The sequence below is a fragment of the Strix aluco genome, chromosome 11 (assembly GCF_031877795.1).
Source record: "Strix aluco isolate bStrAlu1 chromosome 11, bStrAlu1.hap1, whole genome shotgun sequence".
Taxonomy (NCBI): domain Eukaryota; kingdom Metazoa; phylum Chordata; class Aves; order Strigiformes; family Strigidae; genus Strix; species Strix aluco.
The window spans coordinates 13754243-13823624 of record NC_133941.1 but is presented as its reverse complement, the minus strand read 5'-3'; the positions used below and the strand labels follow the sequence as shown (position 1 = coordinate 13823624).

At 45.9% G+C, this 69382-nt stretch overlaps 5 protein-coding genes across 8 annotated transcripts in view; 1 reads left to right on the top strand and 4 right to left on the bottom strand.

The window, feature by feature from the left end:
- The window catches only part of RAB7A (RAB7A, member RAS oncogene family), a 20349-nt gene extending 16284 nt beyond the window's left edge, over positions 1-4065 (bottom strand). Inside the window, exon 1 of the mRNA XM_074836121.1 lies at positions 3930-4065. The gene's annotated coding sequence lies outside the window, so the exon portion shown is untranslated. The remainder of the gene's footprint in view (positions 1-3929) is intronic.
- Positions 4066-17606: 13541 nt separating this feature from the next.
- RPN1 (ribophorin I) lies at positions 17607-26389 on the top strand. Its single transcript, XM_074836120.1, has 10 exons — positions 17607-18227; positions 19237-19301; positions 20771-21077; positions 21566-21775; positions 22739-22931; positions 23257-23356; positions 23609-23747; positions 23947-24066; positions 24545-24790; positions 25781-26389. The coding sequence occupies exons 1-10, from the start codon at positions 17622-17624 to the stop codon at positions 25961-25963; spliced, it is 2169 nt and encodes a 722-aa protein (XP_074692221.1). The 5' UTR covers positions 17607-17621; the 3' UTR covers positions 25964-26389.
- A 7060-nt stretch (positions 26390-33449) lies between these two features.
- On the bottom strand, positions 33450-56145 carry IRAK2 (interleukin 1 receptor associated kinase 2). Of its 3 annotated transcripts, none has more exons than XM_074836113.1 (13): positions 51451-56145; positions 49337-49516; positions 43293-43463; positions 42484-42590; positions 40889-41087; positions 40370-40430; positions 39822-39936; positions 39406-39515; positions 38840-39035; positions 38062-38124; positions 36805-37005; positions 36123-36639; positions 33450-35743 (listed from the first exon to the last, which is right to left on the bottom strand). In XM_074836113.1, the coding sequence occupies exons 1-13, from the start codon at positions 51635-51637 to the stop codon at positions 35625-35627; spliced, it is 2226 nt and encodes a 741-aa protein (XP_074692214.1). In that variant the 5' UTR covers positions 51638-56145; the 3' UTR covers positions 33450-35624. The 3 variants fall into 3 exon arrangements, with proteins under 3 accessions (XP_074692214.1, XP_074692216.1, XP_074692215.1); XM_074836115.1 differs by having other exon boundaries at positions 55813-56145; XM_074836114.1 differs by lacking the exon at positions 51451-56145 and adding an exon at positions 49956-51435.
- Positions 56146-56289: 144 nt separating this feature from the next.
- LOC141928238 (von Hippel-Lindau disease tumor suppressor-like) lies at positions 56290-58794 on the bottom strand. The gene is made up of 3 exons (XM_074836119.1): positions 58554-58794; positions 58241-58351; positions 56290-57874 (listed from the first exon to the last, which is right to left on the bottom strand). Exons 1-3 carry the CDS (start codon positions 58780-58782, stop codon positions 57690-57692), a joined length of 525 nt encoding a protein of 174 aa, XP_074692220.1. The 5' UTR covers positions 58783-58794; the 3' UTR covers positions 56290-57689.
- Positions 58795-60342: 1548 nt separating this feature from the next.
- THUMPD3 (THUMP domain 3 tRNA guanosine methyltransferase) lies at positions 60343-66236 on the bottom strand. 2 transcript variants are annotated; one of them, XM_074836117.1, is made up of 9 exons: positions 65916-66236; positions 65444-65521; positions 64412-64945; positions 63468-63598; positions 62977-63046; positions 62476-62591; positions 62182-62289; positions 61821-61944; positions 60343-61556 (listed from the first exon to the last, which is right to left on the bottom strand). In XM_074836117.1, exons 1-9 carry the CDS (start codon positions 66141-66143, stop codon positions 61425-61427), a joined length of 1521 nt encoding a protein of 506 aa, XP_074692218.1. In that variant the 5' UTR covers positions 66144-66236; the 3' UTR covers positions 60343-61424. The 2 variants fall into 2 exon arrangements, with proteins under 2 accessions (XP_074692218.1, XP_074692217.1); XM_074836116.1 differs by having other exon boundaries at positions 62182-62292; positions 65916-66235.
- Between the last annotated feature and the right edge of the window lie 3146 nt (positions 66237-69382).

Here is a 69382-nt window from a genome sequence, read left to right as displayed (position 1 = left end):
TGTGCCACAAGCTTACACTTCAATCCCATCTCAAAGGCAAGACACCCCTCCTGAAGTTTTACTGCCCTGTGAAAACACCCATAGCCTCAGGAATAGGTTCCGTAGCAAGAGAAGTCAAGGCTATTTGAGATCAGCTGTAAATCAACACACTCCAGTGGCCTTGACAAGCTTGTTTCCCTCCCCATCACTGACCGTGAGTTAGCAACAGCAGTGTTAACACAGCTTCCCCCATGGACGGAGCGCTCATTGCTGGCACCAGAGAGGAGGAGCAGTCTCGCAAGAACAGCGCTAACAGAACAATGACATCACCACGGCAGATCTCCACCGAGCAGAAAATGCAGCAGCACACCGGGTTCGAGCGCTGCATCCCCGCGAACACAGCGCAAAAGCAATGAGCATGCTGGAAGCCGGCGAGCACCCATGTGATGAGGGGTATCCCTTCACTGTCTGCTATTTCTGAACAGCACATGTGGAGTCACCGACCTTGGGCACTCATTTGGAAGTTTTATTCAAGGTGCATTTAAAGGGAAATACGATCTTCAATAGAGCAGCTAACTGCAGAACTGAAAGTGGTATATTAACAAGGGTCATTCAATTAATGATCCATACGTAATTCAGTTTCGAGATGCACAGCTCACGTTTGGATTGTCACTGCAGAAAGTGACCCTTTTATCCTCACAATCTGCTGTCACAACTGAACTACGTCTGAAGGCAGACTATATTACAGCAACTACAAGAGATCATTTTAGGAAGCTGCAGGGGGAAGCCAACTGAACTCCAACTCATCAGGCAATTAAACTGCAGTTATCAAAACAATGTTGTGCAAGGATGAAGTACTTCAGCATCTGAAGGATGCAGGGTTGCTGTCAGAGAAGCAGCATGCAAACATGCTAGTGCCCAGCCAAGTTCAGCATTTAGGTAAGGTCTTATCCAGGTTCCCTTCCATCAAGGCAACAAGCTTTAAATTACTCTACAGTTCCACAAGGGAATCTTATGTCCATCAGGCCCTAGTAAGAAGGGCTTAAGAGCAGTTCAGGTCACAGCTGAGAAGTCCAGAAGACATTAGGAAACACTGGCAGCATGCAAGGTGAGGGTTCTGTACTTGTTTATCAAATGCTGGGTTTATTTCAGTTACTGAAGAAATTGTTATATTATAGCAGCAGGGACAGCTACCAGTAAGTATCTGTGAGCCTAAACATCCAATAGTTTCAGAGAATGCAAACATCCAAGTGCTCTATCCACAGCCCTTATTCCCAAGCTAGGGCTTGCCAGACACCTCTCTCACGATGCAGCATTTAAAAATGTACCCTAATCAAGCACAAGCAATTCTGTTTACAGCCAAATGTTAAGTTCTGCATAAATGAGTCTCATTTTCACAGAGAAGTCAGACCAAAATCCCATACATGTTAGAGACAGCTATTTATAGTTTTGCACAGATGGTTTGATTGTAATTGTCGTGTTTCCTCAAGGACAAGCTTTGCCAAAGATTTGCTCCAACAGGTAATTCACATGACCTTCCAACACAAGTCTTAAAACAGAAGCTCCAAGGAGGCGCTGCAGAAATTGAATCTGGTAGCCCTCCTGCCCACAGGCATTCATTTTGGGTTGTAAACCAAGCAGAGTGGTATCTTCCCTAGGTGATTTCAGAGAGCCTATAGCAGAGCTTGTACATTTTCCACTTTCAGTTAAGGATTCATCAATGTTGTAATACGTCTGTGCTACTCAGCATAGAGCTTGATTCACTGGCATTGGTAGGAGGGCAAGGATGCCTGTCATGTAGTCTCTGCAACACAGTTATTTAAATTCTTAAGTTGGCACCTTTACCTTTAAGGTACAACTTTTAGTGTGCCATGTTGAACTATCAGTAGGGTATTTGAGGACATGGACCACTACATGACACCACAGGGAAGAGGAAAGTTTAATGTAGCCGCTGCCCTGCATCTTATCAGTTACACTTCTCACTGCAGGTTAAAAGAGCAAGAAACTGCTATTGGATTTCAAAAGTTTTCCTTATTGAGGGGTCAGATTAACGCCTTTTTACAGCTTTTCTACACCAGAAGTACAGTATTAACATAATAACACACACACAAAAAAAGGGCAGCACTTGAAAGTAACAGTATTAGAGCTGCTTTGGATTCTGAGGACTCAGGCCAGGCATGGTGGGTCTACTCATTAGTTCATGGAGGGCAAGTCATGTGTTCAGTCAGCTGTTGGAAGTCACAAGGAGGAGGGGGGGGGGGGAAAAAGACAAGTATACTTGTTCTTCCTGAATAAGTACAGCAATGAAGCCCTGATTATTTAACAAGGAATATTCAAATGACTCCACCCACTTTAACCTCAAGTACAGCTACTGAGAGAACAGGGCACATTGACTCCAGCAGCCTGGCTCTACTGGAAGCACAGCAAGGCTGCAGCTTCTATCACACACTACTAGTACCACCGCAGCCCGTGAACATGGTATAGCCACAAGTAATCCTTTAAGTCATAGCTAGCCAGACCCTGTGGCATAGCTGGCTATGTACCATTCCCCGAAAAAGGGAACTCTCCACTTCCCCCAGCCCCAATTCCCACATGGATACACAGAGTACTAGGCACAGGCCAGAACTGGCCAGCCAGCAGCAAGTACTGGAAGCTTTAAGGCTTCTATATTGGCAACTGTCAAACAAAGAACAGCTTGCTTACAGTTGAGAGGACTTTGTTCTGTCATGTGTTCTCAGTTTACATATAAAAAACCCCTCATACACACATATCACAACAGCTCTGCCTATCCGCAAGGTTTTGTTTTTTTTTTTTTTTTGTTTTCAGGGAGATAATACTGAGAATTCCAGCTCTGACTGAAAGAGTTTGGAGTTACTGGGTAAGACATACTCGTTTTGATGCTGAGGTTCCCTATTTTACTTCAGATTAAGACAACCATTTTACAGTTGTTTTACTACTAAAATATTCCCTCTACTTACAGGGAAGACAGTGCAGTTGTCTTAAGTACAACAATTAGGTATTTCCATATTTATTAGTCTATATATACCTAGAGACTAATAACGTATCTATCATTTAATTTACCTTATTATACACTCACAGCCAAAAGTACTTCTAACATCCACTCTAATACTTCTTAGAACTGACTCAGGCTTTACACATGCTGAGAGCTACTTTCGCAATAACTGCCAGTCTCTTCGGCCGCCTGTTTTGTCACATTAATTGCTCCCAGGGCAGCCTGCTCATCTTAAAAGCGATATCCAACGACCACCCAGCACAGCCTTTCACCACCCCAACCCAGCACTTCCCTAAAAACCAGTGCTCAGGCCACCTTCGGCCACCAGCTGCCCCAAAACCCCTTCACGCTTTGAGAAGAAGCCACAGCAGCAGCAGCACATGTCACAGACAATACGCTCTCCTCCCTGGGAGGTACCACTTCGGGCCTCTTTAAACCTCTCAGGAGAGGAGGCTCCCACAAAGGCCTCGAGAAACGCGCATCTCGGGAAAGGCCTGCGAGTCCCCACTCCCGCAGCGCTGCGCGGAGGGGCCCTTTCCCGGGGAGACACCCACGGCCCAGCTCTATTGTCCCGGGGAAAGCGACGGGACGGGACGGGCCCGGCGCGGCTCCGGGGAGCTCGGCACCCGGCGGCGCTGGCCGCCTGACCCCGCCACGGGGGCAGGCAAACACCGCCCCTCCCCAGCGGGCCAGGCCCCGGTGGTGGAGCCCTCCCAGGGAGCACAAAGACAGCGTCGTGTCCCCCCCCCCACCCCCCGCCTGCGGGGAGAGCCCCGGCGGCACCCCCACCCCAAGCCGCAGGGAGGGGCCCCGAGCGGCGGCGCCCCCCGCCCAGCGGCTCCTGCGGCCGGGGCGGAGCCGCCACCCCCCAACCCAGGCCGCGGCCTGAGGAGATCCCCTCACAGCGGCGCGGCCCCGGCGCCCCGCCAGACCTCACCTGGTGCGTGTGCCGCGGCGCCCGCCCGAGACTCGCTGCCACCCCCCCGCTCGCCTCGGTCGGCTTTAATGGGCCCAACCGCCTCCCCGCTTTCACTTCCGCCTCCCCCCCGACAACTTCCGGTCACGGGGCCCGCCCGCTGTCCCTGACGTCAGCACGCCGCCCGGAGACCGGGCCGGGCCGAGGGGAAGGGGAGTGTGGCCCGCGCGTCATGTGACCGCGGGCTCCGGGCCGCCATCTTGAGTCGCCGAGGGCGCGAAGCGGCCTTGCCCTGCACCGGCTGTGGGGCCCAGGGGCCTCCGCTGAAACCCGGCGCTTATGTGGGAAGACGGGCCCGGCTAAGCACGCCCGCTGAGAGTCCAGATGTTGCTTGTGGTACTATACAAGCCGCTACACCCCCACAGGCACAGGGGACCAGCCTCCTCTGCGGCCGCCCATCGCACCACAGCAACAGACATCACACCGTGCCTTTGCGGCTGCCCTGCTGACTGCCACCGCCCTCCCGCACAGGTCTGAGGAGAGAAGGAAAGGGCTGCAGAAATTGTCCTGATTCATGCTTTCAAAAATAAAGGATGGGGACACAAGGGCATAAATCTGTTCTTTGGGATCTTTTTATTTGCAGCTGTAATGTGGAGTGAGGTAGCAACAGTATTTGTCAGGAAAAAAAAAAGTAAAATATGACAAAATACATTCAGGTTGATTAGTCAGGCAATTACCAGTTCCATAATCAATACTGCAGGCAAGTAAAATGGGACTATAAACTCTCTGGCACCTTAATCCATGGGATAATAACCACCCTGGGTGGTACAAAAGAAATCTATATTTTCTGCTCTGCATGTTGGCAGCAAGTTCATTTTATTATTCAGGAATTACTTGAATATTCTCTTGCATTCATCCAAGTCACATGACTATTGTGGGTTTAGTTAGCCCATGAACTCAGGAAAGCAACCAAGGAAAAAAATGTATTTTTAGAGCTAATTAAAGAGAGAAAAGGACCGAAGCTACTTATAGCTACATTAAAAAGAAAATCACTTGTGAGCAGTACACAGCAGACTGCTTCCAGCTCTCTAAGAGACAGGGACTGATATGCAGGGAGACTGCGGAACTGGCAGTCAGAAGACCTTCGCTCTTCCTTCTGTCCTGAGACAAATCTGCCACATACCATTAGGCAAATCGCTTGCCTCCTCTGTAGGGTAACACGGTTTCCCTGTGTGTCACCTGGAAACTGGAACACTCACCTCAGGAAGATGTCACAACATTTGATTCATTAATGCTGGCAAAGCAGTTTGAGATCAATAGCGTAAAGGTAGCGCAGCATAGCAAGTGTGCTGGTAAAGTCACTGTTCTGTCAGGCCTGGCCTGAATCCCTTCTGAGGAGTATCTATCACAGAGCACACAGGGTGTCCTTACAGTGTCCCTCTTCAGAAAAATCACACAACAGTAGTGTAGGGGCTTGAGCCCAATTCAGCGTCTCTGCTGCCCAGAGAAGCCCGTGTGCTGTCTGTAGCAGGAACCATCTCTGCTCCAAAGGGCAGCCCAGCCCAAGCCAACTTCAGGTACTCACCGTCACGCCCTCCCTCCCGTACACCAGTGCCAGCTCTCAACTGAGCCTGCCCTGAGTCACTTTAGTACTAAATCTGCTGATAATTAGCAACAAAAGCAGCATGGATACATTTTCTGCCAGCTTAGTGCACTGAACTGGCTTGGTGCAGGGCACACCTCATGCAAGGGAAGGAGTGGGTGAGGCTGGACACAGCTGTGGGTCCTTGGGCAGGTTTAAGTTGTGGAAGGGAAGGTGGATGGGAGGCAGGGCTCCTGGGCTCTCCTCATATGATGCCAGCAAGTTCATTATCAGTTTTGTACCTTCATTTCTCCACCTGCAGGATTGTATCACTGTTACCAACCCATCTCACAAGAGAGGAGAGCCTGTGACATCTAATTCATTCGTGCTCTTGAAGTGCTGCACCAGATGCAAAGAGCTGCAGAAGATCCCGGTATCAGTTAAAACATGGACTTGACAAAAGAAGAAAAGCTTTGATTAGTGAAATGATGGGGAAAACTCTCCCAAACACACATGATTTCTTTGGATGGAGAGGAAAGTATCCTCTCAGCTCAGCCCCAGGACTGTGGGCCCTGGGCTGGTGGGGGCAGAGCACTGGCTTGCCCCAGTCCATTTCCTTTAACAGGAGACCCACATGCTGGGCTGTTATGAACAGACATTAATGGTGAGTTACAGTGTTCCTCAGCTCCCTTTTCCTAAGAGTTCTTTTTTCTTTTTACACAATATGAAAAGCAATCAAAAACTGTGGGTGAAATTTCCTCCTTCCTTCTCTACCACAGAGCAATCCTGGAACCATCTCAACATACCTTTGTTACGCAGGGGACAACCTCACACCACATTCCCATGACACTTGCTAGCTTTCTTGGCATGACCAACAGCTGTGTCATGAAATAGCTGTCAGTGATGAGTTTCTGTTCCTCTGTGGGAATGCAGCATTTTCTCAGACTGATGAGGCAAGTGCCTCGCTGCTTTGAAGAACATATGAATCCTGGCACTTGGGAGGACCAATGTCAGCAGAGAGGTCCTTACTATCCAGGCTGGACGCTTGTCTTTTGGCGCTGATGAGAGCTACATTCACAGGGGCAGAATGAAAGCAGAAAGACAGTGGTAAGAAAGTGGCAAGTATTGACCTGTGGGTCTTGAGTTTTTCCTGGCCGTATGGACATGCACACACGTACACCTCCCCACCAGAATAAATATGTGGCTTGGGAGAAACCAGAGTGTGGTGCAGTGAACAGTCCAGCACACTTAGTTTCAGTAGCCTGTGACCACTTATTTGATAATATCAAACCCCAGTGAAAATCCATAAAAATGGATCAATTTGAAACCCAATGCCAATCATTCCCAATCACTAACATTGCTCTGAAGAAATCCATTCTCTATCCTTGAGGGACCTTCATACAGGTGAGCGGATCTCTAAGGTTAATAGTGACAAGTCTTAAGACATTTACCAGTGCAGAAACCTCAACCTATTTCATGCACTCATCCCTCTAAACCAGGAAGTAAGAATGTCTCTAGCTTTAATTTTCTTCCCTTTGTGACATCTAATCTCTATTTACTAATCTTCCTGATCTAATTAGAGACAATAAAACATGATAATGTCTTACACCACCTCTTTTCTTTTGTCCTGGGACCAGAAGGGATCCTCCCTTTCTCTTCTTAGTCCATAAAATGGCAGAGTGAACAGGGATAACCTGCTGGTGGCTGATTTTGGAAGGGTCTGAAGAGAGGTCCAGGGAGCATATCACCTTAGCTGTAGTACCTACAAATCCTTGACATTAACTGTGAGTGTCTGACATTCCCCACAGTGCCTAATGCATGGCCACACAGCTACCCCACCTCTGGCCATCTGTGACATTAAAAGCTCGGGGAGGGCCTGCTCATCCCTCTGATACCTGTCCAGCATATTTCAGCTCTTCAGAATCCTGCAGTCCCTCTTCCTCATTGCTGGGCACAGCCCTGGGACCCTTCTTTGCCTCTGTGCCCAGAAAGACGTAGCACCAGCCCACAGTGGCTGTACTGCTCAGTGAAAACTGACTGTCTGGAGATCCCTACATAAAGCTGTCCTCTCTCAACTAGCTATGCAACACTTTCCTCTTGTCACCTTTGGCTTTCCAGACCAGCTTCCTCAAATTATCATTATAATGATCTAGCTTACTAAAATAAAAAAAGGGGAAGTAAAATGCAGTAAACACACAATATCTTGGGTTTGTACTCCAAGCTTTGTCATCCTTCGATTTATCTTATCTAAAGCAGATTCACTCTGCTTCTGCTGGCATTTTGTTCGTTAGAAATCTTCTGCTATTGCATGACCACGTATGCATTTCCACTGGCAAGAGTACAGCTGTAGTCTTTTGCCTGCCCTCTTCTCTAATCCCTGCCTGCAGTACAAATACCGCTCTGGTAATCTACTAATGCTTTCACCTTGCCAATTCTCAGCTCATTTCTAAGTCATACATCAGCAACACATGAAAGCAAAAAGCTAGCTCTGGACAAGACTTGATCATCAGATACCAACCATAGGAAGCAACGGCAATCATGTTATCGCATGGCAGATCTCCAATCCGAGCTTCTGCTGAGGTGCAGAGGACGTTGCATATAGCACGAGGGATTACCAGCATCTGTATTCACTGATAAAATGCAGCTGCTGGAGGTTTAACATTTTTAAAAAATGAAGCACTGATAAAGGGTCTAAATGCAGCCACTGAAGCCTGAGCCCCACACAGTGGGTGGGGGCTGACCTGCAGTGCTGCAAAGCCTAACTCTGCCACATCCCCTCCCACCAGACAAAGGAGACACAAGCACCTAAAAGAAATGGCTTTGGACTTAACAGCTTCCTGCTGCTCAATAGCGAGAGCCACAAAACCACTGCAGAGTTGTGATCTCTTTGATACCGGGAGGTGGCAATGCTGGCACCTTCCCTTAGATGCCAGCTCACTCCCTGAGATGTGAAGGTCCAAATCTCTCCCTTGCTCTGCCTTTGAGTCACAGCCTCCTACAGAAGCTATGGACAACATGCAGAGCACAGGACATATCCCCTTAGACAAGTGCCTACGCTGGCCCTGACAAGACAGGCAGGGAGAAACAATCACATGCTGCTGGGCCATGGTGTAAGACGGGAACCACACAGCTTTGCGCTTATCCATTTGGCACCACCGTAGTTACCTGGAGCCTCTACTGGTGAAAGCCAAAGCCCATGGAACGTTCAAGTGTCACAGGGCAAAGGCGTGTTTGATGGTCCAGACTTTGGGCTCGTGGGCAGAGAGGTGCCTACATCCTATTTATGATGTTAATCCCAAGAGACTGTCACCCAAATAGTGACAATCACCTGAGTCCCCTACAGGACTCCCAGCTGGCCTCCTCAGCCACAGAGGTTCTCCAACAACACCAACATCTTCCCACTTTTACAGCCACTACTAAATACCAGCTAATTAATTTTTTACAGCTGCGTTGGAGGTATGCCGGGTAATTTCATATGATTGTTCTCAGTACTCAAGCGGAGAAGATGATCCAGGGAGTGAAGTAACTTCCCTGAGGCCAGAGTGAGTCAGTTACTTTGTCAGGTCTGGGTCCCTCTAAACACGGACATTTCTGAAAGGTCATTTAAGCCATAGGAATGGTATAAAAATAGGTACAGAGAGAGGTGCACACAGCCAGCACAGAACTGCACAGCCCTTTGCAGAACTGGCCTTTCTTCAAAATTGAGGTTTTGTTAGAGCAGTGTGTTACCAAAGCAGCAGGTTCTGCAAGCTGTTCCCAAACTCTGAAGCCTGCACAGTGAAGGTCTGGGGTGCCTGAGACCTCTCAGCTCATGATACTAATGGCTTTGAAGCCATGGGGACAGGCAGGACAGGCCAATGGCTGGCAGTGCCTGGAATGCTCTGCAGGACCCACAGGTTGTGTGCCACCACTCCTCTCTACACAGGGCGTTGTGCAATGGGGTGGACCAGCCATGTGAGCTCTGCAACCAGGCGTTTTGTGGCAAAGGTAGCCATGTCATGCTGTTGTTGTACCCAGAATGTGTCATGGGACAGAAGCCTGGTGCCACGTGACCACTGTGAGCAGGACACTTTATGGGACAGGTGACTCAAACATTGCTTCTTCCTTAGCAGTGAGTCAGTGCCAAAAGGCATCCCAAAGACATGGGTAGGTACCAAACTGGCTGCATGCATGCTCTCCAGGATCTGCAGGTCCATCCTGGAAGCGAAGGGCCAGGGGTTTTCTGCAGAGGCCCAGGAAGCTCTTCTGGGACCCTCCCTGGGAAGGACATAAGACATCTCCCGCAGCGCAGTTCCCACCTGAAACACCAGCCACCTCTCTGCAAGCACAGGGTGCTGCATATTAGCTTCAGATCTCTCTGCTCAACTCTTTCAAGTCACAGATTTTCGCAATCCCCTCTTGTCTGCTCTAAAAGGAGAGTAAATTCCGTATCAATGGCAACCACAAGAAGCCTCTGTAATTTTGAGTACATGTTTTCGAAGAGGGTGACAAAGATACTCAGCCTTGAAGGATAAGCGTGTGTGGGCAGCGAGGTTTGCTTTGCTTTTATCTTGGACAACACTTTTCAGTGCCTGGTGCCTCAGCAGCTGCATTTTTAACCCCAGGGAGTTATGACTCACTGTTTGCAAATCCCTGAGCCACCAGATTGAAGGTATGCCCCGCAAAGCACAGTCGCCTAAAACTGAAATGGTTATAGGTGGGTGTTAAAGCTTCAATTACTCTGTTCTAGCACTCAGGCCTGGCTCCATATCCCTGCCTGAATTTCTGGCAAATAGAAACCAGCACCTCTTACTTTGTTTAAACGAATAGGATCTCTCTGGGTTTGTCTCCTTCAGTGACATCCTCAGCCAACCTGCGAGCAATCAGTCTACAAAAGGTGCATTATCCCATCTACCCCAGCACAACGCTAGCCTGGGGAACATCTGCTCTTCCTGATCTGCACTCCTGCCCTCTGCCAAATTGCTTCAGGCACCAGGGCCACCCCACCATCAGAGCTGGGGCTGACCTGCTGGAGTACAGGGCAGAGGCTAAGGCTGCCTTTTAGCCTGCTTTCCGCGTGACCTGTGTGGGGCTACGTGCTCCACTGCCTGCCATCCTTTCTATTGGAGTAGATCAGTTTGCTGAGCAATACTTGCGACTCAGGGAAAAAACGTATCAGGCATTTCTTAGCAGGCAGGTAGGAGAGCTGTGTGTGAGGAGCCTGAGACCCACCAGTAAAGATAGATATAAGAAAGAATGATCTTTTATCCTCAAATTTCTTTTTTTCCTTGATCATCAGTGTTTTTCGTATCAGTAAAGAGTGATTGCATTCACCCTGCAGACCAATGCTGTTCACAGGGCGTTAACGCTCCCTCTTTTTGGGTCACACATCAAACAGCCTGCAGTGGGAAAGAATCACCACCAGCCATCTGACAGGGCACGATGGGATTGTCTCTGGGGAAGGGGACACAGCAGACCACCATGTACACACCTACCCGAGGTCCATCAACAGCCAGGCTGGGGTCAGAGGTTTTGATTGAGCCTGACAGGGGCACAGGGGCTGCCTTTGCAGGAGAAATGTAAATCCCAGCTGGTACTTTGCAGAGCAACATCCAGGGAAGTCCCTGCCCGCAGATTCCAAAATATACTAACCTGGTGAGAAATTTGCATTATCTCACAGCAAGCACAGCACAAACACGAGGCTCCTTGAAGAAGCAGAAGGCACAACAAGAGCTGTCAATCTGCAAATGACCCCCTCTTGCTGCTATTAGCAGAATCCTCAACTTCCCACTGTCTGTGGCAGATCCTGCAAAACTGAGGCTTTAAATCCAGGTTTAAACTCTACGTGAACAACGGGCTTCCAATGTAAATGCACCAGCAAGCGCTTTCCTTTCCAAAAACAAGCTGAGAAAGAGGATGCATGCAAAGAGGATTCCATGTGAAGATGGAAACTCAGTTATTGTACTGAGAGGCCCGTAACGATTCTTCGCTGGGCTTCACTGACACCAAGGACAGGATCGTGGCGCTGGGACTGTGCTGTTGTGAGGTGGGTCCTGGCACCACATCTGCAGGACTGTAAAGGTCAGAAAGAAAAATGCGTTACCACTTATCTGAGAGATTGGGCGCTAAATCACACCACAGTCCCAGGGCAGCCGGGCGCCACGTTACTGCACAGCCTTCTCTCAACTGGGGGAGACCTGTGCCACCTCTCCCCATCCTTCACCCCGGGGACAAACATGCAGCAACCCCAGGAGATGCTCTGAACGCCTCGGAGCCTGGCAGACTGACAGGATGGCGACGACACCATGACAAACGAAGCCCACTGATCCCCGCAGTGGATCCCCGCAAGGTGCTCCGTTACCCCCACAGATTTGGGTGACTTTTGCCCATCGCAAACAGCCAGGAGATGCTGCCGCATCGGGGGTTGTGCCAGGAGCCTGCGGGAAGGGCACTGGGCCCTCCCTTTCATTAACTGTTATTACTAGTATGAGAGCTGCAGTGCGCCGGGCCTCCTCCCCGCCCAGACATTGCCCCCGAGCGGCGGGCAGCCCCTGCGCCACCTGCGTAGCGTACGCAATCGCCAAGGGGCGGCGCTACGCTACCGCGCCGGCCCCGCCCCCTCGGCCCGCCCCGGCTGCCTGGCGCCCCCTGGCGGCGGCCGGCGGGCACACGGGGACCCGACGGGCAGGGAGCGGCTGGGGGGGACCATGGCAGGGTGGGGGTAGGCGAGGCTTTGTGCCGCCCCACAGAGCTAGGAACTAGCTCCAGCTCCCAGCCCCGGCGGGGCAGAGGTGGCGGCGCAGCTGCAGGGCCCCTCTGTTCTGGCAGCGCTGCCTGCAGGCAGCAGCCAGGACCCCAGCACACCTAGTTCATGTCAGGGAGCTCGGCGCCAGCGTGGGTGCTCCTACCTTGGAGCATGTGGGTTTCCACTGGCCGCTCTTTCATGGCATTTATCCCCGTGTTTTTGTGCCAAACGCGGATGCCGTTGCCTCCGCTGCCAGCCCTGGGAGGTCGCAGCGCTGGGGCAAACGAGCGGCTCACAGAGGTGTGATCCGGTGCCAGGCCCTGGAAGGAGGAGCTGAACACAGCCCGTCTGCAGCGCAAGGGTGCGATTCAGCCACTGCCCCAGGAGCCAGCATCTCCCCTCTCTGCCCATGGCGAGGACCCCCAGCCTCCTCCTCCCGAGTGTGGAAAGACAGCAGCTTCCCAGCCCTCCTCGTTCTCTGTGAAAGGCAGCATTTGTCTTTGCAAACCACGATTTGCACCCCATCCTCCTTCCGCCTCCTCTGGCTTTGCAGACACTGATCTGCCAAAGGCATTTTCAAGCTGTGGTGCGAGGGGCCGCTTTAGGGCTGGTTTGAAGGGGGTGTTGCACCCAGGTCCTGTCTGCACTGGGAAGTACTTGAGTGACAGCCCTGATCACAGCCTCATTTTCTGGTGGCAGTTAAACCAGCGCTGTTCCCTCTATCCAAAGATGCTCCTATCCTGTGACAAAACCCAGGCCCACCCGAGCCGAAGCAGGTCCTCTCGAGTGGGCAGCGTGCCCATTCCTTGCTCAGGCTCTGCATCTGAACCACATGTGTAGCAGATTTCTTCCATTAGCAGCCCATCAGTGCCTGTCTATGGCTATTTGAGTTAAGTTTCCAGTAAGATTTAAAAACAGTTAAATACTTTTTATAGTGATGAAGTGTCCTCCTTGCTGCCATTTTTTCCTCCCTGTTCCAACAATACCTGTCACACAGGGGTCTCACTCCCTTACAAGACTCACAGACGCTCTCCCATTTTCTTGCAGCAGGTTTTCCTGTGTGCTTCCAGATGCTTCGTACGGTTGCTGTGCACAGACAGTTTTCTCCATTAGTTTTTCTGAGTCTCATGGTCTAATGTAGGAAGGAACACATTTTTTTAAACCTGGGAAGAAATTATTTTAAAGAAAGGTGAACATTGTAAGGGCGGCTACTGCAGGTTCCTGAAGTAAGTTGAAGAAACCCCAGAGAAGCAGCCCCTGAGCAGACAGTGCCCCCTCAGCACCATCTCTGTGCGAAGGTGGGACACATTTTCAGGGCAGCTGAACAAAGCGCAGGAGCTGAGCCCCAACCAGCCCCCCTCCAGGCCCACCACTCCCATAGAAATCACAGGCGAGCCTCAAGCCAGAATCACAGTGTGTTTTGCTTGGCAGAGGCTCAGCGTGAGTTTTGCTGACTAGATGAAAAATGAGGTTGTAAAAATAACAAAACTGGAAGACTTCCTTTTTTTTTTTTTTTTTTTTCCCTCAGCTGCTTTTTGAGGGCCTTAGCAAGGTTAAGTAAACTCTGCCATCACTCAGCCAGGTTGTATCTGTGCTCTCATGGCTGTGAACTGTAAAACCTCACTCTGGATGGAATACGGAGAGCAAAGTGCCCTCTCCCTCCCACTGGCAGGCAGAAGGCTGCCTTGATTTTACAGACAGGTTTAAAACAGTGAAACACCACTAAAATCTAAAGCACGGAGTTTTATCTCAGTTATCACGACAGCCATGTGCCTGTGTTTTTATCAGGATTGCTGTTAGATTTGTATTAAAATCTGCAGGTTAAGGTGTTACCAGGATGACTTCTGCTGCACATGCATAGCCCTGCTCAATATCTCCTGCCCCTGGCCTAGGCTCCTCAGAGAGCAACACATTATATCATGGTCCCTGCATATTCCTAGTGCAAGCTCCCCACTGGTATGAGGATCACACTAGGATAAATCCTGTTACCTACTGCTACAGGCTTCACTGTGTGCTCCTGCGGTCACAGCCAACCCGCTCCTTCAGGAAAACAACTTCTCCTTTCCTCTCTGACAGCAAATTGCTCTGACAGATGACACAGCTCTTAGTTTGGCATCAGCCCTGTAAAAACAGAAGAGCGTAGGGTTTTTCCTGGGGTGCAGTTCTCTTCCTGGCTTATCCTGCCAGAGGTATTTATTAGACCACTCTCATCCCTCAGCCTGGCAGACGGCTGGGCTGGCACCAGCTCCATGGCAGCTGTTGCCCTCCCACTGCTCGGTGTCCCTGAGGGTGACATGCTCTCTCCATGGCAGATCACCAGGACGGAGCATCACATCAGTGCCTGGATGGCAGCAGGGTCTGGTAACCTCTTTCATGCTGCTTCCCGAGCTGCAGCTCTCTGGGGCATTACTGCTGGAGGGGTTCCTTGCAATGTGAGAATTTAAAAAGAAAAAAAACAACAACAAAAAAAAAACCAAAAAGAGAGAAGAATAAGCAGCTCTGGACTGCTGGCTCTTGCTGCTGCTTGGCACCAGCCCTGGCTGACCAGATCCACACACAGGCACCACAGCCTGGGACAGTGAGGAGGCAGCAGGCCCTGCAGTGCTCCTCACCTGCAAAAGCAGCCTCTCCCTGCTCAAACACGGCCTGAAAACTATCCATGAGCTATCCCAGCCACGATAACCAGTGCATCCAGCCAGGGGCCCGCTGCCAGCTGTTCGCTGAACCCATGCACAAAGGAACAACAGCCTGGCACAGCTCAGTGTAAGCTTAAAGGTCTACACAACACACAGGACAGCACCGAGAGGGGCCTGCAGAGCCCAACTCATCCTTGAAGCAAGCCTAAAGGCGCAGCTTTTCAACCCAAAGATAAATTTAGCATACATGGTAGGGCTGAAGTCTTGGAACAGATGCTGCACAGGCTCGGCATGACTCAATTATCACAATTAGAAATGGATCTGAACATGGGGTTAGCATATAACAGCCTTATTCAGAGCTCGCCAAGGGCCTGGGATGGGTCAGATGTTGAAACTTTTGCATTCACGGGCAAGCTCAGATCTAGGCTCTGGGCTGAACCCATCAGAGAGCAACCTTTGGCCCAGGATGTAACAACTGAAGCCCAATTATCTCCAGATACAAGGGGAATGTGCATTTATTTCTTTCCCTTCTGTTGCCAGGAGAAATTGTCCTGAGGGAGAGAGGGAAAATAAAAGCTGGAGCTGCACGTGTTATTAAAGACACAGCCTGGAGTTCATTTAATCCCTGTGACAGGGAGGCTGGGGTTGAAGAAAGGACAGTGACAGTCACTCCAAATGTTACTGTAAAAGCCAGCAGAGGAACTCTCTAAGACTCATTTTTGAGTTTTAGAAAGCAGGCACACTAGCAGAGGAACTTTCCACAGCAAAACCAACCTGGACAACTGACGGGGGTCCCCAGACGCAGCACCGCTGGCCAGCCTCAAATTAGAGATGGCTTTTTCACTCAGCCCTCCATGTTTCACAGTTTCTCCCTGAACCTGTCTACCCAGTTCCGAGGCCCCAAAGCCTGGCTCTTTGGAGAAGAGGGCCAAGATAAACATGCTTTTCCTGGAGAGCAGATCTCTATCTGGAACATTTCCCTAGCTGGAAGCATAAGGTTGAGGAGGTGGACAGCTGCCCCTGACACCATCCCCTGCTGTGCTGCTGGAAGATAGCCCTGCTGTCACCCAAAACATGGTGACAAAACGACCCACTTGTGCTAGGATATGGTAGTGGTGCCAGCTGCCAAATTCACAGGTCTGGTGCTTAAATAAATCAAAGGGAAATTGAAGTAATTTTCCAAGAAAATTTACATGATAAGAATTGGGGGGGCATTGAGGGGAGAAAGGGAAGGCCAGTTAAGAGGTGATGCTGTTTTGAACATAGCACACCAGGAGACTTTCCATTTTATTTAGCTTTTGCCAAGGGGCTATTTGACTTCAGATCCAAACTCACAACATTTAGGAAACCCCCTTCTGATAGTTGGATACTTGGCAATCTCAGGCCAATTCAAATTATCTCCATGACTTGTATTAGGATTTTCAAGAAAGGTCGAGTGCTGGATCACATTATGCAAACATGAAAAGTCTGTTGTCCCACAGGGCTCACAGGCAAAAGCCTGGCTCAGGCAATCACAGCAGACAACATCCTTCCTTGCTTTTATCTGCTGTAGATGTTTAGGAATAAAGTGTCAATCACCCCTTTGCCAGTCATGTGTTAAACCACTAACATTTTCCTTTCTCCAGCTCTCTTTGCCTAAGTTAGTTCAGGGCTGGGTACCATGCCTTGGCTGCCTGCAGCACTTAAACTCTGGCATTGTTTAGCTGTCAATTATCAGCGTTTTTTAGCAGAAGATTTGGATTCAGTTTAAAATCTCCTTGTGCTAAACCTCACCTTGCAAACCAAGAGCAATCTGTGTGCCAGACCGGCAAGACAAGCTGTCCCAATTTGTGGCTCATTATTTCAGCAGGGTTATCAAAAGCACTAACTCCATCTCTGCACAGTGCCCAGTGCTAAATACCAGCCCCGCGCTGCGTGCCCTTCTCCAGTACCATCCCATGCCAGGTGCTACCACCGAGTTTTACACTTTTGGCCTAAACTGCCGCCGTCAGAGCCCTGGCAAGAGCCGACTTTTGCTAAAAACGAGGAGAAAACAGAGCTGCTTTGTGCATTGGCTGGAGAGGAGACTTAAAAGCACGTGGGTGCCCTGAGCGTCACAGATTATTTGTTGTGAAACGAAGAAATTCACTCAACAGTCAGAATCCAATATAACTGTTAAGCAGGTATTTATTAGCAGCGCTGGGGTCGCCCTGGGGATTCTCCACCATAAGGGCTCCACCAAACTAGCAAGGGACATCAGTTTACATACACAAATCATACATATTCACTAGATTTCCTGGAAAGGGGTGTCTTATGATAATGAGTTCCGGAATTTATTTACATAGTCTGAGCATGTGTAGTAAAAATAGAGTGAGGGTCTTGGTCGAAGGAAGAAGTACATGATCTTCTTCACTGTGTTGGCTAGTTGACCTTCTTTCCAAAGCATGCCCTGGGAAGTAAAGTCCAAGTGTGTTCTTCCTAAATCGGCAAGATCATCCTCCCTAGATTGTATCTCTGTGTCCTTTTATTCGAGTTCCCCCTTATCTTAGTTTGCCCAAGTGCCCATTGAAGGCTGCCATCAGTGAGTTATATAGGGAGCGTTTTACTTTTGTCTAGACAAAGAGGCCTAGGGAAAACAGTTGAGGAGTCCTTGGGAAACAAACACAAGCAAAACTTTCATGCAGCACAGCTTAGACTTAATCAGAAATTCACTGGTTTGAGCCCTTTCAGTTGTAACTGCTTTTTGCTCCTCTTCAGGGCCCGCAGTGGTTTTCCACAGCAGGGCCCCGGGAATGGCTGCCGCTCCTCTGGCGCTTGGCCGGCTCCGTGGCCTGGCCAGGCCTGGGAGCTCAGCAGGGGCGCGGGCTCACCCGCACCGCCGGAACCCCCGAGCCTGCCTGCCTGCCTGCCGCCCGCCCCTGGGCACCGGAAAGCACCGGAGAAGGGAATCGGCCGCCCGGGGCTCTGGAGGGGCCCGCCCCGCCGCAGCCTCGCCTCCAGCCCAGCCTTTCTTCTCAGGCACTGCTGAAGCCGCCCTACCCCGTGGAGGGCCTCAAGCGCCGCCGGGCGCCGCCATCGTGAGCCTCGTCCCCTGCTGGGCGCCGCCATCTTGTGCCCTCCCCGTACAGCGCGGGCGCCGCCATCTTGTGCCCTCCCCGTGCGGTGTGTCGGCCATGGCGGGGCTGCTGTGCCGCCTGCTCCTCTGCCTGGCGGCCGCCGGGGCCGCCGCCGACCTGCTGCTGGAGGAGGCCCGGCGCTCCGTGGACCTCAGCACCCACCTGGCCAAGGTCTCGGCCGAGCTCAGCCTCGCCAATGCGGCGGGCAGCACCGCCGCCTCCGCCTTCCTGCTGGCGCTGGAGCCCGGCCTGGAGCCCCGCCTGGCCTACCTGGGCGTGCAGGTGAGCGCGGGCCGCGAGGGGCAGCGGGGGTCGGCGCCCCGCTCCACGGGGAGGGCCGCGGCACGGCCTGGGGCGCTGCCCGGGCCCCGCCGCCCGCAGGGACACGTCGGCACAGCGCCGCGCTCCCGGCTCCCGCCGCCCTGCGGGCGCGCCGGCCCAGCCCCGCGGCCCCGGGCGCTGCCGCCTGTCGCCCTCCCCAGGGGCTTTGCCGGCAGCCGGCGTGGCGGTCGGGGGGAGGCGTCCTCGCCCGGCGCTGGCCGGCCACTCGGGTGCCGCCGGGCGCGGGCCGCGCAGCCCCTCCAACTGCCTTGTAAACAATGAAGTTAAGGGTTTCAGTCGTTATATGGAACAAAGGCGGGCGAATGGCCGAGGTGGTAAGGTCTGGGAAGCGATGGGGGAGGCTAGAGGGGTGCTAGTTAACGCCGTTACTGCTGTAAGGAGAACAGCCGCAGCCCCTCGGTCCGGTGGATCCCCAGGCTAGTGCAGCCTCGGGGATGGGGTCCAGCCTCCTACCCCGTGGGATGTACGTGCAAGGGTTATTCCAGTCCCAGAAGTATTTGCACTGATCTTACCTTCATGTGAGGGTTTCTCCAGTCCCAGAACTATTTGTACTGGTCGCTTCTTTCCTTGCTGGCTGACCAGGTCAGTTCCTCATGGCCTACTCGCTCCTCAGCCACTGTAGAAAACATACAAGAGAAATCACAAAAGCAGTTGTCTGAGGTGCTTATTTGCAAGTTACAGGGACAGTGCTGGCTTGGGAACCGAGTTGAAGGAAACTTGAGTTATTAGAAATCTTCAGTACCTGTTGTTGTATGCTGACCACACTGCAATTTGTGTTCATGAAAAACATTATAAAAGGGCATTTTTTTTTAAATTATAGTGATCTATCAGCTTGTACTTTCTGGGTGGCATCTCCCTAAAGAGTGGATAGGGACTGTGTGGAGTTTGTCCTAGACACATGAAGACTTTTAAATAGCAGCACACTGATTAATCCATTGTTTTGGAACAGGTGAAGGGTGAGGAAGAGGAGGAGAACACCTTGGAAGTGAGAGAGACTAAAGTTAAGGGCAAAAGGTGAGTGTCACCCTCTAACATCAGTACCTAGAGTTGTGCATGGGGCTTCCACCATTATCCTCATGGTGGAGCAGAAATACTACCTCAACTCCACATACCTAGGAATCCTAGTCTTTTGTTTCTGGAAAGATCCACTCTGTACTCAGACTGCATCCTGGGGTGCTATAGAGCCTAAGAGGCCCCAATACAAGTTATTCCCCTCCGTCAGATGCTCATTCCTTGGGAGATAGCTCATGTGGCTTTAGATCTGTGCACTGAGCCTAGCACACAGCTACCCATTTGTCTAGTGAGGGGAAAGCCCTATAAAGGAGAGAATCTCTCCCTTAAATGCAACTCAGCTGTGCTTGGTTTCTTGTACTCACTGCCTTAAGTAATGCCCTGTTCCTTCATTAAGGGATATCAGGTAAGAGAAGTGTTATAGCTATCATCATGCTCTTGTCCATTGCTCCCTTTTGAGGTCTCAAATGATCGGCAGTGGTGATTGCAGAGAGACTAAGTGCTCTTTGGCCGCGTCCCCAGAGCACAGCTCTTAGTCTGCAGTGGGAGTACCACAGTGCACTGGATACCGTGGCCCAGCATGGGCTGGTGCCTGCTGCAGAGAGGGAGGATGCTGTCTTTAGCATGAGGCTCTGCACTGCCAAGCTTGGGATGTCATACATACACTGCAAGACTGGGCAGGCAGGTGCTTTCTGAGCCATGAGAGCTGAAACAAAGGCTGCTCGTAAAGTGGGTCAGAAGCACAGTGCTGCTGGGTTTCAGGAGGACAGTAGCTGTGGAGTTAAGTTGCTGAGGTAGACCATGGTTTCTGACATATCCGGAGGCCTCGTCATCCTGCCCTTGGGCCACCAGGCATGACCCAGTCCATTCACTTCTGCCATCACCTCAGTCCATCTGGTGCATTCTTACAGGTTTGGTGAAATCTTGATCCTTTCTGTAGAACCTCAGTCCAAAGCCATGCTCATTTTCTGGCTGTTTCTTAGTTTCAGATCCTGTGGGCAAAAAGCTGAGAATGAAGAGACTTTGTGGGAACAGGTGCTTAAGATGTTTGTGATTTGTCTTCTGGACATTTGAACACGCTTCCTCTGATGCAGATCATTCTTGTCATCTGGAGAAGACTGGAAAAACCCCTGCTGAAGCATGCTTTATAAATGCAGGACTAGGGAGGGGAGTGTATCACTATTCCCCTTCCAAAATGGGAGCCAGGTGTTTTTGTGAAGCAAAGATTGTAATTGTGTCTGGGCACAGTTCACCCTGTGCTGCCTCCTGTCCTGCTTCCCCAGCCCAGAGTAAGCACACCCTCTGGGACCAGATGTCTGTACACCTTGGAGGAGCAAATAAAATATTGTCCCCAGTCACACACAATATATGTGATATATGGGCTCCCATCTGCAGGGGATGTTGCAGGGGTTGGATCTGATTGCTCTCTCAGGGGAGATCTCACGTGACTTACCTGTTCTTCTCTCCTCCAGTGGAAAGTTCTTCTCTGTGAAGCTGCCATCTCCTTTGGCACCAGGAGCCAAAGTCCGTGTATCTGTTGAAATGGTTTTCACGCACGTCCTGCAGCCCTACCCCACCCACATCACCCAAAGCGAGAAGCAGTTTGTGGTCTTTGAAGGAAACCACTATTTCTACTCACCATACTTCACCAAGACCCAAACAACCCGAGTCAAACTGGCCTCTAGGAACGTGGAGAGTTACACCAAGCTGGGCAACCCTTCCCGCACTGAAGACATGATTGAATATGGTCCCTTCAAGGATATTCCTCCGTACAGCCAGGTAAATGTCTGTGCAGAGAGGTTGTGGCTCTGCAGAGAGCATCTTGCAAATGTGGCACCTGCACCTCAAGTTGGAGAGTGGGAAGCAGAGACTTCTGTGTAAGACTCGCAGGTCAAGCCTGAGTTAGCCTGTGTGCGGGCTGGGAACATGTGCTCCTAGTACAGACGTGATTGCTGGCCACTGCTCAGTGTCCACAGAGCAAACCCAGACAGTTTGCGTATGGCTCTGGCAGGGGTGTTTTTGCAGTGGGGAGGACTGCATCTCTAGCCCCCTTGCCGTTATAACTCAGCCAGACATGCGGGGTGTGACCTGTGAGTATACCCCGGGTACCCAGTGCCCTGTGTGAACTGGGCTGGGGTGGCTCCCACCTTCCCGTGCAGTCAGCTTCACCTCTGCAGTCTGTCAAGGAGGTTTCTCTGAGGGACGTGGAGACATAATTGTGAGGGAAGGTTGCTCCTTAGGTCTAACAGTTTATCTTTTTTCCTTAGGACACTCTGAAGGTGCACTATGAAAATAACAGTCCATTTCTGACCATCACCAGTATGACCCGAGTCATCGAGGTGTCTCACTGGGGGAACATTGCGGTTGAAGAGACGGTTGATTTAAAGCACACAGGAGCAGTGCTGAAAGGGCCTTTCTCCAGATATGACTACCAGAGACAGCCAGACAGTGGGATCTCTTCTGTCAAATCTTTTAAGGTTGACATTTGCCCCTTTTTTTTTTTTTTTTTTTTACTGCGGCTTCCCCCTTTCTTACATCCCCAGAGGGAAATACAGTTGTCCTTTGCCTTTTCTTGGTAACTGTATGCAAGTAATAAAGGAATATTAAAGCTCTGATCTATTTTCAGAGAAGGCTCATGCTAGATAGGAATAGCTTTTGGAGACAGAATTAGGAGGTTATGTGCTTTATTGCATCTGTTGGCCAAACTGCATACATGAGGGCATGTAACATGTGTCCACACTCCTACCCCTCCAGTCTCAGGGACCCTCTCAAACTCTTAATCCCTGTGCTGACAGCTCTGCTTTCAGTTTTCCACTGTGCAAGGGCCATTGGTTCTGTCCCCACCCTCTTATTTTCAGAGTTGCCTTCTCTGTCGTATCCTCCCCATGTGGAACAGTATTAATTGGAAAATCACCCATTCATTCCTTGCTCAAAAAGCACTCAACAAGAGTTAAAGCTGTGGCTCTGCTAGCTAGATGTGAAAAGTATTATGTGTTTTCATCTGAACCAAAACCTTTCTTGCTGCTTCAAGCCCTTGGGATTGATTGTTGTAATTCTCTAAGGTGGTGCAGCCAAACAGAAATCTCATTTTGCTGAGTGTAAAGCCAGCAAGCTCAATGAGCCAGGGCAGCAGACTGGAGTGAAAAGGGAATTGCTGTCCTGGTGGGCATGATGAGATCCCTTGCTGTCTGGGATATTTGAAACTGGGCTGGAGAAAGTACATTCATTTAGAGGCCAAGTGATTTTAGCACTGGCAGCTACTTCTGTGGCTGATTGCTTATAATAGCACAATTTTACTACTCAGTGCAACCGAATGGCCATTTTGTCATCTCTCACATGGGAGCGCAGTTTCTCGATGCTTAACAGCCATTATTAGTTTTTCCAATTTCACTTGAAATAACTCCTAGCCGATGCACTGACTGTTGCTTCTCTCCATACAGACCATTCTCCCAGCTGCTGCTCAGGACGTCTATTACCGAGATGAAATTGGAAATATCTCCACCAGCCACCTCCTTGTCCTGGATGACTCCGTGGAGATGGAGATCCGTCCCCGTTTCCCACTTTTTGGGGGATGGAAAACCCATTACATCATCGGCTATAACCTGCCTAGCTACGAATACCTCTACAATCTTGGTAGGTGGCACAGGGGATGGGAATAAGAAACCTTCTCCTCTGTATTTAAAGGTGGTTGCTGTACAGTAAAGAATTCAAAGCTGCGGTATGCTGCACCTTAGCAACAACAGTTGCTAGCTATTATTTCTAGAATATGCAAATCCACCTTTTCTGTGCTTCCTTCAGGTTTTTGTAGACGTATGGTTAAAATATATTTGTGTGAGCTAGTGCCCCCTGCTGCACAATGTATCCATCTGAATTCTGCTCTTCTGTTAAGAGCTGAGCTTCCAGGTTGCCTCTTGTTCTTTGAGGAATTGTAACCAGCTTCTGGTCTGCGCTCTCTTAGGTGATCAGTATGCCCTGAAAATGAGGTTTGTGGACCACGTGTTTGATGAGCAAGTTACAGACTCTCTGACTGTCAAGATTGTCCTGCCAGAAGGTGCCAAGTAGGTGTCATTAATCCTGGCTCATTACTGCAGACAGTGCTGTGTTGGTGGCAATTCTCCAGCCTACTCTAATGGCCTGAGGACAGTGAAACAAAACCATGACTGTGCATGTGGAGGAGACCTTGGAACAGAGCTTTGCTTCCTTTTAGAGTGTTGTTTAAACTGTGTAATTGACCTTGTGCCAGCCAAGTCCTAGGTTACATCATCTCAAACACTGTAGAGTCATATGGGACTGTCTGGTTTTATCCACAGGAATATCCATGTGGACAGCCCCTATGAAATCAATCGTGCTTCAGACGAGCTTCACTACACATACCTGGACACTTTTGGACGTCCAGTTATTGTGGCACACAAGAGCAACCTGGTGGAGCAGCACATCCAAGACATCGTGGTGAGTGTGGCCTCTGCGTGTGGTTTGCCTGAGCAGTTGTGCCTCTTCTGAATTCAGCAGCACACCCAAAACACCCATATTGGGTTCCACAAATAAATAGTTTCTGGACTGCATGGCCAGTTCTGTTGCTGCCTGAGGAGAGGAGTTCTCTCCCGTAGTAACATGGGTCACTGCTCAGTGTTTCAAACTTCTCTTCTAGGTTCATTACACCTTCAACAAAATCTTGATGCTGCAGGAGCCTCTGTTGGTGGTTGGAGCCTTTTACATCTTGTTCTTCACTGTGATTGTCTACGTGAGGCTGGATTTCTCCATCACTAAGGTGCTGTATGATGAAGGGCCCTGTCGGAGCATTAGTGGCTCACTCAGCTGATGATTGGAGATTTTTCATACCACTAATTTTTGCTGTATGTTCCTGCCAATTGGATATATTCCTAGATGCTAAACAGAACCCTGGTTTTATGCTACCTGAGCATTGATACTCCTGCAGGATTTGAACTGGTGTGCTAAGGCTAACCAGAGTTTTGCTTTCTGGATAAAAGGGAATCCTGCCCCCTGAGAAGCAGGGATGTCTGCAATTCTGCTTCTGCAATGTTTTCACTTTTTGTTAAGCTATTTGTTGGGCTAGACTGAGTGTGGAAAGGTTCTTGCCCTAGTCAGTACTTGTACCATTCACCTAATTACTGTCAGTTGATTGCAAAGGGAGCAGTTTCTGTAACAGTCCTGTGGCAGATGGCAAGCATGGCTTGTTGCAGGTCACAGATACGACTGCTTTGATCTTCCCTTCTGTCCTCTTGCAGGATCCAGCTGCTGAAGCTAGGATGAAGGTTGCCTGCATTACAGAGCAAGTGCTTACTCTGGTGAACAAGAGACTTGGGCTGTACCGTCACTTTGATGAAGCAGTGAATAAATACAAGCAGTCACGCGACATCTCCACCCTGAACAGTGGCAAAAAGTCTTTGGAAACGGAGCACAAGGCCCTGACAAATGAAATAGCCTCTCTGCAGTCTAAACTGAAGACAGAAGGCTCTGACTTGTGTGATAAAGTAAGAAATTCCAATTTATTTTTTTAAGCTCTCATTCTTGGCTCTATCAAGTATTCTAGGTGAGTTTTAATTTGGGGTTTAGTTTCTGCAGCCTGTATTTTTTTTTTTCCTCTGAAAATGGCTTGATCCCTGTCAGGGGGTGTGAAGAATAGTTTGTTGTTTTTGCAGTAATCTTGGTTATGCAGCCCTGTAAGTGCTGCTGGTAAGCAACTGCTTGTGCTGTTTCTTAAACAGCCTGTGAACCAGCTGCATGAGTACAGGATTGTGTTACAAAAGCATTAATCTGATGCCTCTCATTGAGCTTGTGGCAGTGACACTTAAGCAAAAATGGAAACTGTCAACACACCAGCCAAACCAAAATTGTCTCCCTCATCTCTTATTCTTGCACATGTGAATTTGGTGCTGACAGAATTTTGGTAGCATGATGCTCCTCAGGGGCTATTTCACTGTACCATGTTGAAACCCATGGCACAGTGAGCACACACCCACTTTCCTTCCTCCACTATATTTCAGCACTCCTGGAACAGACCCTTAACTCCCAGTAAGGGACACTTTAGTCTTTAAGGTGCACCTTGCTTAATCTGTTATTAACTCAGCTCTGCCATTGCAGACCTGCTCCTCACACACCATTAACGTTGACTGTAGGGACACAGCTTTCATCTGTCAGAGTTGTGATTTAGCTTGAAGCCTTTAAAATCTGTCATTAAACACTCTTTAACAGTCATTGCACTTGTCTCCTGCCAGTATAGCTCCTGGGTTCTCAGAGCCCCTTTATCTGCACTGCTTAATTATCCGTTCATGAGATATTCCTCATAATGCGATGCCAAAAAGAGGTGATGGCTCAGGGCGCAATATTCAGGGATTGGAGACTTTTCCACGTAGCACTGACTTCATTTTTTGCTCCAGCTTTACCATCTCTTCTATTGCAGCTTCACTGTAGGGATGGTTTTTTGTCTCCTCTAATACTCCCTGTGCTTTCCACCCTGTAAGGTAAGTGAGATTCAGAAGCTCGACGGCCAAGTCAAGGAGCTCGTTCTGAAGTCCTCCATTGAGGCCGAGCGACTGGTGGCTGGCAAACTCAAGAAGGACACGTACATCGAGAATGAGAAGATGCATTCCAACAAGCGCCAGGACCTGGTCACCAAAATCGACAACATCCTCGACGCACTGTAACTCTGGTTTAGTGACCAGGTGAAGGGGAGAGGTATGAAGGGAGATGAGAAGCCTGGGAGTGGATACACTTTGAGCCAAAACTCCTCAGCAAAATTAGGGGAAAAGGTGATGTGAAATGTCTGAAGTACATCTTGGTTTTAGATTTTTCTATAGAGCCTGTCCGCTCAGTGACACGTGCTGTGCAAGGGACCACAACATCATGCTGTTTGGCTGGGTAACAGGGTTTCTTTACCAGAGGTGAGACTCAGCCAGGTTATAAAACAGTGTCCCACTTTTGGTTTTCCCTGTATAGATGTGCCCTGCCTAAACGCGCACAAACAGCCAGTCTGAGCACAGACACGCTCATGGCAAATCTGAATGTTGCATCTCTGGAAAGAATAAAAGACACCTTTGTTCTACTTTGAAATAAAACCGCCACTGCCTCGCCTTTACGTGTTGTGCCGGGCTGGGGGGAGGCTGAGGCGCTGGTGCAGGGGGGCTGGGTGGCTCTATCCTGCCCACAGCCAGGCAGTGCAGTTCCCTGAGGAGCAGAGTCCAGCCCTGACCACTCCTGCCTCCTGGCAGCTGTGTGACTTGAAGGCAGAGCTCTGCCACCCTGCAAGGCCCTGACCCAGGCAGGGGAGAAAGCTGAGCCCTTGTTCCTTAGGGACATACATGACCTACATCCTCATGGGGAGAAAAAACACAGTGTGACCCCTCCTGCTAGCCTCTCCCTGCATCCCACATGCTTTCCTGCTGTCTGTGACAACAGTCCTGCATCCCTTGTGCTGCCCAAGTAGGCTCTTGCTCACAGCTGAATACCCTGGGGTGTGCATGCAATTCCCTGCCAATTTCAGTCTTGTCAAAATTTTTTTTCCCTGTGCCTCTCTGCTTCAGTGCACTGCTAAACACTCCAGAGCTGGTTGCAGGGACAGCAATATAGGTGTTTCCTACTGCACTTGCTTAGTTGTTTACTAAAGTGGTTTGAGATCCTAATACAGAAAGAACCAGAAAAGAGCAGAATGGGCTCTTAATTTAAAACTGTAACCGCTTGTCCTACCACCACATCCACAGAAGGCAGTTAGCACCCGATTCCAACTGTTTAACATGTCTAGTATATTAAAGGATCCTGGCATACTGAGGCAGAAGTGATTTAGTTCAGCATTTCTGGTGTATGTTTGTCCACCTCTAGACTTCCCTTAAAAAGTATGTGTACATCATGAAGCACATACCATTTTCAATGCAAAACTCGTTAAGTACTAACTATTCGGGAGACCTTTTTAAATTAAAACGTTAAACCAAATTTGATTTACTTTAGCCTCTCTTCCCATTTGAGTTGCAAACCAAATGGATGAAAGAACCAAAACTTCAATAAAACACTTTCAAGAACAGTAAGTTGCATGATTATCAGAATTAGCTGGCACGCAGATATTTGGGTTGGCATCAGTGAACTACACTGGCATCAATCACTGACAAAATCCTAAAATAATTCTTTTTGTCCATATCAACATGAGTTTAAAAAGAAAAGGCAATCTTAGCTCTTACTGTCATTATACTGCTCAGGGAGTGCTTATGGTACAGTTTGCCCCAGTACAGAAAAATAAAATAACCCATGTTACTCCTACAATCTCTGCTCTAGGATCTTTACAAAACAACTATTCAATCTATTTGAAAAAATAAGCTAGATCTCTGCCCTTGGCACAGTACAGATAATTTCAAAACCAGCATTCTCATTATCTTATTTCTGAGCAATGGCACTGAGGTAAAAGCCATCTAACAGAAGTTGGGTAATTACCTGGGTACGTGCTACAAGTGGTTATCCTAACCCAAATACTGCAGCCGATGAATGCCAAGGTGACCTAGCCAAGATGCAAGGAATTACTTGACAACAACAACAACAAAACCCCCTCAGTCAAAAGCCAAAGTAAAGCATGGTTTTTTCTCTGCCAACTCCAATCCAGTTTCTCTTCACTTGGTAATGTTTCCAATAAAGTTGAGAACTTCACCAAACTCGTCTTTCTCCTCAGAGCTCAGCACCCAAAAGGAGGAGTGGATTCTCACAGGGTTGTTTTGCTTTACAACATTCCTTTATGCACTCAGTTACAGTATGACAAAGCACTCTTACATGACCTGGAGCCATCACAAAGACAAATATTTATGTCCTTAAATTTCATTTGGATGGGAGGGCAGCAGGGGAGGAGGAAAGGGAAGAGTGCACTTCTGTGTTAGCCCCAAGTCATTCACCCAGGCTTCCCAAACCAGAAGCTATTGGGGAATTGGTCACCATTCCAGTATTACGTAAGTGCCCACAATTAAGGTTTCTTTCATTCTGCAAATGAATATGCTTATTTGTGGTTCATTCTTACTAATAATTTGAGATAATGAATATTATTTTTTTTCAATCACATTAGGAAAAGGCAAATGCAGCCACCACAGAACTGACCTTCAGCTGTAATCAATCTCCCTAAATTGAAGAGGATGCAGTATCACTTCTGTTTTCCAAAGCCGTTAAGAAAAGTAAAAGTTGTCTTCTTCCACTAATTTGAAATTATTACTCACATGTGAAAATGAAATAAGGTGACTAATTAAGCTACAATCAGCGCAGTTCCTGTGCAAAAAAAAAAAAAATAACGTCACATCAAAGAAATAACAATCAAGAGTCCTTCAAAATAAGCAACTAGTATTTTATAATGACTTTAAGTGTTTATAGATTAGGGAAGTAGAAAATACCCAGTCACTTCAATAGTTCCCCAATCTAAAGAATGATCTAATGCTTTAATTTTTTTTCTTTTCCTGTAATGGTACTTCACTAGACTGGGCTTTACAAAACCAGGAAACTCCTAAAGTAAGAAACAGACTAAAAATATCTCATCCTCATCATTTAAAGTTTTTCAAAAAGATTCTAACAATTAGGATCCCAAAAATATTTCAACAAATCCATTCAACAAAGACATACCACCTTTTTTTTGTGGTTCATCCACAAAAGCAGACTTGGAGAGGGCTCTTCAGTGACTGCGCTTTTCCAGGGCACAGGGTGTCCTTCACAGTCATTCCGAACAATGGGACAGCAGCAGGTTCATTCACCTGCTTGTGTTTTCTGTCTGAACACAGCTGCACTTGTCGGCCTTCTTCAAGTTTTGGAATGACATGGATGCTTCTTGAGGGGCAACTGGGCCTACACGCCTTCTACGCTGCGGGCTGTCAGCCTGGGCTTCACCTGGTGGAGGTACCTCCTTTCCAACCACTCCCGCTCCCGACATTCCCAACGCTCCGAGGGCCTTAAGGCATGTTAACTGTGGATCGCTGACCCTTTGACTTCTTCCTGTGATCCCCAGCCTGTGGTTCTCTCAAGTCACACCTGTTTTCTGTTCTTTGCATGGTATTTACCTCATCGCACTCAGGTTTATTTTCAAGCTAGATAATAAATGAAAAAGTCTAGTTGTTAGTAATATGTTTAAGCAGTTCTGAGCAACTAAACAGATAGGATGAAAACTTTCCCTCCCCTCCCACGAAAGGGGAAAGTGCTATAGAACTGCAGCTAGCCAGTACCACAACTGGAAATGAGTAGTCTGATTCCCTACAGTTTTGCTTTCATCACACTTATGCTTACGATAAAACACATCAGTATTTGTCTGCCTGAATGGAAGTATTAAATGACCATCAGACACCACAGGATACTAAATGAGGTTCAGACAACATTATTGAATTATACAGATTAAAAAAAAGGTAACTAGTTAAAGAGGATACAGTTGGTTTTGGCCAACACAAAACACAAACTCTATGTATGTTATGGTTTCATTGCCTCACTTGTTAAGATAAAAATCTGTCTTTTAGAAAGCTTGACAGCATATAGAAAGCAAGCAACTACAGCAAGAGAAGCAAAAAAATAAAGTAGCTCTGCTGCAACAAAGGATTTTTACATCAGCTTTAAAATAAAAAGTGAAGTACTTTCTCAATCTGTTATGTTGATTCCTGCAGTTTGTTGCAAGAACAGGAAGTCCAGATTTGAAAGACTTCCACAAAGAAAAGTTACTTCATGCCTATAAATAGGAGTGACAGGAACAACTCTAGAAGTCTTTGAAGGGAACAAATGACATCAGATTGCTCTCCAAGAGTTATTAACTGGTAAAAAAGGAAATTATGACAGAAACCTGAAATTTTCATTTACACGTGCTTACCTACAGACTTGTTTCAAGTACCAGAACTCAAGACTACAAGGTAGCAACGATAAAAGTTTTGCAGTACTGAATGATGGCAAACAATGACACTACATACTTGCATACATACATATATTTGAAGACTATGACTAAATCTTCGTGCATTTAGACACAGATAACCATTAATTGATAGGGTTTAGCAAAAACCTTAAGTCACCAACAAAAATTCAAAGTATTAGTATTGTTGGCTATTGCCATGAGTATGTCAAGCAAGCGAAGTCTGACTATGGGTCATTCTTTGGTCTTAGCAATTCCCAGGGAGAATGCAGCAGGGTCAGATTCCTTTTTCTGCTCTTACAGGAACAACTTTATCCATCATAAGGGAATAAAGAAGAACATGAATCCATTCCTATACTTTGCAAGTTATTTTTAAAACCAACACTTGCCAGTACTCTATAAGAAGTGCTAGGAACATAACAGCCACACATTTAAAGTTTCCTTGTGAAACAGGATGCAAACAACTTTCATTTGCTTTGTACAGATGTCCCACTTCAGATCACTAAATTAAAACACACCAATAAACAGCATGTTGCTATAGGATAAACCTTTGTCACCTCATCCCAGCACTCCTGCACTCACCTCCTACACTCTGGTTCTTCCAGCCAGGAAGACCATTTGCTTTTTAAAGCAGCTCGCTCTCTCATCCTGAAATCCTAACTTTGCTCCTGGAAGAGGCCCTTCAGATCAGCCACCCCTCCCCCAGAGGCGCGCAGGGACACACACCCATCGCACCGCGGCACGCAGCCCCTGCTGCGAGGCTGGGTCTCCCGCCCCACTGACTCGCTGCGCAACCCCAGGGACCCAGGAGTGCCCCCAGGCAGCTGGCGAGGCTTGGGCGGGGAGCCCTGCGCCCCGCCATGCCCCTGCACCCCTCACACTGGGGGCCCGACCAGGGGGTCGGGACCCGGGTCGGGACCAAGCCCAGTCCGCGGCACCTCAAGGCCGAGCGAGGAGGCTGCCCCTCAGGAGATAGCCCCACCCCCGAAGGCGGGACCTTGGGGACAGCCCTGGCGTCGATTGGGCGGCCCTCAGCAGCCCCTGGCGCCGATTGGCTGTGCCGGGCAGGAAAGGCGGGAAGGGTGCCCCGCCCCTAAAGGCGGGACCTTGGGGACAGCCCTGGCGTCGATTGGGCGGCCCTCAGCAGCCCCTGGCGCCGATTGGCTGTGCCGGGCAGGAAAGGCGGGAAGGGTGCCCCGCCCCTAAAGGCGGGACCTTGGGGCCAGTCCTGGCGCCGATTGGGCGTTCCCCAGCAGCCGCTGGCGTCGATTGGCTGTGCCGGGCAGGAAAGGCGGGAAGGGTGCCCCGCCCCTAAAGGCGGGACCTTGGGGCCAGTCCTGGCGCCGATTGGGCGTTCCCCAGCCGCCGCTGGCGTCGATTGGCTGTGCCGGGCACCCCGGGAAGGGCGGGAAGGGTGCCCGCCGTTCGCTCCTCTCAGCCCTGCCGGTCCCCGGCCGAGCCCTGCGCGCCGCGCTCAGGCGGCTGCGCCGGAAAGGGTCAGCGGTAATGGGACGGGCAGAAGCACGGTGGGGGTGGGCCGCGGGCTTTGGGCTGGGCCCGCAGCTGTGAGGGCGCGGCCTTCAGCCTCTGCCGCGGGGCGGGAAACGCAGAGGAGGCGCTTGGGAAGGGACCTGGGCTCTCCTGAGGGCTTTTGTAGCACGCCTTCTCTCAGCCGGACAGGCTTTAGTAATTAAAGGACTTAACGCGAGAGAGAAAAATGTATCACTTGGGAATGCTGCAAAAGCCACATGGGCTGTACTGTATGAGTTACTACAGCTGAAGGACAGCGGTTTGGGCAAGGGCGTTGTGCAGAACAGCACACAAAATTCAAAATAACACGTTCGATTGAGTGCAGGGTGGTGTATGGCCATGAGCATGTCATCGCTGAGAACTGTTATTACGCACTTAGGCACGCAGCCATGCCGTTTTGTCTTCTACTTGCTTTTCTCCTTTCCCAGCCTGTCAAACGCACCCTCCCACAAATGCAAACACCGATTTTTCTGTGGGGCTCAGCAGCTCCTTTCTCCCTGTCTGATGAGCCTCTCACCCAGCTGGGGACTAGGGTTACTTATTCCTGGGTGAATACATAAGAAAAACACTACGAATACCTTAAGGTTTTCTGAAGAGTCAACAGCATTGCACAGAAAATACTGTAGTTGTTTTCTCTGAGTGATAATTTTCTCCTGTAGCAATCATATCGAAATACTTATTTGATTCTTTCAACTGCAGGTTCAAGTTGTAAACACAAAAAGATTTTACGTAATAATAATGTGTATAGATTGATGTCATGGATCGTTGGATTGTCCTTGTACACTCCCTTTACTGGAATGCTCGAAGGTGTAGTCCAGTCTTTCAGTTTAGGGACATTTACCATTTACTTTAACAAACAGCAGCAACTGTCTAAGAAATAGCACCAAGAAATACAATTCATCAAACGTTAGGAAATGCGTCTATTTTACTGTGGCCTGGAAAACCCCCCAAACCTTACCAGGTGTTGGAAGCTGTGTATTTTACAGCATGGACATTTCATTTTTAAATAAAAAACTGTTCTAGTTCAAAGGATACATAAGATACAATCAATGGTTACAGAAAAATTTGCTAGTTTGTAACCTAGCAATTAGTAAGCTGGAAAACAGCAATGCAGCTTTCTCCACACTCTACACATTGAAATGCCTTCCTGGTTTTGCTACTAGACGTGATGCTTCCATGTTTGTATTTATTCGCATTATTAAAATTAAACATACAAGAAAAAATAGAATGTGTCAATGAATTGATAATTCTTACTATTAATCAACAATATAAGATGGTGTTCAGCCTCCAGGTTTTAACAGCACCTTTGAGAGGTGCTAATCTCCAAATTAGTGTTACTTGCACAGTTCTATAACAACTATATTTAAAAAGAAAAATTATATTCTGTGCCCTTATTCTAGAGTTCATGGATAAAAAAAAGCAGAGCTGTCCTTCATTTTTGACAAAGCTACAATATTTTAAGGATAAAGGATACTATAGATTGTGCATCTAAACAACAATAAAAGTCAGTTGTATCTCAGTAATTCTCGTAATTATTGATTTTAGAGTGAAATTCTCTAGGAACACCTCAAAGGAAAAAAATCAGCTATTTAACAGTGAATGAATACTGAATAAACATGTTTGTACTGATAATTACTAATGATTAGGTGTGTGCAAAGAGACCTTGAGCTGCTTCCCTATAAACACAAATTTACCTGGATAGGGTGATTGAGACACATTTTTCTGTGCCATAAATCATGAAAAAGCAGGCTATAAAGAAAGGATTTTTTTCAGTTTTTTTATTCACAAATGTATTAGTAAATAGTAATGTATAAATTGCCAAATTGAGATTAAAACATACATTGTACTGACTAGCCAAGTTATGTACCCGAGTATTGTAAGACTACGCAGTATCACATAAGTTACATTATATACTCACGTAACTCTACAAGAACATGTATATCACCTCAGAATATTTTGAAACTAACATGAAACATGGCAAAGAGTAACAATTTCATTTTGACTTCAGGAAAACAAAACCTTTAAAGCATTTTTGTGAAACAGAACTGTGTCTACATTACGTTTCTCAATTTAAAAGACTTAGGTTTTCCATTCAGCTCTGGGGTGTGTCTATGTGCATTTCTTCCTGGGGGAGACCCAAGTATTTGCCATGGACCTCCAAAAATATATCCATGAAAAACAACAAATATTAAATTTTCAGCACCATAAAGTATCTCAATTAAATCTTATGTAGAATTAAGCAATTATTGACCAATCTGAACATATTCAATGTCAGTACCAATGCTTTTTTTGGTTTGATTCTGATAAAATAAAAAAACCTGACACCGGCAGATATACAGACAGTATCCAAGGCACTTATAATTAAGGAATTTCACCAGGTTTTAGTGTAGAAATCAATTTGATGAATGTGTAGATGATTCTAACACTCAGGTCTTTAGTTAAAATACTTCTACTTGCTCGTAATAGTACCTACAATGAACTAGGTACTGTACAAATATAGAAGATGTGAGGCCTTACTCGGAGACCTTTGTGTAAAGCTAGAAAAACTATATTATTATACAATTCCAATGAAAAGAATTACATATAAATTCATATTTTTTAAAAGTATTCCCTGAACTCCATTGTGAATTTTAGCCATTTGTCAGGCCCTATTACCTGTGCTAAGGAGGCAGCAGTCACCTGTCCACAAGCTGAGCTGCATGTTCCAATAGTTCTTTTTGTTTACAATAAACCTGTATTTCCTCAGACTGCCCAAGAGTGGAATATGCTAACACTATTACAAATAATAAATAGTCATAACAATAAAAGTGGCACTTTCTTAAGGGCGCTTTCACTTGATAATAAATATGACAGCACACAAGTTCCTACTGGTTTTCGTTTAAGCGTGATCACCGAGGCTGACCCCAAGGCTGCTAACACTGGGTAAGCCAAGAGACACAAAACGATTCTTCTCTGAGAACAGGTGGCAAGCGTGTGGCACCATCAACAGGTCCACTTACTAGCTCATCTTTCACTGATTCTTTAACCCATTGCTAAATAAATATAACAAATGAAATTTCAAGTCACCTTAACAAAATTAAAAGATATATTAAATTAAAATCTTGTCCCTAATCCAAAATATACAACAGTTACCATGTGAAACACAATGAGAAACCTTAACAACATGTAAAGGACACTAAGAAAAAAATAATTTCCAAAAATACTCTTATGAAGTATTAAACACTGTCTCAGAGCTCCTGAAGTGAAGCTTAAAGGTCAGACTTCAAATGGTGTCCTCTGTATTTATGTAGTAGAGCAGCTCATAGAGTACACTAACACGGCTTAAATTCTTTACTGACGACTCTGCTCAGTGCAGTTCAAATTGAGATTGAGTCATGTACAATATATCTGAGAACTTGCATAAAAATTCCCCTCTGTGGTAATGCAGTGTTTTTGAGAACGTGGACTAAGATTATATGGAATAGGAGAGATTCATTTGAAAACTGAAACCTACTCCAATCTCTCTGAAGGTTGCTGCCTGCTTGTGCATGGGGGGATAACAATAAAGGGTATTGCTAACTAGTTGCTGATCAGTGCTTGTCCTGTAACTGTGTTTTTTAATAAGACATACATTATATGTAGATGCTTTCTGAAATACACTGCAAAAGGATCATAAATTATTCTGGCAGTTGTCTGTGTTTGCCATATCTTTTCACATTGCAGATGAAAAGGAGGAAGGCATTTCTGTCTACAGAGCAGCATTCTGCTTTCATCTGCTTTAGAAAAGATATCCTCTGTTTCTTCTCAGGGCAATCACTTTTGTTTTCTTCAGTCAGGACTGATGTTTCTGATCCAAATCTGCTACTTAACCTTCCATGAAAGGTACACTTTTACCATCTTTAATGAAGAGACGGTCCTTATTTCTTCTGAGCTGGCCACTGCTAGTAAAGCCCTCCAATTTATGATTCAAAGAGTTCAGAACTGTTTAACTTGTCTTCTTCATACAGCAAAATTTTTTCCATGAGCTTCTTTTTTTGATCATTTATCTTTATTTTCCAGGATGTCTCTCTGGCTAACGCTGCAAAACAAAAAAAGCCCAAATACTGAGAAAAAAAATGCATCTATTGTCTAAGGAATAAATGATAATTTTAAATTTAAAAAAAACCCAAAACTGTCTTAGGAAAAAATCTGATAGAAAACCAGAGAACATTTTGTAGATTTATTAGTAAAATCATAACCAAGGGAAAAAGATTGATTGAATTGTGTTTAGAAGTAGGAAGAAGAACCTAAGCAATTCTGGAGAAGAGGGTAATTTGTCCCTACTATCAGAACACTAGAGCACTTTTACAAGGACTTTGGTTATCATAGCAGGAGCATGGGCAGTTTTGCCAAAACAGCTTGAAGATCATGTGCGTTTGCACGTTCGGCATGCACCCCTCAGATTTATCTAGATTTACCTTGTGAAGAACATGGAGAGTCAAGGTCTGCATTTTTTTGCTGAAAGGTGCTCTGTGCAGTAGATGCTGTTTCCAAGTCGCCATCACTTTTGGTGCATGCTGCGTTTCTTTCCTGGAGTCCATTTGCAGGTTTTTCCTGCTTGATGCTGTAATCAGAGGCTGCCATGTTTTCTGAATTGTTACAGCTGTTGCTAGATAGCTCATCTGCAGATTTTTCTGAAGGATTCCATATAAAACTACTGGATTCATCTGATTCGCAAGGGACCCTCGACATGTGTCCGCAGTAGATGTCAGGCGAGGCAGCTCCCGTTAAAGGTGTGTGTGGGCTGGCACCCGTCAGGACCGCTGGCTGTGCGCTGGCCTCCTTCGTCTCCCCCGCAGAAGGCACGTCCACGCTGAGACTAGTGGTCTCATCATCAGTTTCTTCTGGAGTGTTCATGGAGAATCCAGAAGTGCTGCCTCCACAGATGTAATGCTCTCTTAATTTTTTTTCAACCATTTCCATAATTTCAAGCACCTGTTTTTAACAACAAAATCTGTGAATGCAGAATAATTCCCATACCCCTGCTTACACATATTCTCCTATGTCAACACTCAAAAAAATAAGTAAGGCATGAATGTTGTAGCTTTAGACCTTGCTGTCAAGAAGACTAAAATGTTGGTCATGTATTTAAAATATTACCTCTGCTATGTTAGAATTCTTCTTTCTCAGACAAAGGCATATGGCTGAGGCAAAATCAACAGCAACCTCTTCTGGCAAGTGTCCTGCTTTCCTGTCTAGATATTTACGGCATATTTCCTTGGCAGCTAGCTTTTCAAAGTTTTTTACTTTGGAGTGTGAACTTTCTTTTGCTATTTGTATTTCATCAGAAATCATATCTTTCTGTTCAAAGGAAAAAGATATGTTAGTGAAGGCAAAATTAACACAAACATTTATTTCTATCTGAATCACTGAGGATAGGAGTCTTGTCATAGATTTGTTATTATTGCTCCTTAACGGCTGTTTTACAGACCGAAAACCTTTAAGAATCTCCATTCATGCAAGTGACAGAAATGTTTGTTTTCACAGGAGAGAAAAGGCCAAAGGTTTTCTCTGCATGTGTCTAATGCCAAATTCACTAAAGCAGACCCAGCTCTTCTACGTTTAGGCCCATTTATAGGAATGAAAAACAATCAACACCGTACACAGCAGCATTCTTGCACAGGACTTTTCAAACATTTGTTAAAGAAATCAGAAACCTACAATCCTTTATTTTCTGAACCCTTTTGAACATTGCTGAACTGCTTGGAAATAGTAAGTAGGAATACTACCACTTTCCCTTCAAAGGCTTTAACAAGGTGGCAAATCAGGAGCATATCCCATAGAAGGAATACAGGTGGAGTCTGTTTTCATGGAGATGGTGTTAATAAGCCTGGCTTATTATCTGGTTGCTTGTGAAAGTCGTTTGTGTAGTTCTAATCACAGCTCGGGCAAATTGGCCAGGATGTAAATTCCAGACACCAGTGCAATACATAAATGCCTGATCAACATGATGATGAGCAGCTGCAGTCACCGCCTACCCAGGTTTCCCCATTCAGTTTGGCTCATAACACCTCTTTCTGGCACATAAAAACCATGTAAGCAGCATTTCAGCACAAAGCCTTCTCTTTTAAATCAGCGTGTATTTAAACACCAATTATTCTGGAGTATCTCCTAATATAATTAGGCCAGCACTCCTGAGTGTGGTATGTGAAATGGGAATGTATATTCTGCTTCTGTCTAAAGGCAGGTAGGCTGCTGGTGGTAATGGAACCAGGATATGGCTTCCAAACACCCCTTCTTCAGGGTGTGTACAGTAGACTGCAAATAACAAACTGTATTTATATAAAATGAGAAGTCATCTTATGATAGTAACCCCATTCACTTGTGTTGGTATTCATTATTCCTGCTTTTTCTTACCAGATAAATAGGGTGTCTTCCTTCATCCAGTGCCTTAATCCCTGTCAGTATCTCTGCTAAGACCTAGAAAGTATATTTGAAAGATAAAACAATGTGTTCAGCATTAATTCTATTTTTAAAAATTAAGTTTTGTAACTAAAGAAATATTAAACTGTCAGGGCACTTTGAAATTAGGTTTTTACTTCAGATGGCTTAACAATGCCAGATCTGGGCAATCTTCATGACAATTTAGATCTACCTCCAGAGCCAAGTCCAAATTTTATAGTTAGATACAATAAATATTGTTGAAACAAAGGATGAGAAGAAAGTAATTCTAAATCTAGATAAGAAATCCCACTGAACAGAGTGACTTCCTATTTAAATGGAAACACCTGGAGACAGGTGACATCACAGACTATCAGTTGGTTTAGCTGAAATTCCAAATTAACAGGTAATGTTTGTAGCAGTTCATGGGGCAAATCTGCAAGAACTTTGAGAACCTAACTGTAGTCTTTCTGCTATTCTTTTTTTTTTTTTTAATGATCAGCAGTAATAACTTTTTTGCCATAAGAAACAATTTTGTTTCTGTTGTTTAAAAGATTCACCTCACTTTCCCACCAACTGAAGTATATTTGGAGTGCAAACATAATTAAAACCAGGATTTCAACACACTATATAGTCAGCAACTATGATATGAAATTGCGGGCAAAACCACTCTATGAGGCACGTGCTCTTATATGCAATTTCCTGTCTAGAAGCACCAAAGAATGCAACAGAACATGGGAAAAAGGCAACGTACCACACCACAGCTGAATATATCAACTTTTTCTGTTAACTGCCCATGTCTGATAAAATCCTCCGGCAGATAAGTAAGAGAAGCTTGTAGGACTTTGGTTTTCATCATAGCATATTCTGATTTTTTATCAACAGAATATAATCGCAGACCTGAATGTCCAAGCTTTGGTGTAAAGTTTTCATCCAACAAGACATTTGAGCTGTGATAAAGACAGACAAATAACAATATTGATCAAGTAATTACTTTAACTTGTGGTGATGAATTACAGTTTTACACTTTTAAAGTTTCCAGCATTTGGACTGCTGTGTATGAATGAAAGGATAAAGAATGGTAGAAAGGGGGAGGGGGAAGAAAAATCACTCCAAAAATTACTTCAAAAGAATATACTGCCATCATTTAGAAAAGAGAGATGGATTAAACATAAAATGGTAAACATCCTACAGAACAAGAGACAGCAGAAAGATACTGCAAATGGTTTTCAAAATTTCATAAGCTTTCGGCTGTTATTGTTAAAGAAATCCTGGAATTAACTGGTGACCAAGGAAGTGCTGATATGCCAAACCCCTCACCTTTTGATATTCCCGTGAAGAATTCCAAAATTATGTAAATACTCTACAGCTCGGATGAGTCCTATAGAAATGCTAATTCGCATCTCCCAGGTCAGTGGAGCAGGATCATCCTGCAAGGAAGTGAGGAAAAAAATGGTGGTTTCCACCATGCAATGCAGATTCTTTATTACTTTAAAAATCTAAAGGCTGCACAGCAGAAACTTCCTGTTGACCTGATCTGCTTTGCAGTAGAAAAACTGGAGAAGAGCTGCAGCCTTCCAGTACTACCGCATCCGCAGTACTTGCAGTCAAGATATTTGGGCACTTTTTTTTTTGCCTGTTTCTCAGAATTCAAAGCAATGCGACTGCTTTTTATACAATAACAGGACAGGACTTGTAATCACAGATCAGATAACAGACGCAGATTATTTGCTTACTTGACACTGAAGTTTGTTTTGTAGTGATCCATTAGGCAGGTATGGATATATCAGACAGTGCATTCCAGTTTCTACTGAGAAACCCAGCAGCTGCAAAATGTTGACATGACAACACCTGCAGGCACAGATCAGCAATGATTTGCAAATGAAATAAGAGCAACCCAGAAAAACACATTCCTGAACTGAAATAAATTCCTAAATTGAAGGCAACTGGGAATTGTGTCCTGCAGCTGGAAGCATGGAATGGCCCTGAGCGGAACGGCAGAAGGCTGCCTGACCTAGCAGCAAGGAGAGACTTAGAGCGCAGCCTGGTGTGAAGCAGCAAGGAGGGATACAGAGCTCCAGGTTTGCTCAGCAGGGACTCGCAGCGTCGCCAGCAGTCGCCAGCACGCTGCTCCCCAGGGCTCCCGCACAGGCTGTGCCTAAACCCACTGTCCCCAGAACGGCACAGTGCCTGGGAGATGGACACATCAGTCCCAAACTAAACACACAGGCAACGGGCCACGTGCAGGATGCGCACAGACTGCGTTTGAAAGCCAACCGCTTACCGAAAGCAAATCTGTACTTCTGTGTGAAAGAATCTTTGGGTGGAATTTGGGTTTGTGCATTCTATCTGAAAGATGAAAACATGCAATAGAACGTCAGTAGTAATTATTAAGGTGTTGCATTTGTACAGATCTTTTATTCTCTAGATGCCAGTAGGTAAGTATCTTTACTTTAGAAAACAGGCAAGTATCACTGATGGCAACTTTGTGTCAAAGGCAGCAATTAATTGGGAACTAGAACAAAAAACAGTGTAAAGACACCTCTGATCCAGTCATCAATGCAGGTAGCTAGGCTGCAGGCTACTCCCATGGAGAGTGTTAATGAAACCACTCACCTGAGGACAGTCTCTCTCATATGTGTTTGCTGAATCTAGATTTACTTACTTTACATTATTTCCTTTTTACCTCTCCTCACGTGTAGTCATTCTGTTTCCTTGCCCATACAATATTAAACAAGAACTGCTAATGTTCTAGAGATACTAATAACATTCCCCCTTCGAAGGAAAAGAAAAGGCGGAGTACTTGCCTCTTTCAGTCTTTTGATGACATACACTATGTTGTTTCTCTGACCTTTGTAGACATCCGCAAAAATACCTTCACAAATTCTGCTCTTGTCACTGAAACCGTTCGTGGCATTGGTAACTTCCCTCTGGGTCCACAAAAGGCTCCCGCTGGGGAGGTCAGTCATTGTCTCCTGCTGAGGAGTAGAAGAGCTGCAAGGCTGGACATTTTTAGAAGAAACAAGTTTATCTCATGAAAATTCATACGCTTTTTCCTTCTTTCAGTTATCATATTTTTTTCCCCATGATTTAAGCAATCACTGTGACTATTGAAAGAAACCGTGAAAGGCACTGTGCAATCCCTCATTAGGGTTTCCCTTTGTAACACCTGTCTTGATGTGCTTTGCTGATGTAAAAATTTTGCATAGTAGAAACGACTTGAAAACAGTTACCAATTTGCATTTCCACCTTTCCCAGAAAACAGTTTTGTTTAAAAGTCCATATATTTATCTGAAGTGATGTTAGTTTAAGTTACAAAAAATATTAATCTTTATGCCTGGGGCATATATTAAGAAACAGTTAGATGAGAAAGCAGGGTTCCTCATAATGTATTTATGTTCTGGTAGGAACTTCACAGCTACTTCTGAAGCACCAGGCCTCAGCTGCACAATAATTTGTTGCTTCCAGTGTGGCAAGTCCTAATGCCAAGTGTTATTACAGTTCCACTGTAGCCTAATCACGCAGCTTTCACAACCTTAATGTGCTCCAGACTTGAGAAAACAAAACATTAACTCCCTCTCAAGAAACTCTGAAACTGCTGCATTCTTTGTAGCAATCTTCTCACTGGTTCTCTTCAAACACAATCTTCTTTTAAAAAACTCGAACAAAATAAGCCAAAGAAAACAGGCCAAGACAGAACCATGATGGGATCAGAGTGTGCACATTGATCTGGCAAACAGCCTGGGAACCCACAGGACAGGTCTAGCTAGACTGTCTTAAAGACAAGAGAGCTACAGGGAGGAAGGAACTGGAGACTGGGTGCTGAAATCATTAGGAACATGAGAAAAACTTTTCACAGTGAGATGGTTAAGCACTGGAATGGGGGCTCAGAGAGGTGATGGAACCTCCATCCCTGGAGATTTTCAATTGTCAGCTACACAAGGCTCTGGGCAACCTGACTTAAATTTGATACTAGCCCAGTTTTGAGCTGAAACCACATTTTAAATATAAAATTAAACTAAAACAAGTACGCCATACTGACTGGCCAGTGGTATATATTGCACTGTCCTATGATCACACTAGAAATGTTAACTCCTCTGTAAAATCTATACTGGAAATTCCTTCAAAATTATATTTGCTATTTGTGGGGATGTTACCCATGCTGAGCTATGCAGTATGCAATATTGTTAATTTTTTCCCTCACTGGTCCTTTGCTGGCAAAAAAAGTGATGTAAACTGTGAGTAATCTAACCAAAGCATTAGTATTATATTCAGTCCAAATTTTTTCACTAGATCTGTATTTTATACAAGTAGAGGGATAAACTTTAATTGAAAAACCACAGAATGTCATAAAGATGATTTTCATTGTTATAATCAATGAGTACTAAAGGGATTTACCTTCACACTTGATGAGACAGGAGGATTTGACTGTAAGGATTTCAAAAGGTCTCTAGGGGGAGGTGGTGGAGAAGGCAGTGAATACAAGGCTCCTTCTGAAACAGCACCTGAAATTGAAATAACAGCATTGAAAATACACCTTATATTTATAATACCACAGCCTGGGACTAATTATGAAGGTCTGGGTATTTTGTTGAATTTCCTAACCAGGGATAACCTGTGACAAGCTCTCAAGATGTGGAATACTCTATGAAGATAGCGAGCTATTTTCCTGGCTGCTCTTTGCAAGATGACTACGCAGGTCTCTCTGGTCCTGGCGCGGGGACATAGAGCTCCCTATGTCCATACCATCGGCCAGAGCTCTCCTCAGTGTGTCCTGTGGTGCTGCTCCCTCCCTTCCCCAGGCAGAGGGGGATGTGCATGGCTCTCCTCCGGCCCAGATTTATTGTGCATGGAGAGAGGGACAAGGGGCAGGAAATGTATGCACTGATCTAGTCTGAGTATGGAGCCAGGATGGGACCGGGGTGTCCACAGAGCCCTGGGAAGCGTCTGGAGATCCCACAGGATAGACATAGCCAGTATCTCTCAAGGCCAAGAGAGCTGTAGGAAGGAGGAACAGGAGGCTGTTGCTAAAGTTAGGAATAAACAGCTCAGGAGACAACAGCGCTAGGAGAAAGGCAAATATTCAGATGTGCCCATTTTGAAGAAGAATATATCCATTACACTGTACTGAGAGCGCATGGGAAGCAGTCTTGTCTGTATGGTCATTTCAACATTAGACCAAATTCAGAATCTATTGCTTTACTTACTGCCTGCTGGTGGTACTCCCAGATGTGAAGAGTCCGGTGATGGCAACAGACTTATCTCCTTTTCTCTCTCTCTCTTTTTGTTTTCTGTGGGAGCTAAAGATATGTTCTCCTGTTTAGGTGGCTCTACCAGCTCTTCTTTTTCAGAGTTGGTAATATTAGAGGCTGATGTCCCTTCAAAAGAGAACAAAGAAAAGAAGATTACCAGGGAAAATAGAGTCTGACTCTAATCAGTTATCAGAAAATAATCCTAGTCAGGAAAACAGTAAATTAACATGAATATTAAAATAAGCATTCAAGGAATTTATTGTTAAATTACTGAAATACTATTGGTATTTAAATTCAAATCATCTTCATGACATCTACTACTGAAAATTAATAAGAAGTGATAGCTTCAAACTAATACCAGTGATGACTACGCAAAAGATAGTCTCTTACAGTACAAAATTAGCCATAATAGTATATTTACTTTGTCATTTTCTACGTAGCATCCTTCAGGCAATGATCTCAAATCACAAATATCTCCCAGCCTAAAGAAGGCATCTAGTTCTTTCTTAATTGTCACGGGACTGACAGGAAGTTTGACAGAATTGTATTGGTTTTAGACAGTTAAATATTTTAGGACTATTTTCAATTGTGTGGTTTTAGTGTAATGACCATGCCCATTCCCAGAAAACACTTTCCTATATAGAATTATTTGCAATAAAGAATCATACTACTGCTTATGAACAGAAAGAAACAAACTGGAAACGATCTAGGGAAAACACAAAAATGGTCAAAGGTCAAGACTTACTGATATATAAGGAAAAATTAAAGGCCAAATTATTGATTCACTACAGCTCTAAAAGATCCTGTATTTTATACAGCTTGGCAAGATCTCAGAATCATGCCTGAAAAGCAGCTTGAAGTCTGGTTAAAAGAAGTACAAAGATGCTTTTAGCATAGAGGGACTTGAAAAATGTGTACATCTTAGAGGGAGTTATTAAAATTAGATTAGGCTACAGTTAGGATGGGGAAAACATAACATAAAAAATTTCAAGACTCTGTTATAAATCTCCTGTCAAAGGCTGAAGAAGCAGCTGAATTCTTATCCACGAACACGTTTAAAATTAAGGTTGAAAAGGAGATTGGAAATGCCCTGTGTGCACTAGGGGTGATGTAAGGACTTCCTATTGCCTGATAACAACATTTTCCTGGTTGTAGTTCTAAACTTTTGTTTCTACCTGGCACCTTTTATCAGCAACACATTCAGCATTTTCTTAAAAATCACAGTTAATGTTTTGTTTTTATATAAAAGAAAATAAGCACAAGTATTAATATAAGGGGTTTTTGTCATGGTTTTATCAGTTTTGTATCTTAAGCATGGTGGTGATCTTGGGATCAAAAGCCACAGGCCTCTGTTTGCATCTGAAATCAGATAATAGCTTTGTGTTTGTTTTGTACAAGCAAGCAGGGGAGCATCTGACACAAGCAGGAAGCGGTGTGTTCCATTTATAATCTGTGCTACCTGTAATAAACCAAGATTCAGTAGAACTGTGTAAGAAAAGACAAGCGGGGACAGTTTCAGCGTACTAAGTGTCCTGAAGAGTAGGAGTTTATGAAAAGCAGTAATGGTAGAGTGGGCATGTTCACGTCAGGCAAGTTTTTTCCTTTGACCTCTGGGGTGTGTATCCACTTCCTTCAATGTCACCTATGAATGCAGGTTTGAATGAAACTAGGTCTTAAAATTAAAACTCGGAAAAATCAGGTATGGTTCTTTATTACTGTGTCAGAATGCTACGAAATCCTCAGTTTTATGGGTTTTTGAAATTAGCTATTGAACAGCCTGCAGGCCTTTAGTCAAAACTGACAGTCCCTGTATGTTGCAGTTGTTGGCTTTTCCCTCCTGTACTTTAACCTAGAAGTCTCTAAAATTAGATTCACTTCCCTCTTTCAACTTATTTTTCAGGGTTTTTCATGAGTTTTGCAACTTCCTGCACATCAGGCAAGTCACAACTGAAGCAAAAGAACTGGCATAAGAAAAAAATTATTATTATGGACATTCAGAAGTGGGACTAGAGTAGAGAAGAAATTGTTGAAGGGAGGTAGAATTCTCCTGGAAGTAATCCGCCAGCAAAACATCTGCCTGTGTGTTGTGTCTGATTGCTTTAAGTCAGAATGAATAGAATTACAGTGATGTAAGGACCACTTAGCTTTCTAAAGTGTCCAACAGAATAAGCAATGTATTCTCCATATCTGCCCAAGAGGAATCCCCTGATTAAGCATATTCAGATATAGATAAAAAAGCAGAAATAGAGGGTAAAGAATCTAAACCTAAAAATATCCTGTTAGAAATCACTTCTGCTTATGACTGAGCACACAGTGGAATGCACATATTGGGTTTATTCCAGAAAAAATTAACCACTTCCACATGGCAGAGCAACAAAATAATCCAGACTTTCTGCCACTTAAATGAATAGGAAGTTTTGCTATGGACTTCAATATAAAAGACAACTATAAGAGGTTTTTTAAAATGATCATTTAATTGTAGTTTTGCAATTTATTGCCTTTGAATTGATCTGGACAAAAAAGAATATTGATCATCCAGAAACATAACTGATAATTGATCATCCCACAGGATTTGTCTCTTCCATCTTTTTTAAGCCCTCTTTATCTAGCCTTCATACCACTTTACAGAGTTCAGAGTCAGAACCAAAATCACTTCTAACTCCTTATGAAGCCCTTCACAGAACAGCCCAAGATTGTAGCTCACCACTGTCACACAGGAAATCAGAGAAACAAAGGTATGTTAGATCTGTTACATCAGTTCTGTGTCTTAATGAGCTGAACTGAGTATGTTCTTACCATGATCTCTTAATATTCACTTTGCCAATTTACTATCTAGCCCACAGAAATCATTATAAAGACTCCTGTATATTTGCATCAGCCAACTACAATTTTTAGAAACCAAGCTTTTCCTTAGAAATCACCGTGTACTGCAGCCTGGAGGAAGTTGATTTGGTTTCATTTTTAACAGGGGGAAAACCCTCAGTTCTTGCAGCTTGTGGCAAGTGAAGTTCAAAAAGTCTCAGAAATGTTTCTGAGAAAGCTCAAAAAAACCAAAAAAGGTAAATCACTGAAGCACAACAAGACAAAGCAGGTAATCCCCAGTTGTACCAGAGGCTGCAGTCAAGTGTGTATTGCACAAGCTACAGTGGTATTTACATACCACTTAAAAGCAAACCAGTCAGACAAACAGAAGGATAATGAATGTTTCTGTGCAGTGATGATGATTATTTTTGTCTGTGTCTTATCTTTACTTTTAATGGCAATGTTGCTGGAAGCTGCTCCTGGCTTGGAAGCCTGATTCTTTGCATTGTACGTATCGGAGAGAGAAATCTCACTTGGTCCTTGTGTAAGCAATCTTGTCAGGGGCTTTAAAACGCTGCCTCTCAGGATTTGATCCAGTCCTGTATTCTGGCCTTTGCACACAGGACCAGGTCTAATGATCAGAGATCCTCTGGGCAGCTCTCTGAAACATGAAGTTTGTCTTGGAGCAATTCACCACTGCAATGTGCTGAACTAATCTCAGTTTGAAATCTGCTCATGGTCTTGTTTTAAAGGACTGTAAGAAAAGAGAAAACCCTCTACCTTGGGGTAAAAGCAGCAGCATCTCGGTTGTTACAACAAGTAATTCTTTTAAGGTCTCTGAACTCAGCTTTTGCAAAAATGGCAAAATTAACCCTCATGAGAAGGAAAAGGCCTCATACCTAACTGAACAAAACCAACGTTTTCCATGACAGATAAAAATTATGTTGAAAATTGTTGCTGCTGTTATCTTTCAAATTTTTCAATTTCAGTTTTTATGTTTCTCAGAAGGAGAATGCAGGGGTATTTTTATTAAATCACAATGTATAGAGCAGGATTACAGAAATGTCAATGAACTCTGTAAAGGAATACGCCCAAATTAGGCAGCCATAAACAAAGGCAGGCCCCAGAACGCGCTCTGACAGGGAAAGAAGGCAAGGACTGTAACTAATTAGAGTTTAAGGTGAGGTAGGTTATATTGTGTTATGTAAGAGCACCCAGAAACTCTCTTTATGGAGTAGGAATCAACTGTGTTAAAATACTGAACAGGCACAGAGCAAAAGTGTCATCCCGTCATGGAAGTCACCCTCTACTCCAGAGTATCGTAAAAATACAGTTACCAGGGAGCCAGGCTTACTGCATTGCTGATATCTAGATCAGACTTACTCAATGTAGAGATTTTAAAAAATAAAAATAAACCAAGAGTTTTGTTTTCAATCCTGTCCACTCAGACTGGACCCTCAAAGTCACAGTCACTGTGACTAAATTAACAATTGGATTACCGATATACAAATTAAAACAGATTTGAGTTTGCTTTCCTGTAGCTTTGTTTGCTTTGCTGAGGAATGAGGAGTAAGAATCGTTCTGGTCTCCTAAGTGGAATGCTACGACTGAATTCAGTCAGAAAGTGGATCTGCTGAATCAAAAGGCTGCACGTGAGTGATGCCAAAATCAGTTATATTAGCCGAGCAACGCTCTCATTAGGGTCTGTGATGATTGTGTTTGATGTACCAAGACAGAATTTGCTCCAAGGTCACTTGTGCTGTAGTACTTAATATTTCTTTTTTTTTAAAAAAAAGAGAATAGAATCTAGAATACTATCGTTAAAGATTTTTTTCTGCCATACCAAAATAAAGGTTAAAAGTCACACCAGTGCCAGGGAACTGCTGAAGAACAGCAGTGCTACACAAAGTGGCAAGAACCCCTTGATGCATGGCTGGACTTTCCATGAGAACTGCTGCTGGGCAGCGGATGCCACCTCTGGCTGTGGAGGCAGGCTGCTCTGTCGCAACAGCCGCTGGGTGGAACTCAAACCCACCCCTGCCGCTGACAGTTTCCTTCTCAAGGGATGTGAAGAGCAGATGGTGCTCCCACACATCTTCCACCTGTGGAAGCGTACGCCCTCATGAGCTCTGAGTGTTTCCCATATGCACCTGGATAGTACTTCTCTAAGCATTCTTGGCCACGTAGCAAAAATCTGTGATGTTTCTTCCTAGTAATTCTCTATGGAGAACTGGCAAAATTCACTCAAACCTCTCATTTCCAGAAAGTAGATTTTGGGTAGGAATATGTGTGAAAAGGGGAATGTGGTCCACTCCACTTTTTGGGGCAACTCAGAAAGACAGTGTGTTGTCTCGGGTTCAACAGATTTGATGGTAGAACCAGAATAAGGTACAATGTGGCTTACAAAAATGGACAGCTGCAATTGAAACATTTAATTTTCAATGGAGAAAAGTGGAAAGGAAAATTATATTTACAAGTGTTGTGATTTCTGTAAGGCAGTGGTTTACCTTAACTAGGCACGCTGAGTTCAAACACTAATCATCCTACCTCCAAAAAGATAAATCTGAAATAGAGCAAACTGGAGATACGTGAGAACTACATGCAAAGACTTACAAAAGACTACAGGAGAACATATGATAGGAATAGAGGAAATACGAAGTGTGATAAAGAAATGGTAATGTAGGTAGTGCATAAACCATTTCTCATTTTCAAATCTTATGGTGCAGGAAAGCAGGCTGCATAGGCAAAACTGATTATATGTTTTTCTACTCTGAGGTTTTTTTGACAATTAGAGTATAAGTACAAAATTTCATGGAGAAACAAGAATGTATGAAAAATTAAAACATTCATAATTAAGCTCTGTTTTGAAACCCTGCCTGATGCATGAAAGTACCAGCCCTGGTTCAGAGCACAGCCAGTCTCTTTGGCACCTCTCAGAGCATCTAAGGTGGCCACTACAGAGGTGGGATGATGAACTAGAGGGACCAGTGATTCCTCCTCTATGTCATCTCTTCCTTTCCCAACACAAATTTTATTTGAGAGAGTAGAAAATCAGAATCAGTGGAGAAATTTTACAGTTTGAGCATGAGACTCCTAGCAAAAAGTTTCTTTGGCTAGCAAGACAGGTTCACTGGATTGGGTCTGGGTGCTCTAAAAGCAGCACAGATGCCCCGCGGGAGGAAGGGGCAGTTACTCACAGTCCAGAATGACCTGAGCCGCTCGGTAGAGCTGCAGTCCATGCAGCAGGTCCAGGAGCTGCTGCACTGTTGCCAGCCGCACGCCCCACCACCACATGAGCTCTCTTGTTATGCTGATCCCTGTCTTCTCCATGCACTTGATCTTCCGTAGCTCTGTTTGATCAGTTATCACGTAGGAGGCTGGTGGGAGACAATGGATATTTCTGTTTAAAAATTAGAAAAAACAAGCGAGCTCAAGCAGGGAAAGCTAAGGTGTGAGACATGCTTTTTCATTTGCACAATTTTAAAGGAAGGATCACAATAGATTAACTATGTGGACATGAAGAAAATTCAGTTCCTAAAGTACGGTATTCCTTTTATTCCTTTGACTATTCTGGAAAAAATCTTGTTATATCAGAGACCCAAAAAGACAACCCAGTCACACTTTTCAGCGTATCTTCCCCATAATCTTCCTTCACCTTAATACTTTGTACCAAAATAAGTTCAGATTAAATTCCTGGTGTGATTCTCCTGAAATAGGTAACAGAAGTCAGTGGTGAGACTGCACTCCTGTCTACATCACTAAATACCAGTATTACAGTAAGCCAAATAGTACCTGAATCATCTGGGTGTTACTTACAGCCAGATAAACCTGTTGGTGAAGAGCAGCCATGTCTGAGAGCAGGAGAGCAGCCATTTCTGAGAGCAGGAGATGCTGTGCCACAGCTGACCCTACATCATCTGTCCTGATTCCTGAATGCGCACGCACGCTGGTCACCCCTCTGCCCCTCTGGGCTGGCTCACCAGCACATAATCCACCGCCCGCTAAACCCGACGCACCTGGCCACAGCCTCAGGGCTGGAGGAGGGCGAGGGGCGAGAACCCTACAACAACCCATGTGTCCAACACTGCGCCGCGTTTGGGATGGGGGCATGTCACAGTTTCCCCACCCTGCAGCACCTGTCCGGGGCAGCCCTCAGCCTGCTGCGCTCTGCGGGACGGGAGGTGGCAGCCCCGGCTCCTTGGGGCGTGGGCTCGCGGGAGGGAAGCCAGGACAAGCTGTGCTGCAACAGCGGTTTGTGACACACGGTTACCTCGTCACCCCAGCCTGGGATTCTGTGTAAATTCAGCTGTGCTCATTTGTGGTCTTGGGGGGCTGGTGGAGGTACCCACTGAAATCCTTAAAGTCAACAATTATGTCCTTGAAGTCCTTAAAGTCAACAATTTTTCTAAACTTTTAGTTTTTCTCTTTTTTTGTACTTAACATGCTTTTGATAAAAATTTATAATTAATTAATTTGCCAGTGTACATGCTACAAATACTTCTGGCAAAATGATCTACTCGGAGAGCCTTACAGCAGCCGCGGTGCTGCTGGCTTAGCCGGAAGGAGAGGGGCTCGCGGGCTGGGGGGTGTGCGTGTGTGAGCAAAGCTTCCCGAGCTCACACCCTGTCTGGCTTTAGAAGGACGTTAGACACAGTTTTATGCAGCTGAAGATAGCGGAGATGAGTCCCACCCTAAGTCAGCAAGTTTAACCACGTAAGAGTTTACTCAGCAGGCAGAGTTAGTTGAGCGAAATTAAATCATGTTAAAAAAAGGAAGATAGGCCAGCTAAGAAAAGATTCAGGTTAGAATTGTTTGGACTGGCATACAGAAAAAAGAATAAAAAACTCAGGGACTACGTTTTCTGTACTTACTAACTGGACACGGCCAGGTCTGAGAAAAATAGGGGCAGTTAAGTATGAAGAAATATATGTGAAGAGAAGGAAGAAAGAAAAAAAAATAGAACATCTAAGCACATATGATGGATGCTGTGAAAACAGGCGAGTGCGTAGCAGAAGATAAAGCGCGAACAGAGAGGGGAGTGTGAAAGATAACGGAGAGCGAGGGGAGGGAGCCTGGCTGCCAAGGGAACGCGGAAGTCTGGAATTCCACCTATTAATCAGAGATTTCACTTGATCCCGAAAACAGACTGGTGCATGGGAATTCCCTCTCTACAGGATATGCTCTTCGGAGCACTGGCGAGCGACTCGGCCAGAGGCCCTGCGTGGGGTGGCCGCGTACCTCGAGCCCTTCCACCCCACGTCCCGACCGCGCCACCGCTCCGGGTGTCCCTGCCGTGGCGGCCCTCTCTCACCGAATCGCATCCAGTCGTAGTCACTCAGGCAGTCCATCTTCTGGCAGAAATCCTCCAGCACCCAGGCAGGCATGCTGTGGATGTACAGAGCCGGGGGGGAGCCCCCTCTCAGGGCCGGGGGTGGTTGCTGCAGGGTCATTGCTTTACAGTCCCTCTCCAGGGAGCCCTTCGTCCCCAGCGCGGCCATCAGCAGTGGCTATGCATGGTGCACACTGCGGCCAGCGACCACAAAAGCAGGCAGTGGCGCTCACCAGCCTCTGCCTACTCTGCCTGTTGCTGAGGGTTGATTTTCTCCAAAAAGCTTCCTCTTCTCAAAGGGGCTGGCCTCGACAGCCTGTCCCCCCCCAGCCCGACTTGCTCTTTGCTGGGGGAAGAGCCGAGTGACACAGGCGAGCGTTTCTTGGCAGGGTTAGACCACACTCCACTGCTTCCTGCTGACGTCAGGCCCCGGCCCCACATGCAAATCAGATTTTCCTTTCCATGAGCGCTTATTGCCCCAGCCTGGTTGCCAAATTACAAGTTTCATGCGATGGAGGCGAACGATGCCTTCCTGCGTGTTACGCACAGCTGGTATTGCCGACAGGCTGTGCAACTGCTGCTGGCAGACGGACGCGTGCAGGTCAGGAGCTGTGCCCAGCAGAGCCACTGGCCTGCGCAGCCCAGGCTTTGGCCACCTCTCCAGGGCAGGCGGCTAGCGGTTTGTTCGCCCCTATGGGTATATTTAAGCATAGGCACCCCTAAGAGCTGCACCAGCCCTGCTCCCTGCTGCACTGGGCACTGTACAAGTGGGGATCGAGAAAGTTTCAAAGATCTTGCAAGATCTAAGGAAGAAACACACCAACAGAGAGGGCAGTAAAAAGCACAGCCAGCGAATACCAAGCAGTGACCCTGCTGCCAGGATTTTACAATCGTTGCAGCACACAGGATTTCACTTATTACAATATGTAGTGCGGTAGCAGATGCAGGGAGAAGGAAAAAACATCAGAAGTGGTGATACGGCCAGGTCTCGCTAGTCAAGGATTAGGTTTAAAATACGTTCTTAAAGTCAACAATTTTTCTAAACTTTTAGTTTTTCTCTTTTTTTGTACTTAACATGCTTTTGATAAAAATTTATAATTAATTAATTTGCCAGTGTACATGCTACAAATACTTCTGGCAAACTGATCCACTCGGAGAGCCTTACAGCTGTACCTCTGCCACAGCGGGACAGTTTGCAATACGTAATTGTAACCCATTCCTCTTTCTGTTCTTTTTGTTCATATTCAGCCCTAGGTCTTTTGTATTAATTGGAAACAGTACTGTAAATTTTGAGAGCTTTTAATTTACTAGTTCTTTATAATCCGCATGTATTTTACTGTACAGATAACTCTTGTTTTCAGTATCAAACTTTCAAACTTTGGCAGTTTTCTGTATTTCTTGCCTCAAAAATCATGAGCTTTTCAAGTACCGTTAAAGTAACAATGACTTTCTTAAACCCACTGTGGCAAGGAAAAGCTGAAAAATGTGATATTAATGTAGCTATAAGATCAAAAGACAGAAAAATATCCAAATTGTGTTATTATTTAAAATATTACAATTCATAGATTGCCTTGGGACCTATCTGTTTTAGCAGTAGTACTATTTCAACAATAATAGTTACATTTATGTTTTTTTTCCCGTCCCTTTTCCCCGTTTACTGTCCCTCTGGCACATACCTAAATTCTTTGTCATGGGAAGATGATCAGAGCATCTCTGAAAGTCACGTAAGATGAGATTGAAATCTGTGTTGCAAAGAATTGGGTAAAAGCAGGAGGAAAGGACACTTCTTTCCCTTGGGTACTGGGAAGAAACTGTGACACCTTTTGGACTGTTTGCCTCATGAGAAAACAAGGGGAAAGAATGCATCTAACTGTGTATGGGTTCAGCTTTGCCCTAAAAATGGTATGTAATAAAAGGTTTTACAAGGGAACTGCAATTTACTTTTTCAGACAACCTATTCCTGCTGTTCTGCCTTCATTTTCAAATAATGAGCTATTAGGCAGGACTCTGTACTGCTGTGTGTCCTCCTTGAGCCCTTGGACACCAACCAAATGTCAGAATAACTGGTTATTTCTCTGGAGTTTTTCACCTTCAGCTGTGACTGGCCACTTCCTGCAGCAGCACATTGCCACTGCCCCGCACTCAGCTGTTGTGTCGAGCTGGAACTTTCAGCCCAGTCCCAACCTCTCGCTCAACTTCCTGCTGCTCCCACGACTGTCAGGTGGGACGTGCTGTGACTCCGGCTGAAAACTACCCACATCTTTAATGTAGTTGTCACAAGTAAATGACAATGCTCACTCATTACTAACCGAGCTTAGTAACTGGTAGGAGGCTCCATTTTCCAATGTTCATGTCTTAGAGCCAGCTCTAAGACTTTCTCTCTCTTTTTTTTTTATTCTGACCCAAAGGAGCACTCCAGAAGAGAATTATACTTTCTTGCATATATTGAGCATTTCTCCAGAAGTTTACCTGTCTATAACATTTGGTTTTGTTGTTTACTTTTTTTATCAATAGGAGTTCTTTAATGACCAAAACTTGCTAGTACAGCATTTATGCACCTGCTTTAACAATTCTAATTGAATAGGCTTTTATATCAATTACTTACTCACATCTGTCAGTGCCTTGCACTTTGAATAAATATTCAAGTCATGGGTTTGGCTGCAGTATGAAACCCAAATTATATCAGAAGTATTATGAGCTATTGCATTCCAATGACAAACAATATGTAATCAAATTGGTTTCATGCTAGAATGCCTCTAAGTAAAAAAACTAAGACACACAGCTGAGCTGATGTTATTACTAAACTAGTCCATGGTCAGGTCTTGCGAGCATTTGATAATGGGGCTCTTATGACTAGCTCAGCTAAACACGGGTGTTACTTAGCACGCTTACAGTCACTGCCATGGTGGTTAAAAGGGCAAAGCAGGTTAAAAAGACCAGGTTAAAAAGACAACACCAGCAAGACCTGCAACAGTACTGTCAGACTGTGGCAAGACAATCAAATGTAGTATCAGGGTGACTCAGTGGGCTGTAAAAACAAACCCTTGTCAGCTATCTGTGAGAGATGTTTTAAAGTGCTTCTCATCTTAGAGAGGAAGTTGTGAAGTTTTTTAACCTGACATATGGAAAAAAAGGTATTTCATTATTTGTCAACAGGAAAATCAACACTTAGGTGGTATGTGAGAGCTAAAATTAGCGAAGTAGTTACGGAATTCACATCACAAGAAACATATCCACACTGCAAGAAAACAGCTGTGGGAGGAATAGGGGAGGCAGCTGCATGAACCGGGTTCTGCATCAGACTTTGTAGTGCTGGTGTCCCTTCCTCTACCAGACTTTTTGCATAACTTTGGAAAACTTGATTTCATCTGCAAAATGGAAGTAGAATTTCCTCTGTTATCTTGTCTAGGGAAAGTATTAGATTTCAAGCATGGATTGCCTCTTGCTATACATTATGCAAGAGGCAATCATTATTCTAAGAATAAGGTACTTCCTACTCTTAGTGGCTATGCAATGAGTAGTCAGCTATTGTTGGCAGAATGATGTTATTAAGTTGTGAAGCCAGATCCAAATAATGTACTTTGGTACCAAAAATCAGATGCTACAGTGCCTAATGTAGAGACAGCTGCCTCATGTGAAATCTAGAAGTCCCTGCCTGGTCTCTGTTCTGCAAATGAGGTGTTTGCCACCTCGGGACGGGATGGAGAGCAGCTGGTCTGCTGTGCAGGGCAGCATCTGTGCTGAAGAGAAGTGCCACAGAACTGAAGCAGGTTTGTAAGATTCCTGTCCTAGGACTCGCGTACCTCAAGGTCAGGGAAACGTCACCTTCTGGTGGGAATTCCGTGGGTAAATGCACAGACTCTTCCAAAGAATTAAGTAAGTTTCACTTTTAAAACACAAATTGATGAGGGTGAACCACAGCAAATGACACAAAGCATCCACAACTAATTGTTGCCTATCAGGAGCTGCTCTTTAGCCAAGGGTTTAAGTTGAAGTGGAATTCAGTAGGTGTAACTAGAAACTAAGCAAAGACAGGATGCTCCTGTGAGCAATGAGATCTTGAGGTAGTTTTCCTGTTTGGTTCTGGCAAGTTACAGATACGTAAGTATGCTTTTCTGTCTGCTAACATGCAGGAATCCAAGGAATCTGCTCCATTAGCAGTGATAAACACTACTAGGGAAGTATCACCAGCTGGCTGTACACTGAAAGAAGTCACAGACTCATGGAATAAACGTGAAGTATTCTAATAAGCAACAGAAGAGATCGTAGACCCCACATAAATAAGAAATACTCAGAACATGTGTGGTATGTACTGATCTGTTAAACCTAAGACCTAATACCTACTACATTAAAACTCCAGGGTGAAGCAGGCCAGTTTTCTGCAAGTGGCTGGCAGCACTGCCAGGTTAATCATCACGTGCAGCACTGCAGGGGCAGCAGGAGGGAAACTCCTCCAAGGTACTGCAGGACCACACCTGCAGAGCACAGCACAGCACCCTCTAGCCGAAGTGCTCCCTGGGAGCTGGGGGACTTCTGATGTCTGCTCCCGAGGCCTGCACGGGCTCACTTTCCTCTGAAAGAGACCTGCAAAAGGCAGCAAGAGCAGAAATTGTTCACGGACAGACACTGCCGAAGCTGCGACTGCAGTTTATGTCAGCCACGACACGGTCCTGCAGCAACAGGGGGCTGAACGGTTTGTAAACTCAATCCCAAAGTATCTGTTACTGATCCAAGCAGAGTGACTTTCAGGGGTACTGCAGGAACACAAGCATACAGTCACAAGCACAGTGAAGTTGTTTGACAGAATTGGAGTAAAAAAAGTTAACACAGATTTACATTTTTATGACAAAGATCAATTAATACACTTCCAGTATGTAAGAAAACAAGTCTACAACAGGGGAGACATTTCATACTTACAGAATATGTTGATATTCTCAGTTTCACAGCTGTGTTTCTTAGAACATTTAACTGGAAAGAAACGTATGCCATAGAAATAACTGCTATCATCTCCCATCAATCTGCTTCCAACATTGAACAGCACTACATCTGTTACTCGGACAATTCATGTACCTGCTACAAACTATGCTGCTCTGGAGTACGTGAGTACAGCCACGCAAATGCACATTCTATTGAAGTACAGGGGGAAGAGGATACAGGTAAAGAAATGTTTTCTCTGCTTGCCTAGCCTGTAATAAAGTGTGGATCTGTCTATGAGCTGAACCTAGCAGTAGGCCCGTAGGAGCTGATGGGAGGCTGCGGTCGGTTCCTTAGGAGACACAAGCAGTTGGAGTGGCCCATGCTCCTGAAAATGCCTCCCACTATGACCTGAACTACTGCATTGCGATGGGAAAAGGTACAACTCGGAGCATTGACCTTCTAGGAACGCTACCTGATACGCCTGTACTGGGGAAGCAGCTGTGGAGGAGGAAGGTGCCCCAAAACTAGGATCCAGTCTATATGGCGGCCTAGGTTGGATCACCTTGAGATCAAGTAGGCAAGAATCCAACCACGAAGGATAAATAAGGCATTTGGGGTACAATCTGTGTAAAAATGTGTCAGCTGCAAAGGTCGTATGACATAAAGGTAAGAGGCAGAAAAAACCCCAAGCATTTACATGTCATCTTTCCACCAACATAACATTTCAGGTCAGGCCCTCAGGAGGTGGTGATGGAAACCCTCGTGTACACAAACACCCCCCATGCTTGGTGATTCACAGGCAAGTCTGGGCTGAGTGTGAAAGACTGAAGTTCCACTGAAAACAAACTATTCAAGAAACACTGGTGTTGGTCCGCCACTTATAATCATGAGAGTCTGGATTAAATTAATCCTTGGTGTAATTTACTTTCCAATACAAAGAAAGTTGATCTGTACGCATATTATCCAAAGAGATGACCTGATCTATGTCCCTATGCAGTGTTCTGAGATACAGTCCAAATAACACGTCTCTGAGCATCACCTGCGTGAGGCCTCTAGAGTCATCAGTTTGCAATACGCGTAACGAAGAACAGAACTGAACCATCAGGAACCTGGCTCCTGGTGCACTTCTACACGCCGTTTAGTCCTTTGGGTCTGACTTACCATCACAGCAAGTTTTCCACAATTTGACTGAGTTTATGTTTCAGAATTTAAAATACAGACATCAGTCCTTGGCATGTTTCGCAGTGACCATCCCTGCTGCAACTCGGTGGTTTGCTGTTTAAAGCGTCTGAAGTGAGCAACTGTTATTCCAGAATTCCGTTCTTCAACGTTTCACTTCTCTCCAGAGAAAGCCTCTGAAGATCCTTCCTAACGTCAGGATGATCTTCCAACTCTTCATACAGCGACCGAACAATGTCCAGTTTCCTGTAGTCCATCGGTTTGACCAGACTGCGAACAACCTGCAGACATCTCTCCTTCAGGGTGAACACTGAGGTTGAAAACAAACACACACACGATCTCGTCACAAGGGCTCTCATTGACTGCTGCCGCCAACCCACGAATACAGAACAGGACACGCCGCAGCGTCATCCACAACCCACTAGGCTTGCGAGAAAGAGAGGAAAAAACCTTGTTTCTTGTCACGAGGCGCCCTACGGAACCCAGACATCTACAAACGAGAGGCATGTCCACAGCTCTGTTCCACACACCGCCTCTGCTCTAGCTAGAAACCCACCCCAGCTCTTCCTATCTTTGAGGCAGATTATTCAAGTATGTGATTTCTCACTAGATCACTGAAGTCCAAAGAGATCAAGCACAAAATTCACGGGTTTCCATGCAGCCCTGGTCTGGTTACCTGGCAGGGTGATGTCTGCTTTATTCACGTTGGGGGCCGCTACAAACAGCTCCTGCTGATTGACGAGGAGTCCGTCGTTCGTCCCCGCGTCCCGGAAGAGCCAGAGGTGACCTGGGAGAGAAAACGCCGCAGTTACGGCAGTTTGAACGCGCGGTTTTGAGGGAGAACCGGAAGGAACCGATCAGCTCCGCGTTTAGAGGCCGCGGCCCCGGCGGCCCTGCGCGATCGTGGTGGGGGTGTCACCGAGGTGGGTGGCGGAGAGGAAAGGGGGGACCTGCCGGCAGCAACTTCCCCCCCCACCCCCGGTACCCACCCCGGTAGCTGTGCATGATCCTCCCGGTGCGCGGCTGCAGGACCGGGTAGCGCTGCGGCCTGCCCTCGAAATCCACCCAGATCGGGAGGACGGAGCGGGGGCTGCGGTTGTTGAAGACGACCTCGGAGAGTTCGCGGGTGTTAACGGAGCGCAGGTACGGCCCGCCCACACCCGGGCCCCGTCCCCCCACCCCCGGCCCGGGCCCCGGCCCCGGCCCCGGCGGCGACATCCCCGGACCCGCTCCCTCCGCCCGGCGACGCGCATGCGCGAAAAGGGGCATGGGGACAGGCCCGCCCCCTTGGCGCATGCGCGTCGCCGGGGCCTTGTCCGCGACATGGCGGCCGTGAGGGGCGGACCGAGAAACAACCCTGGCTGCGCTTCTACCCGAAACTAGGGCACTAAACGGAACGGGGCGTGGCGGGGGAATTTGTGCCACGTTAAAGAGGGAAATGCGCTTCTAGGACCTCAGTTACACCTAGGCAGGTCTTGTGAGATGTGATCTGCTGCACAGGGACGTTCTTCCCAGCCATCCCGGCCCTGCTGAAGCTGCCCTGGCAGACTTCTGGCAAAACCTTTTAATCTGACTTCAAACACCGAAGGCTTTAGGTCTCCTACACCCACAAAAGCATTCAGACCTTCTGGAAAAAGGGGTAAGCTTTCTCAGATGAGGTTTTGCTTTCTCAAGGATGTGACAACAGAACCCCTTCAAAACAGCATTTCACACACCAAGGCAGGTTAGTGTATTTTTCACCATAGTACAGGTTACAGCGCTCAAAGTATCAATACAGTGCCTTTTCCTTGTGTCTCAACACCTATCAGCTTTTTCTTTTAGAATACTTCACGTTCTGCAACAAGACTTAGATGAGGGGTCCTTTTGTAATTTCTGGACTGTCCCTCTAGCAGCCCTTGAGGGAGAAGTACGTAAATTGGTAGAGAATGACCCAAGAGAAGCCATCATCTGTCAGTTACATTTTTTTCCAAGCACAGCTGAACATGTAAGAACTGTTGGGGAGGTGCTTGCTGGCCCTTGTTCAAAAGAAGTTGCTTCCCCACTTTCCTTCTATGAGAGGAAAACAGTAAATTCACACCGTGGAAGAAGTACGTATTTCAGATACTTACTCTGAGAAACTGCAGCATTGTGGGATTACACAGCATATATAACCAAAGAGGTCACTGTCTTAACTGGAAAAAGCTGTTCTTTCTCAGTGTCTGGTAGCAATGATCCATAAAACCGGAAGTACAATCTTTTAAGAGAAACTGCTTTAAATTGCACAACTCATAGCACCGCTTCACATTTGTAAGAGCAGAGACACACATGTATCACTGTATGTCTTCCCATTCCTGCCTCAAACTCATGGTTTCCTATGACATACGACACAATTATGTGAGGCCATACATTTTAGTGACAAGTACTGAAAATATAAATTCTCTGCAGCAGTCAGTAATCTTGGTTCCCATCTCCTGGTGTTAGTTAAAGCTGAGTTTGCTGTGTCATGTCAGTCCAATTTGAATCTATTTAAGGTTAGCTGTGGTTTAAAAAACAAAACATGACCCTATAACCTTCCAGGCCAAAAGGGATGACTGGCATTTTACTAAGCTCATTCTAATTAGAAAGCCACCTCATAAAACAACTGCGTGCATCACCTTGACACTGTCATGTAAGCCATGCAGTGTGGGAAAGAAATGGATGCTGTTGGCACTACATTTACTACAGAGTAGTCTTTCTGGATAAAAAAGGACTGCATCATCCTTCACTGGACATGGACCAGAAAAAGAATACAATTAAGACTTATGTCCTATGCAAAACTTCTAAAACTTTAATACTTGTTAATTCACCTCTGAACACTTACACATACTTAGCATGAATACACTTTAATGAAAATGGCAAACCGGTAACTAGTGTTTTCAGTCTCTGATGAGCAAAGAGTAAGAGGCCTGAGAAATCACAGTACATTCACAGAAGAAAAAAAATATTTGCCACCAAGTTATTCAACAGGTAATATATTTTCTGTAAATACTGTGTCATAACTACAGCAGTTAAATCACCTAATAAATTTAAACATATTGCCACCCTGATGTGTCTACAGCAGACACTGAAAACACAAACTTTTTAAAGTAATTGCCAATAGTATCTGTGTTCTCAGATCGTAACTACAGACAGTATGCTAAGGCTGCGTGTTACCCCCATGGCAGTGGTACATTAAAATATGTATTAGATATTTACTAATAATTAGCACTAAATTAGGGTAACAGGTAAGAAAAACAGTAGCATCAGCATACTCTTTACTAATTGGCATTTGCTTAGCAGGCCATAAAAAACAGATATTGGTTTATTATCTTAGTTTATGTTTAGGCAATGGTATAAATTAGAAAACTTCAATTTGGGAAAATCCTATGTTAAAGAGATACTACCTCTAAACCCTTCAAGATGACAGTCTTGGTAGTCCTGTTAGTCATTTTAAAGATAGATACACAATTTCTACAGTCTGGGAAGTAAATTAACTGTTACGTCCGAAGCTGCTTCAACATGTTTTCTACTATAAGCAGAGGAAATACACATTTAACTGAGAAATACAATGGACACGGTAGAGAAGACTCAGGCAAAGGAAAGCATTACTAATTCCACTACTGAATTTCAGTTTCGGTGGCAGGGAGGAAAGAGGTGATTTGAATAACAAGGTTTCAGAACACTTAGTACATCTGGTAGCTCTCAAGTTGATCCCTGGTTTAATATTTGTGTTAGACAATTTCTACATGTGTTGTTTGGTTTTTTTTCCTCAGGAATTGACAGACCTGTGCTCTCAGGTGTCTGCTTTACCAGACTGCCGTTCAGGAAATTCTGGAGGTATTGCTTGTTTTCTTCCACGCAGGTTACCAGAATGATCTTTTTTCTTCTGCTCTTTCCCAGGTGCGTTTCAGAAGATACACTGCAGCGTGAAGCCCCCCTACATTCACCCATACAGTCTGACCTTTGCGCCAGATGTGTCCCATTCGCGACAAGGCCTACAATCCAAAGAAACAGCCAGAGAGTGGTGGCAACCTCCAGATAAGATAATATGGGTAAATTTGCTTTAGAAATTATTTTTGCTTATTCTAAATCACATCTGAAGGCAATACCAAATTACTCTTTAGGTCCCAAACTGTGTTTAAATGTTACTAATTATTGCTCTAAAAATAGATCATCTCCTGTAATGAAGTCAGCTTACAATTTTTTCCTCAGTATCTTTTCAAACGTGACTAGGTTTGATTTTCTCCCAGAGCACATACCTTGGCAAAGCATTTCTTGTCCTGCGTAAGCAGCGCAGCCCTGCCTGTCCCTGGCGTGCAGATCCGGCCCATCTCTGTCAGGCAGGCTGGATAGAGATCCCAATTCTTCTTCTTTGACCCTATCCTGCAAAATAAATTAGGATCCCCTTTGTGATCACTGAAAAATAGTTAACTGCTGGTCTTTCAGATGTGGATTAGCTCATTCAGGACCACATTTACTGTTAATTTCAACCTGCATTTTTAATACAGAGTACTTCAATACTTAGGTCGGGTTAAGTACCAAACCAGAGAGAACCCTAACCCCGGCCAGGCAAGCACAGGCAGCAGTGGCAGGTAGGCAGTCACTTCAGTGTCACCTCACCTCTTTCCAAATGGCATGTCTGTCACAATAATGTCCACAGAACCAGTCCGCAAAGGGAGGTTGCAGATATCCCACTGAATGATGTCCAAGGGTATGCCCAGGGAAGTGCTGCTGCAAGTGCAAAGACGTTTATCTCAGATATGGTTTACTGAGAGTATTTTTAAATTGAGGAGCTCTATGTTAACAAAAGAACAAATAGGAAAATATGAACAAGGTGGTCAAATGCATCAATGCAAAATGGATTTCTTTACATACAATACTACAGGAGAGGAAAATCACCTGTACTCTTCTCACCTTTCCTTATTCTCATTTTTCTTTAGTAAAGAACAGATGTTGTTTGCTGCTCTCTTTACAGCCTGTGGGTTGTTATCACCAGCAATATGGTAGCAGCTAGGCCATTCTGTAGCTCCCTGGAGAAAATATTGATAATAAGCAACATTAGCATCAACACTACTTAATTGAAAACAAAACAAACAGAAGAATTACCCAAAGATGACAGAATACAACATAGCAACCAGAAGTGGATGTCAAGGATTTTAAAATTCTGTAGCAGGTATCTGTTACAGGTATTATGCACTTTAAAAAGCTCAAAATACTTTTGGATTTAGTTTCTTCCTGCTACAGCTTTGGGAAGAAAAATGAGGCCATTTACAGAAAGTGCATTTGTATCTTTTTAGAAGTTGCTGAGATACTTGTGGAGTTCACTATTCAGTTATTACCAAGAAAACTTACACGCATTATTCAGTTGCAGATACTGTCAAGTTTTATTAAGTTAAAAAATAAAGGAAGAATCACCTCTATTGGTATTGCACCTGTACCACACATGGGATCAACAATGATATCTGTGGGCTGTGGATCACAGAGTCTGAGGAACAGAAGAAAAGATGGTCAGAAAAGTCTTAAAAACGTGAAATTCTATAAAGAAGGAAAACTGAATTATATTAATCACTCTGATTCTACCTTTTTAACAAAAAAACCTATATGAGAATTTTTTCCTTTCATTAATTAGCATTTTATAAGCAGCAATACAGTGAAATACTTTAAAGAATGTGATAGAGTATTTTGAAAATTGGCTAACACTGCAAATGTTTACTTCGCTGGAAAAAATTCACTGTTAATTACAAAGCACACTGTTTTGGCACCTATGCTTTTTTTTGCTTTTTCTTTTTTTTTAAGAATTAACAGAAATGGTTCTTAAGGAAGCAGTGGGGGGATAAAGGGTCTAATTTCTGAAACAAAAGGACTCGCTAACTGAGAATAATATAATACTATGCAGTCCCACTGACCTAAGCATGCCATAAGCGAGAGTTGAACGAAGAGTTGTGGGTCCAAAATGTGTAATGTTTCTTCTATGAAGACTTTCTTCAGTTAATGCAATACCCACAACCACTTCATTGTTGTGAATATTCAGAAGAACCTAAAGAAAAACCCTGAAATCAATTTCAGGAGTAACAGAAGTTTTTCGTAGCACACCTGTTATGAGAACCTTGGACGGTAATTTAAAACACAGGAGCTATGTATAAAAAGCATTCTTGGGAGAAAAGCAACACACTGTTTTAATGGCAACAATGGACAAAGTTCAGGAGAGCATTCACACAGAACAAGAATAAGCATTCTATCATGCACACAGATCTTTTACACAAGACTTCAAAAAGTGCTATAACCATTATGCTGACTTTTAAAAAGTTTTGGTTTAGAAGTATGGGGGAGAACTTGGGCAATTCCTGCAAGTCACAGTGAAGCATTTGCAAAGCAACAATAATAATCCTATCACTGGTCCCCTCCACCATATTAATTTGGAAGGTAGAAACACTGTCACAGGACAATGGGCCAGCCCTTAATACACTTGCAAGGAAAACTTTGTTTTTCTGCCCCTCGAAAGCTGTGGTGCCGCTGCACTGGGTGCAGTGATGTTTATCAGTTAACCTGAGGAGGAGGCAACTGTGTTTGCAGAGCAAAAGAGGGACCCGAGGAAGAGGAGAGGTGCCCACACTGGACCACAAGAGATGATTATTATGATAGCCAAAGCACTGGCAAGTGGTGGGGTCTGAGGATGCACATAATGTGCCAGTGAAATTAATGCTTCTGAGGCAGCCATGACTTCAGCATTACCAGTTTTCAGGTCCAGAGTCATCTTTCAAAGGCATTTTGGAGCTCTCTAAGCATCAGAATTAAGAACTGAGAATCTTTACAACAGAAATGTAGGTATTTCCAAGGCACAGCACTATACCTCTACATCAAAGTTAGTCATGTCAGCCTTCCACTGGAAGTGCTCCTGCACAGCTCCACCGAAGTCTCGCGCGGCCTCGTTGGACGTGAAACTGTGCTTGTCTCCTGCTCTATTGCATGTAACACGGAACTTCAACACCTTCACCTCTCCTTCGCTTGTCTTCCCATCGCCAGCCTGGCTCGCACTCCCAGAACCTGCCTGCGATTCGCCTTTAGCATCCGATTGTTCATTATCTTCCCCTTCCTCCCCATTTCGGGATGCCACTCCTTGGGTCTCTTCCATATCCTGGCCGCTAGCGGGTTCTACACCCGCAGCGTTTTGGGCACAGTCCTCCCGTTTACCAGCATCTTTCTGATCTGTTCCTTCCTCTTCTCCATCCTCATTCAACTTCTCTTTGCTTGCACCGCTCTGCAGATTATGTTTTTTGCGTTTTGTCTTTTTCTTTTTTAAGCTGTTGTTCAGCTCCCAAACTTTCAACGGATCGGTCCAAGGCAGTTTTTTAACCAAATCTTCCAAATCCTTTAGAGCATCTTCCTTCAAAAGACAAAAAAAGTTGTTCTTTGAAGTCATTCCATCCCTTTAAAAACAATCCTTTTTTAAAATCTCTCAAATTAGTTTCCTAAACGTGTAACCCACTACACATTTATGCAAAGCTTACAGGTTTTTGTGAGATTTTTGCCATAACCAAACTAAATTGCACTTAAAGTCACAGGACCCATAGTATTTCACCATTTGTCTTGTCCAATAAACAGCTAACACTACATTAAATGACCCAAGTGGTACTTTACTGTCCCGTGCCTACGTGTGTCCTACGAGCACGGTATCAGCTCTCATCCTAGATTCTGCCGATGCAACATATTTAACTGATGATGTGAGACCACGCGACCGCACGAGCCAGATTTTACAAGTCAGCCAAGAGGAACTGTGAGAGTATCACAAATAAAATGAAAAAACCTTGTTAATGAAACTACTCTTAAATTTAAAAAGCCACTCCAAACCCCAGGACTGATTGAAAAATGAGGAGTAACTCACCTTGTTTTCTTTAAATTGATAGTCTTTGAACTCCTGAACAACAACAAATAAGTTATCCACTGACCTTAGGCGATGGACCTAGAAGAAATGAAACCACAGCGGCACGTCACTGATCAGGTACGCCGAGGGGACTGCGTGTAGTGTCGTTAGAATTTGGCCGTCTACACCTAGAGTTAAGAGCACGTTTTTCCACTCGTGTTCACGTGGGGGCTGTCGCTTTACGCGCAGAGCCGGGCTCCTTGCGCCGACTTCAGCTGCGTCTCTGCCTTCATCTACCCTCGCCAACCCAGCCTAAAGCCGGACCTGGCTCCTGAAACCCAGCCTGCCGAAGCGCAACTCTGACGCGTTTCTCCTAACGGCCGCCTCGCAGACGAGAGCCTCTGGCTCATCCAGGGCCCTGCCGTAACGCTGCCGCTCCCCGGGACACAGCCGCGGCCGGGCCCCGCCGGCGGACCGGGGAGCCCTCACGGACCTGCGGCAGGCCCCGGGCCGGGACCTCGAAGTAGATCTTCCCCCGGTCCCTGCTGATCCTGGAGGCCGAGCCCAGCTTCTCCTGCACCTCCTCGGCCGCCGTCAGCTCGAACCCGGTGGGCACAGTGGCGCCGATAACGGCCGCGAGCCCCGCGCCCTCCTCGGGCGGGCCCGGAGCTGGAGCCGGACCCTGGCCCGCCGTCGCCGTGTCCGCCTCCGGTTCGGCCATGCCGGGCCGCCGCTGGACAGTGACCGGTGACCGCCGGGCCGAGCCGCGCCGGCGCCTCCCGCCGCCCAACCGGCCCCACGCGCCGCAGCCGCCCCGCCCCTTCCGCTTCCGGGCCGGGCGCGCGCTCCGCGCCTGCGCACTGGCGGCAGCGCCCCCTGCTGCCCGGCGGCTGCGTGCAGGGCCCCGCTGTTCGCTGCGGGCGGGAGGCGGCGCCCGGGCCCCGCAGAGCGCGGCGGGCTCGGAGCGCACCGGGCCCGGCCGGCGGGAACGGCCCAGCTCGCTGCCCCCGCCCCTCCACCGGCCGCTTGTTTCTGCCCAGGCGCGTCAGTGAGGCAGCTGTCGCCGGTGCCGGTGGCCCGGGAAACATTCCTGCCGGGAGAGCGGGCTTGTGTCTGACACCCGGCTGTGAGAAAACTGAGGTAGATTTTTGCCCTGAGGGGTAGTAAATAGGAAGCTGTAACCAAAAATCCCAAGGGAAGGGGGAAGGATCCGTGCAGGCCGCGGGTCTGTGCGCGTTTCCTCTCTTCTCACACGACACCGGCCCTGGACGTTCTCCTCGGGGAGCGTTCACGGAAGGGAGCCAGCGGGTTACGCTTTCGCAAGGTTGCAAATGCAGTTTCAGGCCATGGTCCCGGTGTGGGTGGGTGGCCAACAGCTCCCCTTGTGCCCCTGAAGCCTTTTGGGGCCTGGATGCAGAAATGTCCGGTGTGAGGGTTGGGCCGCGCAGGTTTTTGGCTGAGCAGCTGGCCGGCTCTGCCAGCTGAGCCCTGACGCGGCACCTGAGCCGTGACTGCCCCAGGATTCACTTCCCTTTGGGTGGCAAGCCACGGGTGGCCATTTCCTTTTTTTTTTTTTCCTTGTTATAAAAAGTACTGGATTTCCTTGATCTTCTGGCTATTGTCTTTGGCATGTTTCCAGCACTAGAATTGATTTTTAAATAAAAATCTAGCCACTAAATGTTTTCTCAGGAGGCACAGAAAGAGAGATGGGCCACCCCAAACACCTTCCATGGCCATGACTGCGTCAGTATGACAAAGTGTGAACTGCATGAAGCTGAAGAGGCACCGTTTCCCCTCCTCTCTTCTTCAAATCCCGTAGTCTTTACCTTTTCCCAGCATTGCATTTATAAATGTAAACACAACTTGTCCCTGCAGCTCATTCTTCTGCAGTTGCAGTGCGTACTGGCAACAGCACTGTTTGTTTTCGTTTTCCTGCGTACTTTCTGATTCCGCTGTGACATTTTAATAACAAGCAGGATGCCTGAAGTACTGCTCTTGCCATTAAGCCTTCTGAAGCATCGTTTTGCTTTCACAGGAGAAGTGTGTGTGTGAGAGTGTGTCTCTGAGAGGGAAGGTGTGGGTTTCATTCCATCAGTTTATTTTTAATGTGTGATTCGAGTCTGAAAATACAGAATTAAAACCTTGGAATTTGGGTCATAAACATACAGGAGAAATTTTCTGTGAAATGGCTTCTTTGATGAGAACTTAAAAATAAGCTAAAGCGGAGAGAACCACTGGGTTCAGCTTCTTCTGAACCAGAGCTGGCACCTTGTGAGATCTTTTCAGCAGGGTGACAGTGCCACGATGCAGGCTGTGGGGGTGGCCGCGCTGGCATGTATCCCCAAGCGTTACGCCCCTGGTGACTGCTGCAGCAGCCCGTGACACTACACCTTTACTGCAGCATTTTCTAAGTTGTAGATAAAGTCGGGGTGGTTTGCCGGCATCCTGCTTGCAGGCCTCTGCCTGCGGAACAGTGAGGGCCGGCTGGGGCAGCTCCCGCACTCATCCCGCTGCGGCAGCAGGGAGCCTAGGCAGGCCAGGGCCCACGACGTGTGTCTTGCTGCTCGCGTTGATTTTACAGCTTTTGCTTACCTCTGTGCTGCCACAAGGCCTGTAGCAAGGGAGAGCGTTGTGATTCAAGTAGGATAAACTAACTCAGCTTGCTGAGCTGCTTTCAGTAGCAGAATTTTCAGCATATTTTGATAAAGGTGTTTGCCAGACGCTTAAATTAATTCCATATGTCTGGCCTAGCAGCAGCAGCTCTGACCTTTCCTGGTTGGTCTCAGATTGAAAGGTGAGAACTGGTAATCAGCCTGCTATGCTTCAGCTCTTGAAATGTGTCCAGGCACCACTCGCAGAATCATTTCCTGCCAGTGGCCAGGTCCTACATTAGCTGAAGACATCTGCTTGTCTGATACCTATGCGAGGCTGTTTCTTAGAATAACACCACACTTTGCTTGCAGGTTTCCTCCGAACATCTCCTGACGTGCTCTGTAACTGTAGAGCTGAAGCATCCTTCACTTTGAAGAGGTGGAGACGTTACCTTTACAAATGGCAGACGCAGCACCGCATGGCACAATGCGTGACAGTGGGTGCAAGGAGGAATTTTCGCCTAAGGATTCAGGACAAACCCTCCCATGTGGGAGGCACGCTGGCAGCGTAATACGTGTGACTGCGTTAACGTTTTTGTTAAGATCTTATCCTGAGTAGGGCCCCATGCAGGCAATTAGAGGATAATCCTCCCATGTGATCTGGAAGGTGCAGGCTCAGCTGTGTGAGTGTCTGAGTGTCCTCAGCTGCCACTGAAATTGCTGTATTTATTGAACTCTTATGAGAATTTTGAGGTTGCATTCAGTGGGAACGTGGTGGTGCACTGTGGTGATGGCATCTGCTCAGCACTTCATGAGACAGAAGAGAGTTGACCCTGGCAAAACTCAGAACGGTTTCCATGGAATCTAAGTATTTTAATTTTCATCCTTTGATCAACCCTTGCTTATAGAAAGCTCCTGTATATTTCAAAGCCTTCTTGAGTGACTGTGAGGTTAAAAACTGGTTTTCAACTGTGTATTATTTCTATCTCTTTCTGTAGAAGCAGACCATAGATATATTGGTAGTTGGTGCTGCATAAATATGTAAGCTGGGACATAGTGTTGCAAATGTTGGTGGAAAAAGAAACTCTTGCCGTGCTATCCTGTGGGAGTCGGTGTGTGTTGTCAGGGTGGTACTAGCATACGTATTCTCATTTATCCAAGCAACCAGTGTATTTTTTCCAGAGTTGTATTTTGATGCCCATTATGAACCCCTTTTTCAGAGCCAAGAATTCGAATTGGCTCCCGGAAGAAGAAACGTTCGGTCAAAGCAAGAAGGTACTGGTTGGGTAGATCTGTTAGACTCGTTTACAGACAATAGCGCTTCCTGATGAGCTGGCAGCATCGATTTCATGGCTGGTTTAGTACCTCC

Excerpts from the sequence above, each read along its gene's own strand:
- IRAK2 (XM_074836113.1), bottom strand. The coding sequence starts at position 51,637 with ATGGCCGCGCTGGGGACGAAGGGCTCCCTGGAGAGGGACTGTAAAGCA. Across the intron at positions 43,464-49,336 it reads GGCTCAGGTCATTCTGGACT|GGACATCAGCCTCTAATATT; the intron begins GTGAGTAACTGC and ends TCTCTTTTGAAG. Across the intron at positions 39,036-39,405 it reads CTTCACGGGAATATCAAAAG|CTCAAATGTCTTGTTGGATG; the intron begins GTGAGGGGTTTG and ends TCTTTATCACAG.
- LOC141928238 (XM_074836119.1), bottom strand. The coding sequence starts at position 58,782 with ATGTCGCCGCCGGGGCCGGGGCCGGGGCCCGGGCCGGGGGTGGGGGGA. Across the intron at positions 58,352-58,553 it reads GATCATGCACAGCTACCGGG|GTCACCTCTGGCTCTTCCGG; the intron begins GTGGGTACCGGG and ends TTTCTCTCCCAG. Across the intron at positions 57,875-58,240 it reads AGCAGACATCACCCTGCCAG|TGTTCACCCTGAAGGAGAGA; the intron begins GTAACCAGACCA and ends TTTCAACCTCAG.
- THUMPD3 (XM_074836116.1), bottom strand. The coding sequence starts at position 66,143 with ATGGCCGAACCGGAGGCGGACACGGCGACGGCGGGCCAGGGTCCGGCT. Across the intron at positions 65,522-65,915 it reads CGGCCCGGGGCCTGCCGCAG|GTCCATCGCCTAAGGTCAGT; the intron begins GTCCGTGAGGGC and ends CATTTCTTCTAG. Across the intron at positions 63,047-63,467 it reads CTCGCTTATGGCATGCTTAG|ACTCTGTGATCCACAGCCCA; the intron begins GTCAGTGGGACT and ends TCTGTTCCTCAG.
- RPN1 (XM_074836120.1), top strand. The coding sequence starts at position 17,622 with ATGGCTGCCGCTCCTCTGGCGCTTGGCCGGCTCCGTGGCCTGGCCAGG. Across the intron at positions 19,302-20,770 it reads ACTAAAGTTAAGGGCAAAAG|TGGAAAGTTCTTCTCTGTGA; the intron begins GTGAGTGTCACC and ends TCTCTCCTCCAG. Across the intron at positions 23,748-23,946 it reads AGCACATCCAAGACATCGTG|GTTCATTACACCTTCAACAA; the intron begins GTGAGTGTGGCC and ends CTTCTCTTCTAG.